Consider the following 70,297-nt stretch of genomic DNA (forward strand, 5'->3'; position numbering starts at 1 on the left):
TTGCGTGGTAGTCTTCATTTGGTAGATCTTGCAGGAAGTGAAAGAATAGATCGTTCACAGGCAACCGGAGACACATTGAAGGAAGCTCAACATATTAATAAGTCTTTATCTGCCCTTGGAGACGTCATATCTTCTCTGGCACAAAAGAGTGCTCATATTCCATATAGAAACAGCAAGCTGACTCAAGTTCTTCAAAGCTCTCTTGGTATATATCTTAACATTGTAAACATAGATTTATTTGTATACCAATAATATGTAAAATGAAATAAAAAATACTGCATGTCTTAAACGACAACTTTTATGCGTACTGCTCGCTGTCTGCTACAAATAGAGGAATCCGTAAATTATCTTTCACGTGTAAATTAGATCCTTTTGGTACAATGTTCAAAGAATAACAAAGTTCAAAACATTGTGTGATAAAATATTGACAAATTGGACTGATGAAGATGGTGTATCGTGTGATGGAAAGAGGGACTGAAGAATGCGTATAAGACAGATATGAGGGACTAATTTCCTTGTTAGAGTGTTGATCTAAATATATGCATTTTACCTAATATTTTCAATTTTTAAACAGGTGGTCAAGCAAAGACACTTATGTTCATACAGCTTAACCCTGAGCTTACCTCATTTTCTGAAAGTCTCAGTACCTTAAAATTTGCTGAGAGGGTATCCGGAGTTGAACTTGGTGCTGCACGGAGTAGCAAAGAGGGCAGAGATGTTCGAGAATTGATGGAACAGGTCTTTTATTTATAAAGATTGACATCATGCAATGAACAGCATGTATGCTTTGACCTAATTTTATTTAACATTAGGCTAACATTAATTTCTACTTGTTGCAGGTTACATCTCTTAAAGACACAATTATAAAGAAAGACGAGGAGATTGAGCAGCTGCAGCTGATTAAAGATCAAAAAAATAATAGTCAGGGTGTCAATGGTGAGAAACGTACTGCAGAATCAACGAAAAATGGATCTTTGGCTTCAGTTCAAAAGTCCACATCAGCCACTCCGCTACGAAGCTCTAACGTAACTTCTGGAAGAAGCTTAATATCAGCTTCTAATCGGGGCAGTTCCCCGGAGAATAGTACAAAAATTTCTTCAGTTAGTCCTCAACGGTCTTTGGACAGCAAGCCCCCAAAGGCATCCCTTAGGAATTCAAGATCTGCTGGTGAGAGTCGCGCAAAGAATTCTTCACTTAGTCCTCAACGGTCTTTGGATAACAAGGACAATAAAGCATCACTTAGGCATTCAAGATCTGTTGGCGAGAACGTGGGTCAGAATCTGTCTACAGATGTCGGAAACATACAGATTAGTGATAGTGAAGGTGAGGGGGGATTGAGTGATGGCTCTGTCGAAAGAAAGATTCAAAAAACACCTGACCGTGCAATGAGGTAAGAAATTCCTAAACCATGTTTACTAATATTATGCAACTCTACTGCACTGGAGAACAAGAAAATATCTGCAATTCTCACGCTGACTGACTGTGTTGATCTGCATTGTTGTTTCTGTAAAACAATTGAAATCAATCTTGCATTCTTCAAAAAAAACTATATGATTTACTGCAGGCCTAAGTCATCAAATAGAATTCCACGTGCCATTCCGAAACCAATTACAACAAAACCTGCAAATGATGCTGCCAAAAAGTCGACAGGTATGGTATTCTCTAACATTCGATCTTAAATTTTAGTGGCCAGATAATTAACTTAACAATCTGCAAACTGATCAGGCCAGGTAAAAACTCCAAGTGGTAACAGTTTGGGATCAAAATCAAGCAGAGGCTGGCAATAGAATCATCAAATGCATATTTTCTGATGCATATTTTCTTGTGCAGTTTATTCATTTTCTTCTTTTCTTGATTCAGATGAGCAGTTGAATATGTTAGAATAATATAAGATGCTTGAAAAGCCATTCTCTAATATTTTGAGATTTTAGAGTAACCGGTTCCTTAACATGACATCAGAGCTTAGACTAACGGGAGTACTAAATTCGATTCCCAGCCACCCCCAAGTGGTCAATCCTCCATTCTGATTTAGTTTGCTCTAGTATCTAAAAGCTATTCGAAATAAAATATTTAACATAATGGTACATGATAATGGTTTGAAAATCATAAATCAAAAATTGAATTTGTAAGCAAATATCACTTGTCATGCATTTTAATATTGATCACTAAATGTGTATGAGCTATAATATACGACACATACCTTTTTTATCTCAATTTTTTTTATTTTTTGGATTGATAATTTTCTGTTTTATGCAAATGAGGCCATAGTAACAAACAAATATGTATTGATTTCGGTGTTTTAGTTTTGGGGATTAATATACCTCTTTCTTTAATACAATTAAATCATAACTTACAAATTATTAAAGTAGGAAGAATCGAACTTGTAACTTATTGACTACTTTCGTAACGAGATCATCAAATTATTGTAATCATTGCAACTTTATTTTTGCAAAAATCAGAATGATATATGGCCATTATTTTCTTAAAAAACACATCCGAGATGAATGATAATAAATTTTTGCCAACTTGATATTTAAAGAAATTTCTTGAATTCTTTCTTTTTAAATTTCTAACATTCTTGTCTTACAAATAGTAAGCGTGAAAAAATTGTACTTACTAAAATTTGAATCGGAAATCTCTTGCTTACAATGCCAACTTTTTTAATAAATAAATAATTTATTAATAACAAATTTAACGTGAACCGACAAGAATACTAAAGAGACCTAATACAAATTATAAAAATCATATATGGTCCTTTTACCTAAAATTGTTAGCTAATAAATCGTAATAATTTATTAATAATCAGGAGTCAATACCGTTTTTTCTGTTATATACGAACTTGTATGGTTCAGACCTAAGATAGGTAATTCTGTTATATGTAAGTTCGTAAAATATGTTTCGTTAAGATATTTTAGAATATATTTTAATTAGTTAAAATATCAAATTAGTCATCGAAATAAATATTATATATATTTCATTCACTAATTAAACACAAAATTATCTCATATAATAAAAGATAAACTTCCACCTTCTAAGATATTTTATCACGCAAATGAAAACTTGCGAAAATCACGAAAGCCTTATATAAATAATAATCACTTATTTATAATTTGATATATTTATCATTTAGAAACTGTTTAAAATAACATTTTTACATAATGATGTATAATAATATCTACTAGTCATAACCACAATTATAAAAATATATTAATTTTATAAACAAATATCAGTCCTCTTGAAATCATTGAAAATACATGCCATAACAAATAACAAATATTTTTTTTTCTATTTTATAAATTGACATTATCACGTCACTACATATATAAATCGTAGATAAAATCTCCATTTTTGCAAATATCAAAGGATGCATGATCTTTTTTTTCCATTCGGGATTGAAGATGATAAAATTTTGACAACTTGATATTTCATAAAATTACCAATTCATTACCTATTTTAAAAAATTATCAAAAGTATCAAAAAATAAAATTTGTTTGAGACACGGTCTTTTAAAAATATTTATAAAAATATAATTTATAATAATAAATAATCAGATATCCAACTTATTCTACGCTTTAAAGAAAAATAGCTAGATCTTGTTGGTCAGATTTGATGGTACATTAAATTACAAAATCGCATTTTTTTAATAAAAAATTATATACTGTAAATCTAATATTCGTATTTTTCATATAAGAAATGAATAAAAATAATTATTACAAATAAAAATCTTAAAAGTTTTGTATTTACCCTATCTTACACTCGTAAAATCAGACCGCTCCACTTAAGTACATAGGCAACTGCAGCACAAGTACAGCTCAGAGATAGAGAGATGTCGGAACTTGAATTTAACGGCGGCGATGATTTCCCCGGGATGACGAAGGACCAAATCTTTGATCTTATGTCTCAGATGAAGGTATTTAATTCATATATATTTATATATTGAATTTAGAGATGATCAATTTCATATATGTGTAATTTAGAGATGATCAATTTCATATATGTGTAATTGTTGAATGCAGTCATTGATTGATCAGAATGAGCAGCAAGCCAGGCATATTCTCATTCAAAACCCTAAATTGACTCAAGTTCTCTTTCAGGTCTCCTCTCTCTCTCTCCCTCTCCCTCTCCCTCTCTCTCTCTCTCTCTCTCTCTCTCTCTCTCTCTCCCTCTCCCCCTCCCTCTCTCTACATCTCTCTCTCCCTCTCCCCCTCCCTCTCTCTACATCTCTGTCTCTCCCTCTCCCCCTCCCTCTCTCCCCCCCCTCTCTCTCTACTCTCTCTCTCTCTCATTAGGGCCTTTCTCTTCTATTTTCTTTGCTAGAAGTTATTATCTTTATTTTTTTTATTGGTTTGTTTATATCTTTTATGTGCTTGTACATTGTTATTAGTTTGTAACTGCTTGGCCTTTTTTGTGTGTGATTATATATGTTAGGAATGCGATTACTTGATTATATATTAAGTTTATATAGATGCACAGACCTTTTTGTGTATCCAACAGTTGATTTTAACTCGAAATAAAGTTTATTAGGGTTTGTAGTAAACCTAGTACTTCCGTATTGTAGGTTGCAATGCAATAATGGTAATTTTACGTTAGGTAATTGTTGAGATCGTTACTTTGCTTAAATGATAACAAATTTATTTGTTATTACACAGCTTATAGTTACTTAGGATATGTAATGTGTTGTGTGAGTTATTGGATGTGGATGTTAGAATGAGAGAAATTAAAATAAGTATAAGCCGAAGTTTAAGCTATTTAATACAGATGTTACTGGATGCTTATTGTATGTGATTTTGAGTTGTGATCTTAGAAGTGTTTAATGGGTCATAGAAGCCGAATAGTAATAAGAGAAGTTCAACTCGACCTAAATGAACATGGTTCTAAGCTATTAGTTACGTATGGCATAATAGAGTTGCTGCTGTTATTATGAGAAAGTAGAATGATAAAGAACCATCACCAGTGTTTCATAGACCTTCACTCTTCTTTAACTTCTTACTTATTTCATACTATTTACAGTGTCTCTTTAAGGTTAACGAATATAGTTGTGCATCATTGGTAGGTTTTTTCCCGTGATTGATGTTTGATAAACCCACAAGGTTAGGGTGGGCAACGGATTGGCAGCAGGGGCCTTAATTCATGACAATTTATGTATATATATTTAGGATGTTTTAACTTTTAATATCTTACCATATAAAGCAGATATATATCTATAAGATATCACGACCAAGAGTGTAATAGTTTTTGTTGTTTTTCCTGCAATCAGTATGTCATCTTGCTACTCTGGATTGTGATTATTCTATTTTTATCATTTTATTCTGGTATGGACAACTTTTATATGTTTATATGCATAAGCTGGTATATTTCATTTATCTTGAGCCGTTTTTTTTTGTTTTTATGATTGTCTTGTACTGGTTGAAGATATATGTGGTAACAATTGTTGGGTCTTAATATAAAATATTTAGGGTGCTAGATAGAGTATCGGAAGTTACAGATTTATTGTCAGTGTCATGTTTTGCATTTTAGTACTCGTGTAAAAGCTTAATAATTGAGATTCTCTCTATTTAATGTACAACCTAACTGGCTAAAATATTTTTTTATTTCCTTCTATCCAATAGGCTCAGATTATGCTTGGAATGGTGCGGCCTAACCAACCAGTAAGTTCTTTTAATTTCGCGGAGCTTCTAATTGTTTTAAATATCAATTAATATAAAGTAACACATTTAATATTTGTTTAGAATGCAAACATTCCCCCACCAGCATCACAACAACCGCAGCAAGCAGCTCTGCCACCTCAGCAAACAAATGTGCACGCTGCTTTACCATTGCCAGGCCAGACTGAATTTAAGGACCAGATCAAGGCATCCCAGAACCCAAACTCTCTTCGAAAGCCAAACCAACCGACGACGCCAGTCTCTTCGACGTCTATTCCTTCTTTAAACAGTCAATCCCGTCCCTTGCAGTCACATCTTTTACAGTCAACACAGCAGCCTCTTAATGCTCAAGTTACAACAATGCCAATTCAACAATCCAGTCAATTTCAGAATATGCCTCATCCATCACTTCATTCTCCTTCTCCGCAACCCCCTTCACTTCCACCACCCCCAATGACTAATGCATCAACTCAGTCACAACAACCATTGCAAACGAGTGGCATGCCCCACATGCAGCTGCAAGCAGCAATGCCATCTCTGCCAAGGCCTGCTTCAATGCCAACTTTTGGTCATCAGCCTAACACTCAGATGGGGCCTAATGCAGCTTTCCAGCACTCGAACACAGTTCAGATGCATCATTCTCAACCCATGTTTCAGGCAAGGAGGATTTTTTGGTTTTTCATTGAATATTTCAGTTTCTTGTAAGCAAATAAATAAATGATGCAAAAAAAGATAATGCAGAATCAAGGTGCTCTGAGCAATGCTTTTGTCTACAGTTGCCCCTCCCGCATTGTTAAAAAACAATCTTAACTATCCAGAAAATATACAGTAGTAACAGTTTTTTTTATTCTTTTATAAATCATTTAGTCAGGTCAAAACCATCCAGCTAGTATGGGACATTCAATGTTGCAGGGACACCAGCCACAACGTCAGTCACCCTATCAGGTATGGAGAACATCAGTAATTATTTAGATTGTGCATTTTATCAATTTGAGTATCTTTTTCAAGCACCACAGTTCTTCACTCAAAATTTTCCTCGAATGTCTCTATGCATTTAATGGTACCATTACTCTCTAACAAGATTTAAGTTTACCAGTACTTAATTAACTTATAAAGACTGGCAAATTTATTTAATGCTCGTCTGAAGCCGTGATTTAAAATATTTTGATGGTGGGAGAAGGATTGGTATTGTGGTGTAAATATCTTGCAAGGTGAATTTTTGATATAATAAATTATCTCGTATTCTTAAAGTTTAGATCGTGCTTGGCACCATTTATCCGTTTTCAGCCAGTGCGATGACTTGTTGAGCTTGTTTATCATCAAATGTGATTTCTCTGTAATATCTCTCTTTACATGTAATCAAAAATGTGTTTTGCAGGGAGGAAGCCCGCATTTAGGGATGGAATATAATCAAACTGGGGGTCCTATGCAAGCTGAAAGAGGATCTTCTTGGATACCTGGTCTTAGAGATAATACAACAGGGACTCAAAATATCCCGGGACCTCCGTCATATATGGCTGGCCAGATGGGTCCTTCTAGTCAACCTCCTCCACCCCCAGCTGTAAGCTATATCTATAATTTACAATTTCCTAGGCAGAAGCAAATTTGGCACGCACTTGAAACTATATTTAAGCCTCCAACGCTCACTTGTGATCCTAAATGCTTGCAGCTAAGTTCGGATATGGAATCGGCACTACTGCAGCAAGTCATGAGCCTTACACCAGAGCAAATTAACCTCCTTCCACCGGAACAAAGGAACCAGGTGCTTCAGCTGCAACAGATGCTGCGCCAGTCACAGTAAATCATTCAATGTTCATCATTGCTGAAGAAATGAAAATACCATCTTGGACGATAATCTATCTGTCATAGGCAATCTAGAAGCTAGCTTAATTTGACAGCCAGATGTTTTGATTATCTTCTGCATCTCTTCTCTTTTGCTAGACATCACTTTTCATGGATATTATTACAAATTTTATATCGAATTAAACTTTTAAATATTGTATTGGTATTAATTTTGAATTTTCGTGCAAGAAAAGATTTTGTCATCTATTAAGGTGGCTAGCTAATGTCCTATTGAATAAAGATTCATGAGAACTAACAAGTTGAAATGATATTAAGAATTGCAGTTTATACCCCAACTGCAAAAAAAAAGTGTCAAATTCAAATTTCAGCATGTACATTTTGAAGCTGATTGAAAACCGAGCCACGTGTACTTTTCTATTTTGTAGTTTCTCATATTTGCAGGTTCACATTCAAGAGGGTGATTACCCACAGCTTATACCAACTAAACTATTGACAAAGAGTTTTTTCAGCAGGTCATTCAATCAAAGAGAGATGGACATTAGTTGCATCAGTCGGCAGATCTTCTGCTCGACAGGCATTTTGTATCAGTCGGAAGATCTTCTGCTCAACGAAGGTGACGAGTTTATAATTTCCTGACCAAGCTTGTTTATCTTGCTGAGAAGAAGCATCTGCTCGGTCTCAAGTTGTACAGTATATTCTTCCTGCAAATCATGGAGGCTTTCCAGCTCGCTAAGAGATGCCGAGAGCTCCTCAAGATTGTCATCATCAACTAATGACCGACACTTCAGCATCATCTGCTTCATCTGACCAGTAGATATCATTTAAAAGGTGATGAACACATTATGGGAAAACAAACAAGTGATTATACTATTGATAACGACGCAAGTACTCAAAAATTTAATTTAAAAGGTGATGAACACATTATGGGAAAACAAACAAGTGATTACACTATTGATAACGACGCAAGTACTCAAAAATTTAAGTAATAGGAAAGTATTGGATATACTGATATTAAATAGGAAAGATTTAGATATATTGATATTAAATAGGAACAATTAAATAAATTGATAGCCCGCGTAAGGTAGGATGAATGTAGAAAACTGTAATACAGTACTATATAAGAAATTCAATTTATGATACAGATATTTTTTCACAAGATGTATTAAGAACTTTGCATGCGTTTCAAGTTGATATAGATGGAAACACACACACACACACACAAATCCCGGAAATATTGGTTTTGGATCGGTCTTTGAACGGTTTAGATAAAAAATGTGTTTACAACTGGTGATAGTTTAATGTAATCTGAAATGCTACATATACCCATGCTTACTTGGCTAGATATCTGGTGTGATTTAGACGATGGTGACTCTCCACCCAAACTTGATTTCTTCTGCATCTCTGGAACTCTTCTTGTAATTTGTACATGTATTTCTCCTCTTTTCACTCCTTGAAGCGGTATCCACTTGTCAGCCATTTGGTTTACTGGCAATCCTTGATACTCTACAACACAATCACCAATATTCGAAGTGGGAAGCAGAGAATTGTAGTCTTTCACATGCAACTCCAAAGAGCTGCCATCATCTGGAAATTCTAAAGTTTGGTTCCACTTTGGGTTAAGCGTTTTATACATTATCTGCAAGTCAAACATGACAAATAAGTCCGCCAATGCAATGCAGTTGTCAGTACTAAATAAAATATGGTGTTGGTAATTGGTATTTTATTATCAAATAGGCAACTGTGATCGTTAGGAAATGTCATTAATGCAGAATAAATTAAAAAATGAATTACACAGTGCAAAAGTGTGTAAACATGCATCTCAAAAACAATACTGTTCCATCCTTTCAGCGAAAGTATTTCTACTTTTCATTTTTGAAGTTAGAAGACATGGCAATTTAAACTTTAAAACTGATCTGATCTGAACCCATTTATTTTAACAATTGCCTGGTTTCTTTAAAATACTATTATTCACAATATTGTTATTTTTCAAACATTTAAGAGAAAAGGAAAATTTCACAGACCAAAACTAGTTTAAGTTATAATGCCATCAATTGGTTTCAGAAGTCAAACTGGAATTTTGAGAAAAGGGATGCATCTATACTAACCTTGGTCTTTCTCTTCAGATTACCATATTGCACTCTAACATAGGGATCACTTGTCCCTCTAATATCTGCGGCAATGAGGTCTCTTCCTTCAATTAGAGAAAGTTCTAGCCAACCATTACGTGAACCTCCATTTGACTAACAATAAGCAAGGGACAAATAAACTAATGATTGTTATTAATAATAGTAAAGAGTGATAGATAATACGAACTTAATAAACAGAATACTGAGACCAAAGAGGGTCTTCGCTAAGACCTAAAAAAATGCACACCTGTTGCCAAAACTCATGTAGGAAAAATTGTGTAAGAAAATTGTGTAAGAACTCATGCAAACAACTACTGGCGAAACCCTAACTTCATTTAGGGCATCAAACTGATAGATGAAACTGCCATTGGCTCGTTAATCATACAATTATATTTAAAACCTGGCAAACACTAGTGGATTCATTCTTAAAAGGATGAAAACTACAATTTTTTTCTGACATAATCAACATTCATAATAACTAGTAGGTCTTCACTGATAGCATCAATAATACTCATACCAAATCCTCATATGAGCCATAACTTACTGGTCAGTTAGTTTAAATTGCACAACCAATGATCTAATGATATCCAGAAAAAATCAAATTTACACTTGTAATATATAGCACATACCTTTGACCCTTCATTATCATCAACTTTTACCGCTTCAATTTTCAGATGTAGTTCTCCCAAACTCACTTTCTCAAGAGGGATCCACACATCTCTTATTGACCCTTCTATTAGCCCTTCCAGGTTTACTCGCGCACTACCAATGTTCTCATCTCCAAAGGTTTCTTCGCTATAGAATCTTATCTTTAAATATTCACTATCCCCTACCTCATCGAATTCAAACTTCTGGTTCCAGATAGGATCTGAGCTGTTTTGTTTACTCTTAGTCTTTTGTTGAACCTGAAAAGAAGAGCCTAATCATTATAGTTTCCATGGTCCAAAAGTAAAGCTAAACTGTTTTGTTTAATCATCTTAGCCATCTTAAATATTAAGGCACAAGATATACCTTCCCGTATTGGAGTTTCACATATAAATCACACTTCCCAGATTTATCTTTAACTAGAAGGTCCTTTCCTTCAACAACAGTGACATATATTTTTCTTCCAGTTCTTGTTGGAAAATTTGAAGATCCATAGAGTGATGATGATCGAGAGTTGAGATGGAAATTGTTCAAGCTGTGTGAACCATCAGAATACTGCCATTCTTTTAGTACAAGTTTAATTGTCAACTGCAGAGTCAAACAAATGTGGCAATCAAAGATCTGAAAAATCCAATTACTCTGAGTTCATTATTTTTATCCTAGAATACGGTGACTAATGAAGTTAAATTTTCATACAGGAGTTTCTTAAAAGTAAAGAACTGGACATACTTCTCCTGATTCAACTCCCTCAAATGGAACAGTCAATTCAACCTCTTTCCCACAAAATTCTGCATGCTTGGCAATCACACTTGATTCTGCTCCAACTGCCCAAAACATTGTAGAGTCATCCGCCACATATTTTATCTGAAATCACATGATATAAGAAATCCATATGTTAGTTGATGCCACAAAGTTTAACATTAGCAGTCCAAACATGGGGGAAAGCTAAATTCATTTGGGGGGGGGGGGGGAAGAGGTGACTAGATCTACATCTATGTGTAATAACCTCTTTTCATAATTTATACTTTCAATTTTACATTTTAGTGCTGGACATGAATTTACTAGAAAGTTGATACTTGAAGAAAGTCTACAGATATATTCTATTTGCCAATGTCTGATGTACATTGTAACTATATTGCAGATAACCAGGAGTTAATGTCAAAGGATACACTTATCCACCAATATAACTCCTACATGTAAAAAAAATCTATCCTATTAGTAACATTGATTATTAGTCTCAGTACCTTGATCTCACAGCTTGTCAGATAGTCATACTTCACATTGCCTGACTTACATTCATAAAGATTTAATCTCAGGGTCCCGGTATCTTCATGTAGAATCATATTGAATGTTGAACCCCATTTTGGAGATGTTCCCCCCCTCACTCCTGTCTTCCTGCTTAGTTCCCCAAGTTCAACTTCTACAAATGTCAGCATATCTTTATCATCAAGGTGTTCCACCATATGACTGCCTTTTACAGACTGTTGCCCTCTGTTAGGGCTTCCCTTTAAATTAACCTTAGAAAGTTTGTTTGCAGAAACAACAGTCACATAAAGTATTCCTCCTACCACTTTCTTCCTTAACTCAACTGCTGGCAGAGAAAAACAGCGACGACGAGGTTCAACCATTGTCTTAACTAAACTGTCAGTTATAATTTTAACCTGAGAGAACAAGTGAGATACTTGTAACTGAATATTTAGAAGTCCCTATCAGATAGATATAAACATTAAACCATGTTAAATCACATGATTTGATACACTTATTATACATTTATACCAAATCCGGAGTAGCAATAATGCCTTAATTATCAGTAAAATGGTCTCAAGTCTCAACATTCAACTGTACAAGTATGCATTGCAACCACATGTCTGGTCCGGCTTGATTAAATATGCAAGTAATTCCTATCAGCCCCTTTGCATTAACTTGAACCACCCTATTTATATCTAAATAGTGATTATTAACAAAGGAGGGGTCTACTTTTTTATTATTTATTTTAAGCTATAATTTACGTGTTAAAGACTTGGAGCCCGTGTGTCCTTAATAAGTATATATGAGAAAACTATATTCCAAGGACGTAATATGTGCTACACATACCGGTAAAGGCTCTTAGTGTGACTAAAATAGCAACAAAATGGAGGTCGCACTGATATCAGTGATATACCTCAATTGATGAAATTCACAGCCTATTGTCATACAACACAAAAAGAAAGTAACTATAATATCCGAACAATTAAACCGAAAAAAAGAATTAAATACAAAAAGATAAAACAAAAGTTCAACGCCACCTACCACCATCACTCTAAATTTTAGTAATTATAAGATTGTCTTCTAGTGAAATGGTGCTTTTCAGGGTAGAATGATATGAAAATGGTTGCAAGAAAGGTAATTATTATATAAAGGAAAAAAACAATAAGGATACTTAAATTCATAGGAAGTCATCGTACACAAACAGTTTAAGAGACAAACCAGCCATGATGAAACGCCTGGTAATTCGGTTGCAGGTAGTGATTGGCTTCCACCACTTCCAAATGCAACACCTATTCTAACCTGTGGAGTTGATAGAAAAGAGTACAATACTGCTTTTCCGTCTAGAACTGGCATCAAAAGGATCTGTATTTGCAAATTGAAGAAACGCCGAATTAAAGTTTGACCAATATGAGAAATAGGAGCCAATGGAATAAGATGCACAAATCCATCCAGATTACTTAATTCGCAATAATCATCATTGACAAAAAAACAAAGTAACAGAGGCAACATGACGTCTTCTAAAAGGATATCGGTTTCTTCCGAAGTAGAAAAACAATGATTTTGCGATATAAACACTTAGCTCTAAGTTTATAATTAATTATAGTGATGATGATCTATGATGTGAACATTGTCATCCATGTTGCATGCTATAATATTAAATAATACTTTGATAGGCTATAATATTGCCACCCTAACATTGTAGAGATATCCTAGACCTTGATCCAGTATCACTTTGAGAGCAGAAATATAACTGGCAATATACCTCAGTGAATTGATTTACTAATTTTTACTAAAAAAAGACAATAATGTGCCTAAGTACAGCATTTGATTTCACCAAAAAAGACAAAACAAAAGGAGGAATCTATTGAGTAAAGCATTTAACTTACGTCACCCTTGATGTGAATGCTATTAATGACTATACGAGCAGCTCCCAGTAATGGCTTTGCTAATTTAGCAAGCAACATAATACTCATGTCAGTAGTGTCCCAGTCAAAACCCAGATGCATAATTCTCTGCCAAAATAAAAACCGTCAGCAGTCAGCACTGTCCTAAATCCTAATTGACTATAAACAATAAAACTTATACATCAGTTTATGTGATCAGCGAAGAATAAAAACTTTTGCACAGCTAAAAGCAGATTAATAACCAGATGGTCGTCTTACATACAGATAGATAAGGGTTAAAATGGTTATAGCTACAACAAGATCCAAATCCGTCTCAAATAATAGCAAGCAACACTGCATATGTTTCAAGTACCATTGATGTAATAAATCAAAAGTCATTTTCTTTGCTAGTTTGATCCTGATAATAGGTCAAAAGAAAGTCCTAAGGTTCCACACTGGTATCAGGCTATCAGCAACTTGCTGTGAGTTGTGATGGGCCTTCTTGAGGCAGCAGATTCAGCAAATTGCCCCTGTAATACGGAAGGCCAACATAGTGGCATAAAGGGCTATCCTAGTTCTTTTTTAGAAACTATCGCGACATGGTCAACAGAGTATGGAGGGTAGTTGCTAGAAGGTGCATTTTAAGACGAAGTCAACCGGTATAAACAAGCTTACAACATTTTCTTGTAACTACTTGGCTCAATGAGAGAATGTACAATTTTACACTCTAAGAAACTTCTAGACAAATAAAAATATAATTAACAAGCTTACAAACCTGATCACCTAAAGTTGACCAGCGAGTACCATTAATTCCCAAGGTAGGAGGGCATGATCCGAGTGAAAAAGCTTGAAGTTCAATTTTTTCCTAAATGAAAAAGTGTGCATACATTTAGCATATGATAGAGGTACATTTAGCAGCTACCAATTATATACAGAAAATATTAAAAAAGCTACAATGAGCCTGGATTTCCGCTGCTTCAGGCGCTTCTGCAAAAACAACAAATAGAGAGCTGTCGTGAGATATAATCGAAAATTATTAAAAAAATGTAACTAATTATTTAAACTCATAAGTCCTAATGCATCAATTAAGTTAAGGACTCGTGAACAGAGAGAAGATAATCATAGATGAGAATAATTACCTCAACAATAGATGAGAATCTAATAGAAAGCTTTGGGCAGATATATTCCGGCCAAATTTCTATCAATAACTTGTTCAGCCATTCGCAGTGCTCCAATGGTGTCAAAGGCTGCCCAGTATGTAAATAGGTCAATTAAAACTTTACAAGAATAGATGTCTCAATTTGAAATTCCAAATAGAAGGGAAGCTAAAATTTAATGTACCGATGTTTGTAAGACGATTTGTTTCCATTTTTTGTTCATGTCTTCCACAAGGTTTTGCCGTTGATAGCTTCCATACTGCACGAAAGGTTGACAGTTCATGTATTATGCACTCTAAAATAACTTCTTCACCATATATGTTTACAGGTTGCAATTACAAAGAGAAACAGAAATTGAAAAGTGGAAATATCTAAAGCACACACTTTTTCTCCTTCTCATTCATATTTAAACTCATTCAAGCATCTGTGTTTGTCAATGATAGCACACTGTCGTTATAGCGTCCAGAAACAACCTTTATGTTTCAAACCTGCTTATTCCTAAAAATAAATTAAAATCTTAAAAGTCATTCTTTCGATCAATACATCACACCTGCTTACAGAATGTAATTATTCCTCCACCCAGCCGAGAACTGCTCATGTTACCTGAGGAAGCTAACACCTAAACCTACAAAGATCCACCTCCATACTTGGATATTTTCAGATTGATTACCTAAGTAGTAGGACCATGAAAAACACAATTTTTTCCATCAAACATGATGCATAAACTCTAAATGTAAATATAAAGCTCTTTTTCTTCTTTATAAAGAACTTGGTTGCATCCATTAAGAACGCAGATAATGTTGTAATTTGAGACCACTCTTGTTAAAAGAGTTGGAGTTCAAGCATTTTCAGATGAGTTGAGCTAAACATGTTCAACAAAAAAACTTTTTTTTTGTGTGTTCAAACTTGAGCATAATTCCTTACTACAGGAGCCCAGGTAGACAAAGTCAAGCTAATCACAATAATCTCGGTTAACCTCGAGTAGAATTACATCCCTACGCTACACAAACTAAACATCATCAATTCCGAATTCAACCTTCGAGTAAAGGGATGTATTTAAGAATGTACAATGACATATCAATGTATACAAATATAGTAGACCCCTCTCCTACAGCCTTAAAGTTTTAGAAGAGTAGGGAGTCCGTCACCTAACAATAACACTAATCAGAGAAATATCACAATCACTACAGTTCAAGAAAAGCAAATGTAAGATGATCATTACCTAAAAGGTTCCAACCATTAGACTAACCTTTTTCGACCAGAAATCAACTAACCAAAACCAGTAGCTCAACCAATATCTAAACTCAATTGAAACACCATAAACCAAATAATTCGAGTAAAAGGATGTATTTAAGAATGTACAATGACTGAATGACATATCAATATATACATATATAGTAGACCCCTCTCCTACAGCTTATAAGTTTTAAAAGAGTAGGGAGACTGTCGCCTAAAAATAACACTAATCAGATTTAAGGAAAGCAAATGTGAGATGGCCATTAACTAAAAGGTTCCAATTATCTGATTAATCATTTTTCGACTAAAAATCAACTAACCAAAACCATTACCCCAACCAATAATTAAACACAATGCAAATACCATAAACCAAATAATTGTACTTCATATCCATCTTAAAGGTCATTCTTTCGATCTATACACCACAGCTTCTTACAGAATGTAATTATTCCTCAACCCAGCCGAGAACTGCTCATGTTACCTGAGGAAGCTAACACCTTAACCTACAAAGTTCCACCTCCATACATGGATTTTAAAATTTGATCACCTAAGTAGTAGGACCATGTAAAACACAAATCTTTCCATCAAACATGATGCATAAAATCCAACGGCAAATATAAAGCTTTTTTTTCTTGTTTATTATGAACTTGATTTCATCCAGTAAGAACGCAGATAAGGATATAATTTGAGACCACTTGGGCTTTTGTTAAAATAGTTGGCGTTCAAGCATTTTCGGATGAGTTGAACTTCTTTTGTTTGTGTTCAAACTTGAGCCCTATTCCTAATTATACGAGCCCAGATGGACGAATACAAGCTACTAGCAGTAATCTCGGGTAACCTCGAGTAGGATTACATCCCTACGCTACACACACTAAGGATCAATCAGTCCGAAATCAACCCTCAAGTAAAAGAATGTATTAACACATGTAACATGAGTTTAGAGACATATTAATGTGTATCTAGCAGAACCCTCTCCTACAGCCTTAAAGTTTTAGAAGAGTATCTGTCACCTAACAATAACATTAATCCGAGAAATGTCACAATTGTATCCCCAACCAATAATTAAACACAATGCAAATACCATAAACCAAATAATTGTACTTCATAGATCAGTTCAAAAAAACCAAACTAATGCCAAAACAATTCAAACATTCATCAAATTCCAAAATATAATACTCACAAATCACTTCTAAAAACCCAAAAAAATAGCAAAAAGTACAAAAAAAATCACCTGGAAAGTGGCCCAAACAGCAACAACAAGAGGAACCCAACTAGAAACACAAAACACCCATTTCTCAACTGCCCAACAAACCAAAACCAAAGCTATTACAACCACGACAAAAGGCCTTTCCACCACTACCTTACTTACAAACTCATTTACATCAAAGCTTCTTTTTTTTCTCCCCATTTTTATCAAACACTTTCAAGAAAAAACCCAATTTAAAGCTCAATTTTTTCTCTCAATGCTCTTACCAAAACATGAAAAAGCTATGACTTTCTGAATCTATGAGATGAGACCAGAAAAACCCATATCTTAGTTTTGTCTCAAGTGTAAAGATTAATGATTCTTTTGGTGATGATTAGAGCATTAGCAAGTCATTTTCTTGAAATGATTATAATAAGGTTTTAAGACAGCTGAGTTGAAGGGGTTTAAAAAGTGGGGACAAGTTAAAAGTCAGCTTCGAGTTTTTTCTGACCCGCATTTTTCGAAAAGTCAGGGGTTATTTGGTGGACCCCACGAATATTGATTTTTTTTTTTTTGACAAATATTGATATTTTAATTATATTGAAATAGTATTTGTAAATTATTTATTTGAGTATATGATTATTAATAAAATGGAGATTGTCCATAGTTTTTGGACGTAACTATGGAAGCATTTATCAGTCACATTTGTTGCACCGTACAAATATCTTTACATTAAATTTTAAGGTGCCCGAAAGCTTTTCCGAAACTATTAAACGGTTTTTAAATATAGAATTATAATGTTATTATTCAGTATTCTTTTGTAAATGAAATGAATACTCGTATATTAATATAATTCACATAAAAAAATATATTTATCATTTTAAAAAAAATTAAAATCACTTTCCGGATTATCTTTTGACGTCTAACTTTTTAAACACAATCGAAAGTAATATTGTAATTTAGATAAATATTTTTTATGAATTGTATTTATACAAATTATATTAATATTACCTTATTGTAAACTAGATTTTGACTTTTATAATTATTAAAATATTGGTAATATTATGTATATTTTTGGGTGATCCACACATTTAAAAATGCAATAGTAGCACACTGCACGTTATAAAATTTGTTACTAAGGTCAACTGATTTTAAAATTAAGATCTTAAAAGGGTAAAATAGTCTAAGCATTACTTCTAGTAATATAATTGATGGATAACATATAATCACATTTACAAATAAATATTCAAATATATATATATATATATATATATATATATATAAATTCCGATTTTTTAAAAAACATTTTTCTAATTAAATTTTGGAAATATCCAATTTAGAAAGAAATGAAAATCACGTTTTATTTAACAAACATCCTATTTTTTTAATTAATTTCAGTAATATCCAATTTAGAAAGATATAAAATTTATTAATAATAAAAAGATTAATTAACTAGCTAATAACAACTCCGAAGCTACCTAGACCTCATATTTCCAACAATTACTCTTGAGTTAACGCATGTAAATCTCTTAAACTAATCTCCGCTAATCACTCTTCTTCAAACAACAACATTAATCATCTCATTCTTTTACTTACCCACTTCTTCTCCACGTGTCATCATGTTATTGGCCAATTAAGCTTTTTAAAATATATAAACCCATGCATAATTAACATTATCTCTATATCTCCATGTTTATAAAAGCCAAAAGCCATTGCTTACCTTCATTGTCAATTATTCTCCTTCATAGACACAAACATTTTTAACCATACATATAGAAAACTCCATAACCCTAATTTTGTTCTAATCTTGCATTTGCATTATTAGGGTTTTGTATTGTTGTCAAAGATCATGAGTCCCACTCCTACCACATTTAGCAACAAACATGCAAAGAAAGAGACTCATGCAAATATGTGTCCATTATCATCCCTAAAAATCAACAAAGATTCTCATTTCATCAAAAAATCACCCTCAATGTCGTCGTCCTCGTCCTCACCCATGTCAAACGGTGTCGCTGCTGCGACTGCAAAGCCGCAGCAACGACAACCGGTAATTATCTACACACATTCTCCAAAAATCATCCAAACGCATCCACGTGACTTCATGGCATTGGTGCAAAAGCTAACCGGCCTATCCAAATCCGAAAAGGATCAAGCAGCTACAAAATCTCCAAAAATCGAGCCGAACGAGGAGGATCATCGGAATCATCACAACATCAACAAGAACCCTAATAAGGGTATCATGATCAGCGATGACAACGAATCGACATCAGTCATTACAGATGAGAATGGAAGCAATTCAATGGGAGATGGACATGTCAATTCATGTTTTGTGCCCCCAGTTTTTGATCATCCAAACCCTTGTTTTAACAACATCCCATTTTTTCAAACAAACAATTATGATTTATTATGCTCATCAAATCAACCTTACTATAACTATAACCAACATGATCCCATGTACTTCATGCCTAATATCAGATCTTTTTCATCTTATCCAGCATTGGAAGGGTTGAAAGAGTTTCCTGATCATTTCCAATGATCAAATATTTTCTCGAAAAATTTCATAAAATTCTTTATTTACTTTTACACAAATAAGTGTTTTTTATCGAGATTTAGCTTATAAATTGCTTGCTAGAGAGATTTCAGTTTTGTTAGGTTCTGAGAATTTTTTGTTCTTCTGCAGAAATAATTGTTGTATTCCAATTTAGCTCCTCAATTTTATCTGCTGGAGTTTATAATTTTGTTAGTTATGGAACTTCTTGATGTCAATTTCATTTTCATTATTATAGAAAAATTAATATATTTACTTATTGCTGCAAATAAACAACTCTATTTCATTGTATGTTCTGCAATTTTGAGATGATGTAGAGTAGAAGTAAAACTTCACTCACAGGAATGCAATTGATCAAAACAACAGATTTTCCGGATACAGTTAAACCTCGATAAATGAATACACGCGAGACCGAGAAATTTTATTTATTTAACGAGATTGTTCGTTTATCGAGATTAAAAATAAACTCTGTCTATTATGTTGGGACCGGGAAATATTATTTATTTGGCGAGATTATTAAATTTTCACTTTTATCCTATGCAGTAGAAAAATCGAAGTTAATTATTGGGAACCTTTTTCTTTTATTTGAAATAGAAAGCAACAAAAATACATCACACAAGCACTTTCCTTTGATGTTCACACAATTCTAAAACAAGCAAGATAAGCAGGGACCCCAAAAAACACAAACAAAGAAGCAAACCAGAGAGAAAGCAAGAAGATGACAATGGCCAAAGCAATATCAACTTCATCAACCAATTTCTTGTCGAGTTCCAGATCAATAACTAGTCTTTCCCCAACAATTCTTTACCCTTCACAGAGCTACAAGCATCACACATTCACACAAAACTCAGGTTTCAGAGTCCGCTGTGAGGCGGTTGAAGTTGCTGCAGCTACTAAACCAGTAAATATTAAGAAGAAAAATAGATATGAGATTGAAAATTTAACCACATGGTTGTTGAAGCAAGAACAAGCCGGCCATATAGACGCCGAGCTAACCATTGTACTGTCTAGCATTTCCTTGGCTTGCAAGCAAATTGCTTCTTTGCTACAAAGATCTAGCATTATCAACCTTACTGGTGCTCAAGGTACTATCAACATTCAAGGCGAAGATCAGAAGAAACTCGACGTTATCTCCAATGAGGTTTCCTTGTTTATAACGTGTCATTGAATATTTTATCAACTATGTACATTTTTTGTTCATCGGTTTGTCTAGTGTGTGCTCGTGGACCCATGCTAAGAAAGTCTGATTGATGAGTTGTAATGAGCTCTTTACCAATATTTTGTGGACACCTCGTCAAACACTAACTTTTAGCATGTGTTCATGGGCAGACACTAGAAAAATCCTTTGTTTATATACACATTTTAGTAAATGCTCATGACTAGTAGGGTTTATTGATGTTGTTGTAGTTGTTCTGTAATTGCCTTAGATCGAGTGGGCGGACTGGAATTATAGCATCAGAGGAGGAAGATGTACCGGTTGCAGTTGAAGAGACGTATTCTGGAAACTACATTGTTGTCTTTGACCCCATTGATGGATCTGCAAACATCGATATTGCTTTAACCACAGGCTCAATCTTTGGAATTTATGGCCCTGATGAGCAATGTCTTGTCGACTATGATGAAGATACGGTATCACTAGACCCTCTCCTGATCTTGTATTCTAATACCACTCCTAAAAAGTACACAACTTTATAACTGAATTTAACTAGCAAAAGTGTATAGTGAAAGCAGATTGATTGATAATCTGCAAGGCTTAGTTCTCTTATTATAAAATGAAATAGGGGATTGTCAAGAAACCAGTTACTCTAAAACCTCGAGGTGTTAGAGAATGGTCCCTTGCAGGATCTTATATTATTCTAACAGGGATCAATCAGGCACTGGACCTACGATCTCGAGCTGGATAGTTACAAAGGGCAGAAAAAATCTTAGCAAGAATCCTTGTTTACAAAATACATATGAAACTTTGATCTAGTTCTTCGACAGATTTGAAATTTTTTTCTGTCTCACCTTTTAAAGGGCATGTGCAGCTCGACGAAGCAAAACAGAAGTGCATCATCAGTGTTTGTCAGCCAGGAAATAACTTAGTGGCAGCTGGCTATTGCTTGTACTCAAGCTCAGTGGTTTTCACACTCTCAATAGGAAATGGTGTGCATGGGTTCACCTTAGATCCAGCATATGGGGAATTTGTTTTGACACATGAAGATATCAAGATACCAAACCCGGGAAGAAAGATTTATTCTTTTAATGAAGGAAACTATGATCTTTGGGATGATAAGCTCAAGACATACCTTGATCATTTGCGACAGCCAACTTCCAATGGCAAACCATACTCAGGACGTTATATTGGTTGCCTTGTTGGTGAAATTCATAGAATGCTTTTATATGGTGGCATCTACGGGAATCCTGACAATAAGAATGCCAAGAATGGGAATCTGAGGCTACTCTATGAGTGTGCACCAATGAGCTATTTGATAGAACAAGCTGGAGGAAAAGCAACAGATGGTCATCAGAGAATACTTGACATTGTGCCTATGCAGGTAAATGCTCATTCTTTCTTTAGTACATAAGGGACTGTACTCTAATCACAGTTTTATGTAACTAAGCCCTTCATTTTGTCTGTAGGTACACCAACGAACTCCAATTTACATCGGGAGTGCTGATGAAATCGAGAAACTAGAGAAGTACTTGGAATGAAAGTCATGCATACAGTTATTTACCTTTTGTCCTTGTTATATGTTTTAAGATTATATACATCAGATGGAGGTCTTATGTGAAGAGCATTTTGTTTATTATTTTAATAATTTAGACGCTGGAACCACATTAATACAATAAAACTAGTTCAAGAAGGAAACCCTGTCAATAAAGATTAGACGTATACCTAATACCTGGAGCTTTACAGCCTACAAGGCCCTTGTGTATCGGATAACGTTTGTTTTCCAGGATCATAATCCGCGGACACATCACAGTTTATCCCTGCAGTTAGCTATGAGGAATACTTGTTCATCCCATTTGATCTTACAGATGGGACTGTTTAGATACCAACCTCTGTGGTATTATTAATCCCCTATGAAATGGTGAAGCCTAATAGTATGTGAAGGCCTTTCTTTGATTCTTTGCTGCAGTATACACAATTTAATGTCAGTAAATTTGTTCTTGATCAATGAAGGACGCAATCAAGAAACAGTGGTGGAAAAGTCCAAGTACCTCTGTCAAGCAAAACAGGTGCTGCTGGAATGCTGAACCACCATCCTCTCAAACGCCGCATCCATATGTGCTCTCCGAGGAGGTGAATACTGTTAAGTAACCAGTCGCTCTAAAACCTTAAGGTGGTAGAGGAAGCCCCCAACAGGATCGTATACTCTTCAACACTACCCAAGTTCCTCCATAAACCGAGCTCTGATACCATGTTAAGTAACCAGTTGCACTAAAACCTTAAGGGGGTAGAGGAAGGCCCCGACAGGATCTTATACTCTTCAACAAATACATCGTAAACAGCCCCACAAAAGCCAGTAACATGATGTATTCATAGGGTAAAAAGAACAGAACCAATGCTTTTACTAAAAGACTACCAGCCAACTTCTCACTTGCCTGAATAATAAACAGATTTATGTGATTTTGTGTGTGTGATCCCATGATCAAATCAACCTTACTATACCTATAATCAACATGATCCCATGTACTTCATGCCTTATATCAGATCTTTTTCATCTTATCCAGCATTGGAAGGGTTGAAAGAGTTTCTTGATCATTTTCAATGATCAAATATGTTCTCGAAAAAATTCATAAAATCCTTTATTTATTCACACAAATAAATTATTTTTCGAGATTTAGCTAAAGAGAAATTTCAGTTTTGTTAGGTTCTAAGATTTTTTTGTTCTGCTGCAGAAATAAGTGTTGTATTCAAATTTAGCTCCTCAATTTTATCTGCTGGAGTTTTTAATTTTGTGAGTTATGGACTTGTGGTACTTCTTGATGTCAATTTTCATTTTCAATATTATAGCAAAAAATATTAATTTATTTATTGCTGCAAATAAAGAACTCTATTTCAATTTATGTTCTGCAATTTTGTGAACTTTACTCTGGGATGCAATAAGTTCACAAGATATTAATGCCATATATCCAAAAAAACTCGTGCAAGACACGACTTGGCGAACCGAGAATTTGAATTTCGCAAACTCTAAATTGGAAACTTAATCTACGTAAATGTGTGTGTTGGTATTTAAATTTCTTAAAGTTGACCTCATAAAACAATTGATAAATTTAGCGAATTTTAAGTTCGCGGCAATGTATTTGTTTTACATATTATGGTAACTTATTTTGTCGATTTCGATCAAAATGCTTCAAATTTTTTATACTTATTTATGTTTATTAACATTTTTAGCGATTTTTCTAAGGATGCGAAGAAAATCTGTTGTTGATAGATCTTTTCTGCGATTCAGAGTACATTGCTGAAGGCGATTCACGAGAGAATCGAGATACAAAATTTAGTCCAAAATCGAAAATAATTTTCCTCCAAATATCAACATTTCTGTACCATACAGAACACCCTTACATGTCAATTAGTTTTCTGAATGAAAGCACATATATATTCGATGCATTCATAATTGGTACGAAATATGTTTTTAATGTGAACCTCCGTTCTTCAGAACATTTTCCTGTACGACGGGGCACTGTCATAAATATTATCGACTTCAAATTTATTTCGTGATGATACATTAGATTTTGAGATCTGTGGTAAAGTCCAAGCTTTGTTTATACGAAAAAACTAATCTTTCTCATTCATTTTTTACGGCATTTAATACTACCATTTTATTAGAATGCAGAAAATATACTCAAAACATCACAATACATAACTACAGGTGCTCTTTATACAATTATATGTATACATAATTACTTTCTCTTTTTATCTTCTTTACCTCTGTCAAGCAAAACAGGTGCTGCTGGAATGCTGAACCACCATTCTCTCAAACGCCGCATCCATCTTTCTGTATGTGCTCTCCGAGGAGGTGAATACATCGTAAACAGCCCCACAAAAGCCAGTAACATGATGTATTTAAAGGGTACAAAAAACAGAACCAATGCTGTTACTAAAAGACTAACAGCCAACTTCTCACTTGCCTGAATAATAAACAGATTTACGTGATTTTGTGTGTGTGATGGCTAAAATTGTAGATACGGCAATTATATGAACAGTTTTGCGCTAAAAGTTTCAAGCGAAGACCTGTGGGAAAGCAGAGAGTAATAAGGCGCGAAGCTTAAGAAGAACAACATTTCCTTCCTGAATGAGCTCCTCTGTTTGTGAAACAGCATTTTGAACAGCCAAAAGCTGCTCCATAGTGTTCATTGGAGGCGGGGCTATAACTTTGAGTTCAGAAACTTTTCCTTCACTGCAGTACCTTGTAACAACCATGAAGACTGCAAAGAAGACGAGAAGTAATGCAACGACATAGCCCAGCCATTCCCTGAAAGGAAAATATATTTGAGTACTTCCATTTCAAAATGTGATTTTTCTTTGTGTCATGGTGAGCGAGTGTTCAAGACATCAAGTCATCATTAAAAAGAAGTATTATTTTTGCACAGAGAAAACACCTAGCCTCTTTACTATTCTATATTTATCACTAACAGGACTGAGAAGATAAACATGCCGATGAATAATCATATTCAACCCGAAATAGTTACATACTGAACACAATTTATTATAGAAAAGACAGCATAGGCAGACGTGTCCTCGGACGAGTAAAGGATAAAGCCCTCGCTCAACTTCTGATTAGTACTAGTGTACCTGTACTATTGCTACAAATTTAAGTGTACTCCTGCTAAAAATTTAAGCTACCTGCAGTATTTTTTGAGTTTTAACAAAACTAGAAAAGTCCTTTAGTAGGTAGCACTACAGTTCAGCTATAAGCCTATAAGCATATTTATTCAATTACATTTGTTATAATTTATCTTTTAAACTTTATTTTTCTCTGAATTTATAAAAGTTAATTATTTTCTTTGTTTAAATCACTTTTTATATTATCTTTACATACTATTGTGACTTGTACAGTTATACTTCACTATATTATTAAAAATCATCTGAATCTTTAGGAATATTCATATTTATGTAGACAACGTGAATTAGCCCCACAATCCACATTCACCAAAATTCCTAGTCTTCCCGCCTAAGCAGCCAACACTTGCTCAATAATAGACATCTAGCTTTACAGATTTTCCTGGTGCATATTTGAAGTCTTTTGACTTGCCTTCTGACATGCTTATAGCTAGGGAAGTTTTTAATATTGAAACATATTTATACTAAATACATTTTACATTTTTATGAATCAAGCTCTGAGACGCATTTTTTTAGTAAGCATGGAACTAAGTGAACATATACAGAATCATTGTGCTTGTTATCCTGCAATATATATCTTGTTGGTCAGTCAAAAATTTAAATTTCTACTTGTGATAATCTATTTATATCCCAAATTTTTCGAACAACTTTATTTAGTATAAGATTGTATAAATAGAAAGATATGAGAGAGAACAATTTAAAATAAAATAAAAAACCGGCACTGGTTACTACAAAGTCCACAAAAAAAGAAAAAAAAGAAGAAAATGAATGATTTTCGTTTCATCTTCTTCCATTTTAGGGACAGAAATCTAGAGCAAATTTGCATATGGGATGGAGCAAATTAAATAAGTCAAAAATAAACTAATATAAAAATTACAAACTCATGTAGGTGACTCACCTCCAGATGATATACGAGGAAACTAAACAGAATACTGAAGACTTCTGAGGACGTTCCCAATATGCGAGAGACAACAGCCAATTACCAACATCAAACACAGGAGACAGTAACTCCTGCATTAACATGCAAAATGAACATTTCAGGAAAAAGGAAAGAAAGAAGAAGCTTCCTGCATCGCATAAGTAAAAATGGCAGCAGCATAGCAGGCATGCTGAAAACTGCCGTTGTACCAGCTACAATAGTAGAAGCTGAAAGCAACTGCTTTGTACATACATCTTTGTTTTGAACTTGTAAATATCCAAGGAAATGGGTTAAATACCCATCAGCCAGTATACAGGGGCTGATGGGTAATTATTAAAATAAGTATATAGGTCGTATAGTGCAAAGAAAGAAGAATTTAACTGGTTTTGATATTTTTTTAAAATTTAAATCAATGAGAAAGAACTATAAAATTAAAAACAAATAGTAAAAAAATTTCTTACAATCTCAAAAAAAGATTAGAGATCCTAAAATTGACAACTTTTCATTTGGTTGTGGTAGCATGCAAAAAAAAGTGTAAAAATCCAAAAAAAGCCATTATTACTCCCTGAACACGTATGTAGACGTACCTGTTTACAGTGACTTGAGTGATTTAATTGATACCTCGTTGAGTGGTGAACAAAATGATATATGGTTTCCACTTCAGTGACCTAACCCCTAAGTAAATAGTTAGTTGGGCTCGTAATTGGTTGTAAGTTTGTTAAACATCATATTCGTAGTCCTTTTTAATGATTAACATTCTGCAGATTGTAAAAATATTGAACTTGCATTGTGCGAAGAGTCTATACTCTATCACCTAAAAACAAACAAAAACTAATCAAAAATCATGTTAGCAATCACCTGCATCACAGCCATATTGGTGTCGATGCCATCAACCTTGACTCCATCAACTGTTGCCTGGGCAAGCACCACCTTTTTATAGCTACTTCTAGATTCCTCAACTGCCTTCCTCAATGGACTCAACCCTCCCACCGAAATCTCACCCACGACAAGATCTTTCTTGCTAGGACTATCCATACTTGTTCCAACTGCAAACCCTAAATTCGAAGCCATAGACAGTGCTGATATTGAGTACATATCTGTTCCAGCTTTTGCTTCATTAGTCCTCTCTCCTTTTCTAGTGGTCATGCTTGCAAGTTTTTCCAGTATTAAGTCTCCACCCGGTAGTTGATTACAAACATTGAACATAAGAAGAGTCTCATAGCAAAGAGGAACTGTAGAACTAATTTCTCTAAGGGCATGCACCCGCAAAATACCTAGTATGGCTTTCATAAGTGCCTCATCACGTTCAACCCCAGTTATTTGAAACTTATTTATGAATCTGTGTACAAGTAAGATTTCGCGTATAACTGCTAACCAATAGTCACGACGACTGTGTCCTTTAAGCTCAGGAAACTCCATAACAACCGGCTCTGGTCTACAAGAAATTACAATAAAACCAGTGTCATTTCATAATTATAATTTTTACAAGTTAGCCAGAACTACATTGCATAAAACTTTATATATATATAGAAAACTCTGGAGAAATACATATGCATGGTGCTCACAAAGAATTTGATTTATATGAGATGCCCTTGTCAAAAAGCCTAGTTCCCCATGGTCCTGTCAACTCAGTTTTAACAATCTGTTTTAAATTTTTAGACAGGTCATATATGTTCGCTTTGTCATATGATACGACACGGTGAGCTTCAAAGTAGAGAGCATGATCTGTCAGAATCAACCGACCTGCAACCATATATATGCAGCAAATCTGTCAAAATCAACCAACCTGCAATCATATGTGCAACAATTTATATATATAATCTGAAGAACCTCCTGAGTATGACATCACTTGTATCCTTTTATTAGGTAGAGTTATATTTGAAAGTCAGAAATCAAACTTCAAACAAAGTGACTAACCAGGCCATGCAGATATTCCCAAGTGTTGAAGAACAGGTTGGCTAGTCACTGTCCCGTCTATTTCCAGAATCTTTTCCTCTCTTGCTGATCGTAAGGCCGAAAGAAGAGAGGACTCTGTTTGAGACTTTAATCTTCTTAATCCCCTGAAAAGGAATATACATACATATATATGTGTATTTTTATATAAGAAGATTGGGGAACTTGATTAATGCCTTGCCATATATAATACGATTAAAAAAAATTATTTTATTATCTAAATACAGCTAATATAACCCAGGCAAACGATCACAATATTCAGGGAATGCTGAATTGACTACCAACAGACAAGAGCTACTACAAAGCTTTCACTAAGAATCTAAGATAAAGAAGCAAGTCCTAGAATCCAGAGAATCACTAATTAGGACATGGGAGTGTTCTAGAAGATAATATTGTTATGAAGCTGCTACTATTTTATCAATACTTTCCATTGTTTATGATTGACTCAACCACTTAAATGATCATTGGTGATTCTCATAACTATATTTGGGGTAAACAACTGCAAGAAGAAGAAAAACTTCTTTATACACAGACGTCTAGTTTTTTAATATAAACAACTTTTACTGTTAATAAAATTCACAATACAGATAATAACATCATTAATCAAGAAGCATTCTTTAACTAAGCTAGTGCATCGTACATGTGAAAGATTTGTAAAATATTTTCTACTAAATAGAAAACAAACTATTTAATGCACTAAAAACCAAAGCTCGGGCAACAAAATCATCAGCAATACTAGAAAACTACCTATATAGAGAAAGACAGCCGGCTAAATCTACAATCATTTTTATCATAACAAAATAATAAATAATCAAATAAAAAGTCAGACGCGGGAGCAGTTTCTGTACCTTTCCAATCCAAGAAGGTATTTATCATAGGAGGAAAACTGTAGCCGGCCACCAGCTGACGTGGTAAGAACCTCAAACAGATTCTCGCTAATAATCACATTGGAAATTATGGGCACTGCTGGAGCAATTCGAGAAAATGCGTCCATCCCAACGCTAGCATCTTCATCTATCTGTAACAAATAATAAAAGGTCATGCAATAATAACAACGAGAAGACACAGGTTACAATTAGATGACCGTTATCTTTGCAAGGATGAAGAATACTCCAATTAAAAAGAAGTATAATCGAAGCACTAGTTCCTAAATTAATCCAACATAATGAAAATATAAAAATTGTGCATACAGTTGGGATCGATTTGCTAGAAGCAGCTGGAAACTCCCAAGCAATCATCATATTAAATGTAAGGCGTCGAAACAATTTATCATCCAAATAATCATCAAGTTTTGTAGACATGGCCAAAGCCCTGAAGCAGCAGTATTCCAAAAAGTTGCGCGCATATTGTGATGACTCTTTTATACCATCAGGAGCTTCATCATCAAAAATTTCCCGAAGTTTACTTGTAGAAAGACCTAGTATTCTGAATCAGTTGTGTTTTATTATTCCAAAAAGAAGACCAGTTAGCAGAAAAAAGAGAAACCCATAACAATACTACATTTTCTACATATAAACAAGTATGACACAAAATATTCATCAAGCATGATGAGGTACTTAAAGAAGCCAGGAAACAGAAAACAAGTAAAAAAATACTCACTTTGAGCATCTTCGGACTATAGCATTTGCTATCGGAGATAGCTCTGCAATCCAATTACTTGTATCCGATGAAGACTTTCCCATTTCTTCAAAGTCCTCATCAAATGAATTCCGGCTTCTAGCCAACCACTTAAATGATCCATCTTTAACAAAACCTTCAATCATACTTCTGGTTTTGCTAGCTATAGCCATTTCCCCTTTCTCCGAAAACATCGAATTAAAACCAAAAAATCCAACTACGATCTATGCATTTCCAATTCCATCCTAAGCACCTCAAATCAAATTAATACAACATGTTTCAACATCTCCCCAACAAAATCGAACACATCCCTTTTAACCAAAATCAACCAATCTCCAATCAAACTATCAAACAAAATACAATCTTTTCAAGAAACCCATAAGAGATCATTCACAAAAATCCACCAAAACACAACTTTTACCTCAAGATTGTACAAACTTATAATCTTTTCAAGAAACCCATAAGAGATCATACACAAAAACCACCAAAAAACAACCTTATTACCTCAAAGATTGCAACTTTCTTGAAAATCTGATCACCCACCTGGAAAAAGACTAAAAAAATTGTAATCTAACCAATGACCCACCAACCAAAAATTGAAAATTTTGCAAGTACAAACCCAAAATGTTAAATAATTGAGCTATACATTTACACAAAAACCACCAAAACACAAACTTATTACCTCAAAGATTTGCAACTTTCTTGAAAATCTGATCACCCACCTGCAAAAAGATTAAAAATTTGCAATTTAACAAACAACCCACCACTAAAAATCAAAAATTTAGAACAAGAAACCCAAAATCATACAAATTTGAGCTTTATTTATACATACAAAAATAACCCATGATCAAAAAGTCTATATAAATCACATTATACACAGCTTCTTGAAAAGGACAGTTAATAAGATTTTGTCTTGATGATTAAAAAATAAAATGGAGTAGGTACTATTGGATAAGGAGAATAAATACATACAAATATATGTATCTATCTGTGTGTGTTAAGGAGTAGTATGGTCCTATTGCAACTTGTTTTCTTCAGTTTTGTAAATTATCATAGATCTTCATTACAGAAAAAATGTATTATATATTATATATGATTATATTAAAACAAGAATGTAGATGCTGTCTGGTCTGATGAAGATTGGGTTTATGAAATGACATGTTTGTACAATGTGAATGTATATCGGAGATGACACGTCAAGTTCAAGTACATGTGATGACACGCATGTTAAATAAGTACTTCAACTAATTATGGATATGGACATGGTCGACTTCTTTTTAATTTTTTTTGGTGTCGACTGAGGTCAATGAAAAATGGGTCATGTTCCCTGACAATCATGTGTCAGGGGACCCTAAACCAACACACTATCTCCTGGCTGTTGATTGAACAATCCAACAGCCAGGATTAAAAAAAAAAAATCGTCCTTCCGCGCTTTTTTTCCGCGAAAAGTGACTCCTTCCGCGCTTATTTATCGCGGAGCGGGTAATGACCAGAAAACCCTTCAATGCCTTCCGCTAATAATATACGCGGAAGGACGTGTTCTCAGTTTTACCCAGAAACGAATCCTTTTATCAGTTATTTCACACAATCCAATTCAATCTTTAAAGCCAGTTTTATTCCAGACGATTTCGGCGACTTTGAGGCGATTACAACCCAAATCAATCCTTCTTCGTTGATTTCTCATTCCAAGGTTCGTAAATTATTTGCAATTAGGGATGATTTCGGGTTTTTAGGGTTTGGGTTCTTCAACTGTTTTGATTGTGAATAATTATATAATATGTGCGTATATTGTGTGGGTTGATTTCGGGTATTATTGTGTGTATCCCTTGCTTCACATTATTGTGCGTATTCTGATTCGTTTGTATGTATAATCAGTTTCGTCAATCCGTGTGTGTGTATTCTGATTCGTTTGTGCGTATTCTGAGTTATGCGATGTAATGGTTGATCGTGATTGGGTTGATCGTGATTTGTTCCAGTTTTTGTGCGTATTCTAATTTGTGTGTATTTTGATTTACAATTGAGGGCAGTAATGGTTTTGTGCGTAATCTGGTTTGTGCGTATTCTAGGTTAATGGTGATGATTGTGTCCGCTTGATCGTGATTAGTTAATCGCAATGGTTGCGTTTTGTCGAATGTTGATGGTTGTGGTTGTGTAAGAATTTGTAACGTGAGAATGTCTTGGTAGCGTTTTGTTTAATGTTGTTGATTGTGGTTGTGTCGTATTTGTGAGAATGTCTTGATTCCGTAATGTTGTTGATTGATTGATATGTGTTGGTTGAGATTTGAATTAACAAGGCCTAAATTTTGTTCATTCTGGTTCTTGTACATTATACGGTCAATTTTAAATGTGGAAGTAATTAACATTAAATTGTGTGTTTATTGTTTCAAGATGGATAACATATTATCGGGTCCATTTAGTCATGACATTATCTTTGATAAATCCTATCATGTGAGTTCGGATGTTTGGGAGGGACATGAGTGGGGTCCTTTGGAGTGTTATTGTGGGAACAGAAACATGCGTAGGTGGATTTTATCTGATGCACAGAAGGACTTGTTGCATAGCATTGGTTTTGGTGTGTTTACAAATCCGGGTGTGGTTTTGCAGAATGATGCGAGGCTTGTCACAGCACTTGTGGAGAGGTGGCATCCCGAGACCAACACCTTCTTCATGAGACAAGGGGAAATGACAGTGACTTTGGAGGATGTTGGCTATATTTTGGGTTTACCGGTTGCTGGTCATGCGTTAGTTGGAGACGGTCTGGACAGTGGTTTGGCATATTTTTCGAGACAGTGGTTTGAGCCGTTGGATGAGGAGGAGGTGAAGGCGGGATGGGCCAGAGCCGGCATAAAGTACACATGGTTGTATCAGAGATATGGGAGGGCTGATCCGGGTCCTGATCCGAGGAGGATTGATATCCACACACAGGCATACCTGCTCATGGTCGTTGGTTCTGTTCTATTTCCTACCAGTAGTAGGAATGTGGTGCACCCGAAGTACATTGGACACCTCCGCTATCTTACGGGTGTGCAGAGTTGGTCTTGGGGTTCTGCGGTTCTTTTATATCTATATAGGGGGCTCGAGCATGCAGCACAGAAAGGGGCCAAGAGGATTGCATGTTATACGTGGTTGTTGCAGTTATGGGCATATGAACGGTTCTTGATTGGGAGACCTCTTCCTGATCCTATCAGGGATTCATATCCAGTAGTTGAGTTTTGGGCTAGGCCGGTAGATGAGGTGGGAGCTGAGGAGGAGGAGGAGGCGGAGGGGAAGGAGGTGAAGGGGAAGGAGGTGAAAGGGAAACAGGGGAAGACGGTGACGGAGGTGAAGGAGGTTAGGGGTAAGGGTAGGGGGAGAGGAGGGAAGGGTAAGGTGTAGGCTGATGTTGTTCCTAATGATCCTATGGATGAGGATGTTCCTAGGACTGGGATTGTTGTTAAAAGAAAACGGGCTATAGGTAGGCGTGATAGTAGATTGGCGCCTCATCATAGTTTGCCATATTATAGAGGCGAGTTTGATGGAGTAGCAACTGATATTGTGTCTTGGACGCCATATGCCCACTTTCACGAAGTGGAGGAGGATTCAGATGGGGATCATGACATATCGACTGAGGATTGGGAGGCTCATTACTTTGGTCTTTCCAGGATTCCAGTGCTATGTTATGATGTTGTAGAGTATCAGCATTCAGACAGGGTGATGAGACAGTTCGGGTTCAGACAGGGTATCCCACGGTCACCTGTTAACATGACAGAGTATAGGAAGCCTATGATTCCGTTTAATCCCTATGACTGGCGAGGTATATGGTTTGCTGAGATTGGTGAGTGGACCCGTTTTAGTCAGCACCCCGAGGTTGTAGTTGTTCATCAGCCAGACGTAGTGGATGACACAGGCTACATGCAGTGGTACTCGGGCATTGCACGGATGCGTGTTGGGAAGCTATAACCATTGCCAGAGCCACAGTACAACACCCGGGAGTTGTTTAACAACTCGCATGCATTGGACCTTGTAAGTTTGTTAATAATTATTTCCACGATATTTTTTAGAATTGTTTCCTCCTTTGCATTATAGTAACATCTGATTATATGCCACAAATGTATTTTGCAGATACATAAGGGGTTGACATGTCTGCAAGCTATAGATAGTAGCATTCCCTCTGAGTATGAGCAGGAGTTTGGGAGGATTGCCCCTATATTTCTTGAGTCGTATTGTCGATTCATGCAGGATGTTAGAGGTCCGGCATATATGGCTCCAGTGTTCCAGCATGTTTATCTTTCTCTCGAGGCGATGAGGCCTAAAGTTGGAGAGACTCGAGAGGCCGATGTAATTGACATGTCACAGCCGTCTCAGCAGGTGTCACAGGCCCCGACACAGGCATCTGTATTTACAGCAGGCTCGTCTTCCAGGGCTGAGAAGATGGATATCCTCCGCCCTGTGGAAGAGAAATGGGATATAAATAAGAGACTAAAGTGGGAGAGGATGGACGCTATTAGGAGGGATTGGGGATGGGGCGGTTTTCCCGGGAGTGGTCCTATTAAACACGATCTTAAGTGGACCTTGGACACAAGTGTTATGCAGAGTTTGGAACCCAAAGGATGGCTAGATGATAGGATCATATATGCCTACATGGTATAATCTTTGACCTTCTTTCATTTATGTTCTTCTTCTTATTTCATTTATCGCATAACATGTTTCTTGCACTGGTTGTTGCGTGATCGTGAGGAGGCCATAGCTGCCGCGGGGGTGTATCCGAGGATGCCTTCATACTACTTCATGGATCCACTTTTTATGGAGTTGGCGAAAAAAGTGGATTACTCACGTCCCTATTCTGCGAGGACCATGCATTTCTTTGTTAATTGGGCGAGTTGTGGGTAGGGGTGAGCATAAAAATCCGAAAACCGGATTATCTGAATTTCCGATCCGGTATCTGATTTAAAAAATCCGATAATTAGGATATCTGATCCGAATAATTCAGACTGGATATCCGATCCGGTTTTTTTGTATAGATTCGGATCAGATTATATTTTTTCATAAAACTGGATATCCGGATCCGATCCAGTTTTTACTTTTTTTAGTAAAATTAAATTTTATATATAAATACACGATAAATTATATTCATTTTACATTTTTAAAAAAAAAATATTTAGCGACATTATGACAGTTTCTATCTGGGAATTTCAAAATTTCAGCTTACTATCTAATTAACTCATCATTCCTTCATTAATATCATCAACAAATTTGATATAAGTGTGTAATATCAATATTAACAAATTTATATTGGCCATACTTGCAAATTTGACATAAGTGATAGTAAGAAATAATAATTTATGTTTGACGAGTATTCTAAAAAATAAATATGAACAAATTTAATATAAGTGTGCAATAAGAAATATGTTTATATTGATCATGTTCGTTAATTTACAATCAATATTTATATTAAATTAATTTATGTGTCACCATTTTTCCCAACTAATAATATGATGACAAAAGTATAGTTTCATGCATCATCAGTTTCAGAACTCGAATATATATTACTTATCACGTAAATTATATTTTTTTAAAAAAAATGGAAGATTTAAATGGATCCGGATAATTCAATTTTCGTTCCGGTTTAATCGGATATCCGAATATCTGGATATCCGGTTAAATCGGATCCGGATACGTAATGTAATTTTAGCGATCCGAAAAACTGGATATCCTGTTTTAATTTTAAAACCGGACCGGATATCCGATTTTGCTCACCCCTAGTTGTGGGGTAGGTCCACCAATTAACCAGGTGGACTACATATTTCTTCCCGCGAACCAGAACCATTGGATTCTCATGGTATTTTCTGTGAAGGAATGGGGCGTGATGGTACTTGATCCTATGAACTACGACGCTCAATATCCCGAAGAGGAAGAGTTTGTGGTAATAGTTCCTCGACGACACCTTATATTATAATTTATAAATCTTTCCTTATTGCTTTCGTGAACTTATGTTGTTTTTTGTTGTGTGTTAGGTTGGAGTTGTTGGAGGAATGCTTCGTTATGTTGGCAAGAATAGAAATGTCCCAGATGAAGAGCCTTTAGTTCATGTTTGGGATGCAATGCCTAAACAAGATAACTACTCAGAATGTGGTATGTACGTGTGCAAATATATGGACTACACCTTGCAGGGATATGACCTGGCTAAAGTGCGTTGGGATGCCTCGGACGTAGAGATCTTTCGTTACAGGATTGCGAAGGAGCTTCAAAGAGGGATGGCTAAACCCATACCAACACATCGCATGAGGCAAAGGATGGAGAGGGTAGTCGGGAAGAGTAGTAGTTAGGTCATTCGTCTAGTTGTGTAATCTTATGCTTGTGTAGTGTAGTTGAACTTGTTTCGTTACATTTGAACATCACCGCGTCCCCTTTATTTGGTTTAATGATAATTGACACTTGTTTCATTTATATCGGTCGTTTATCGACCGTGTCCCTTTCCCGTCCCCTTTTTAGTTTTTTTTTCTATTTTTTATTGATTTGTATATATAATGGCCCCCATACACTTGTGTGCAAATTTTAAAAGGTTTGGAGAAATTTCAAAATTTGAGGTTTTGTAAAAATTTTGGCGATTTGGGCCATATTTGGAGGGGTGCCTAAATTTGGCGATTTTTTTTTATATTTTACAGGTTGCTATTGTTTAACTGTGCATAGACTGTTGCTTGTTTGGTTGGTATCCTGTAAAACAGGTGGGATGTGCCTTTCCAGAAGGAACATTTCAAAAAAACTTTTTGCTCTTTCCGCGGAAAATAAGCGCGGAAGGGTTAATGCCTTCCGCGGAAAGGACAGAAAGATTCTAGAAATTTTATCCCCTATTTTATGTGAAATCTGTAAAATAATGATGTATTTCAACTATATAAACTGGATTATGCAATAAAATGTTGATTAGAATATCGTTTATTATGACTTCCAAAATTTAAGAATTACTTGACTATAATGACTAGCATATGGTCATTTTGCCAACTTTGCATGTAAATTCCCATACATGACAAGCATAAATATTACAAAATAAAGTTGCATTCTATTTCATATCACATTAAAAGAGTCGTGTTTCGACATAATAAGTTTTCAAGTAATGGATCAATGACAAATTAGAAATTACATAATTGTCGCAATTCAAATCCAAATAAGTGTTTAACTTGTCTAGTTTGACAAAATTACATCGAAATACAAAAAAAATACTTAAATAAAGGGAATTCTCGTACGAGCTACCCTAACTAACTAAATATTTCTAAAAGATTAGAGAAGCCACCCGATAGTCGGTGCGTTGAGACCCGGGGGGGGGGGGCGTCGGCCCTGACAATGCATGTAACCCAATAGAGCACAACAACACATCCTTCGCGAAGCACACCTTCAGTGACTTCTCTATGGGTCTCGTGATCATTCCATATTGTGACGGGAATGGTGCTTGACCCGTCGTAGAGAGTGAATGTGCACCATGGTGCACGCCTCCAAGCCCATGCGGTGGTATCGTCACCACGTCAGTGGGACACCCAACCCTTGACGTGATCAATGCGTACTTGGTCCCGGGTGGCACTCTCACGAGGCTTCAACTTACGTATGTCCGCGATCCTATCACAATTCACAATTTTACTGCCATCCCATTCAAACAGTCTCCAAGGGCCATCGGAGGAGTCCTTACCCAAGTTCAAAAACGGGAGAAAGTAAGGCGGCTCATTGCTCCAAACTCTTACAAACATGCAAGGAAGGGTTAACCAGTGGCATGCTTCGGCCCAAACCCTTGAACGGTATGCCTCTTCTTCTGGAGGGTGCAACTCCGGGTCTTCTTCCTCCACTAGGGGAGGTCCTTCGTTTAACTGTGCTAGTTCCTCGCTCCATTCACAAGCGATTACATCCAACTCGCTAAATGTCCAACTCGCTAAATGTTGGTGACATACAATCCTCGAATTCAGAGTCTGAGTCCGAGAATGTGTTGCTAACGTGAGATACCAATTCATCATCCGAAGTATTGGTCATTTCACCTACATATAACAAGAACAAATTCATGTTACCAAAATGAGGTGGAACTACTAAAATCAATATAAGTGTAAAGGACGACAAAACAATATATAAGAGATTGTTATATAAAATTTGAATTACATTGGCCACTTTGACTTTTTCTCAATTCTTCCAATTTCACTAAACATTTTCTAGCATCATGTCCCTCAATGTTGCAATGTCAGCATTTCCTTTTTGTCTTCGCAAGTTCCTCAACGGGACTTTTAATTCGGTGCTCTTTTTTGCGTCCTTTGGTTTTCGAAACAACGTGGTCAATAATAGTTTCATGTAACTTCTCTCCACTTTCTTGAGAAATTTTGGTATCAAATTCACTTCCAACACCTTCCACCCCATGAACGGGCATTTTCTCAATAATTTCGGTCTCTCGATTAATAACTCTCACGGCATACTCATAATGTTCCTTCGACGCCATGCAACTATGACTAAACCCCATAGTAAGTAAGTCATGTGATTAAATCTTTCCGTTGGAGTCAAATCATGGGATGAGGCATCATCTCCGGGCATGTGATATGGCAACACACCATTAACTCTATTGGCATCCCTAGTCCACCTCCGTTTCATAAAATGTTCGGGTAATTCAACAACACACCTCTTTGTCAACACGGCAATAATATGACGACACGGCATGCCCGAATCCTCAAACATTCTACATATGCAAGAACCCCAAAATGATAACTTGTTGAAGGTAACGAGATAAGTGGTTCTCTTATACTCAACCATTATGGTCGATAACATTTGTAGTACGTATCCTCCACATCTTCTAAGGAACGGTCTCTATCCTTCTCCCAAAGTACTTTGCGGCCTCAACCAATTGCTCTTGAAATTTTTTGAACATCTCTTTCGTATAAATGGAAGCGGCATGTTGCTCCAAGACGGTGTTCAGGTGCATGCAACGAATTTTATGACGTGTATTATAATCCTCTTTTTTCACGAATAAATTGTCTTTCTAACGCTTTTTGTGCACCCTCAACAAATTCTTTCAACCCCGTGTAAGACCCTACATAAGCATCAAAAAAGGCATTCATTCATTCGCTTCTTGAAGTTGTTTTTTGACCAGCGGAAAAAATGTTACGTGTAAAAGCATCAATCCACTTATGCTTCAATTTATACAAGCCTCGCAACCATGTATTATCCTCCAACTTGTACTTCAACATCAATGCTTTCCACCTATCCTCAAAAATTTCTTCAGTCAACGAGTGATATATGCAATTGTTGAAGTCACCATTAAGTTCCTCCTTCGCATAGTAGGTTGAGAGCTTCTCCAGAAATTTGTTACTAATGTGCCACGAACACAGTTCGGTAGTTGAGATTGAATTACCCCAGCCATCGCTTGATCTTGATCGGTGATAATAGCCAAAGGTGCTTTTTCTTCAACGACCTCTAACCAAGTACCCAAAACCCACTCAAATGTAGTCTTCAATTCATCACGCATTAGTGCAAAACCAAAGAGAACCGATTGATAGTGATGATTTACCCCGGTGAAAGGCACAAACGGCATAACATACCTATTTGTTCGATATGTTGTATCAAATGCAACCACATCACCAAAATTTTTGTAGGCCAACAACGACCGGGGGTCAACCCATAAAAGACACTTCAATCTTCCTCCTTCATCAATTAGGGTCCAAATAAAAAAAATTCCTCCACTTTCCTCTTCTAACCTATGTAACAGATCCAATCCCGCTTGCGCATCATTCACACCCAAATTATCTTTTCTAAAATCTCGCACGACATTTCTCAAGTGTTGGGCATGAAACCCTACTTGCTCCTCTCCTCCATGCATTTTTTTCAAATATATTCATTTGTTGTCTAGGCGCAATACCCGAAACATGTAAACTCTTAATTAAATTCTTTTTGGCGGCGGTTACATGTCGCTCCTTTTTAATCAAATTCATCTTGAAGGCGACACAACATCGTGACTGTGATTTAACTCCAACGATGTTATCTCCCAATGCCTTGTATTTCGCCTATTAATCACATAGATCCTAAACTTACATCCACTTATAGGAAGTTTATCTCTACGCCTTTTCTTCTTCTCACTACCGACACTTCCTATCAAAACTTCTTCATCCTTTACAGGTTCTTTATCGCGGTTTTCTCCCGCTAAATTATAAACATAAGTACGGGCATATATTGTTTTGTCCACACGCCTTTGTGTATTTTGGATTTTAATTGCAAACCCATTTTTCAAAGCATAGGCCCTAATTATATTTTCGGCGGCTACCAAATTTGGGAAATTTTGACTCAAGAAAGGAATTACAATATCTTCTTCCCCAACAACACTCTTATCCCTACTCTCACTACTCTCATGCATAAACTCACTATTTTCATGCAAATCTTCATTTTCAAATCTATGTTCACTAACATAAACATCTTCATCACAATCATCAACAAGGTTAACATAATTTACATTATCATTACGTAGGCAACTACCACTAATATCAACAACCTCACTATTTACAACATTATCATTTTTTCTCAAAGCTTTTCTACCTTAAAATCGAGCAAACATCTTATCCATAACTACAACAAGAAAAAAACAAGAAATTGATCTTATCAAATGTAATTAGTGAATAAGGATGAACAAAATCAAGAATTCCCCCAAATTTGCTCTCCAATTTGACAAATGTTGCACAAAAAGGAAAGTGTGATCGTTTTAGGGTTATAAACTACAAGTACAGACGTTCCGCTAATATTATCCGCGGAAGGGAAATATGTTCCACGGAAAAAAAAGCGCGGAAATGGTAGCATTCCGCGGGAAAAAAACGTGGATAGGCGATTTTTTTTTTAATCCTGGCAGTTGGATTGTTCATCCAACGGCTAGGAGATAGTGTGTTGGTTAAGGGTCCCCTGATACATAATTGTCAGGGAACATGACCCATGAAAAATTACCAATTGTTATCGTGAAAAATGATTTTTTAATATAACTTAAATAACATCAATTTTTTGATGATTTCGTGATTAACGAGAATTGAAGTGAGAACGGGAAAATACATTAAGTGTTAAGTAAGTATTTGTCAATGAGATTGTGATAGGATCGTCGATCGATTACACTTGATTTTCAAAAAAAGAAAATTTAATTTATAAATAATTACCTACTAAGAGAAGGATGAACAATTAACTCATTCTGATGAAAAATTGAAAATGTCCTTGAATGAAATTACCTACCAAGTGTTCGTCAATGAGATTGTGTTAATGATCTGAAATATAATATGATCGTTGTAAATCCGTTTTTAAAAATTTTCATAATTTAGGAGAACTGATAATTTAACAAATTAATATGATACAAGAACTCTCCTCGTAGAATTTAATGCTCCGTGCTCATAAATAATATAGTAGTCCATAGTTTCGATAGATTTCGTTTCATAAAAATATGAGATTTATACCCGAAGATTACTACAAGCTTCTTAATCAGGTAACTTTCTGTTAGTAGTACTGTTGTAATGGGAGGTAAAGCAGCATAGGTTTCGACTTACAAAGCTCACAAGTATGTTGTTTTGACTTGTTAATTTTTCATATGCCTATAATCAAGTATGTTGCACTCAGATAAAATGAGCATACCTCTTCAGGGTTTCTTGAACTTGGTGGGTTTACCGACAACCAAATACATTCATTTACGGAAGGGCATATGAGATCTATAAAAAAATTATCAGAAAAGTATAAGGCAAATGAAAAGTATAATTAAAGGTCCAAGGCTTGGCATTTTTGTCGAAATAGACTAAAAAGTTTTATAAATATTTTAGAATCGATCATTGAACTATTGGGTATCTGATGTAATATATATATATATATTGTGTCTTACTCCATTGAGAACCTTTTTTTGGTGAGATATGGTATCTAATCTCAACCATAAAAATTTAAATCTATTTTTAATCTAGACCATTCATTTTAAATTTCATAATCTTCTCCAACCATCATCTCTTCCATCTTCTTCTTTTTATTTACCCCCCCACCACCTCCAACAACCAGCAACCACCACTTCTGGCCACCGCCACCACCGGCGACCACCACCAACTCCGGCGATCACCGGAAATTCACCACCGATAAACATAATATCACCACCGTCAAATCAAAAATCACCACCGGAATATAAAAAATCACCACCAGAAAATGAAAAATCACCGACAAAAAATGATAAATCACCACCAGGAAACAAAAATCACCGCAACCAGTCCCTATTTCTGCTCCATCTGATTCGGCCACAGGGAACAACTCCGTTCATTAAACCATGAACATCATAACAAAAATCACCACACCAATATTAAATTAAAACCACTACAAAGCACAAAATCAACACCACCTATATTCATTCATCAATTCCAGGCCTCACCCACTTTTCTTCACCATTTTCGGCCAACTACAAACTCTTAATAAAATTACCAGGTCTGAATATAAAGAAATTTGAAATTTCTGATAAATCGAGGTTGTTTATATCTTTGTAATCGCTGGTTTTGAAGCGGAAAAGACCGAGAATTCTTCCGGTTGCGAAAAGATGTCAGGTGCGGTGATGCAAGACCCTATATATATATATACATTAGATGATTTTATTGTCAGAGTAATTCTGTTTTGCACTAATTTGGATATTTATTTAATGGAATTTGATGTTTTATTATAGGTTTCAAGAAATTATGGAAATTGAAGGATCTGGAGCAAAATTTATAATTTAAAGTGAAAAATAGAGGAAAAATTGTATTATTGGGTTACACGAGCTGCCTACAATGTTTGGGCCATTTACCGAGTTCCAAGATTTCGTTTCTGATGATCTTACGGCCCACGAAATTCTCTTTAATTTAGAGATGGTCCAATAAGGAGAATTTAACTGGAGCCGCCCAAAAATAGAGGAAAATAGAGAGCTGTAAATTTTTACAATATAATTTATCCGGTTTAGATGTCTCGCTTATAATTTTATTATAATATAAAAATACTTATATTATTAAAAGTAACAACGTATTTTATTATGAGAGATAGGGAGTTTTTAATATTAGATATTATTATCAGCGTAGAGAAAAAGGACATACGTATTTTGTATATGAGCTTGAGTTCGTGCTCTTTTTCATATACGTTTGTTTTAACTTTATTCTTCATTATTTTCATTAATACTATTGTTCAAGGTACTATTTTCTTCTTCTTTTTTTATCGTAGGTAATCCGCAGCCGCTACCCTTCGGGTGCGCACTGGGTAAACCCTACATGCTCATGCAATAGTCTGCAAACCACGTGAACCAAGATAAACCGCTTTTAAGCGACACGCTCTGGCTCAGGAGGCATAACCTTTTGACTGTTATAGTCTCTCTCCTAGACTTTTCTCATGAATTGGATTTTCTTATCTTAATTTTAGTAGTATATGCTTTATACGACTTTTTTTCATCCATTTCATTGTTTTTATTCCTGATATGAGTGAGTAGTCATAATTTACAATTTTATTTTCATAGGAATTTGACTGGCTTAAGTGATTCCTAACATGAGTAAGTGGTCGTAATCTAGGGCGCGGGAAAAATATTATATGTTAACTTATTAATTTTTGCATATGTAAAATAAGATTTTTCAAGTGGTATACCATTTACCATCTTTTTTTAATATTACTAACTTGTTATATGAAACTGTAACGTGTATTACACAGATACATGATATAATTTCATCAAATAGGATGGTATAATCAAATAGAAACAATTCTTAAAATAAAAATTAAAAACTAAGATAAACCCTTATATCAGTCTAATATAATGTCACCATATAACATTGAATTCACTTTCTTTTTTTATTATATTTTGTGAAATATATCATAAATAAATGTTTATGCATAACTCTACATAAATTAAAAAGTTGTTTACATCTTGATTGATAGTTTTTCAAAAATACATAATTTTTCAATCTTTTTTTGCAAAGCTACGGAAAAAGTTGCCTATAAGGTTACCCGACGATTGCATGACACGTTGAAAATAACGTTAAAAAGTTGAATTTCATGTTTCACTAAGGTTGCACTACATTTGTGTAAAAAAATTTGTAATAATTTGTAAATTGGATATTTTCGTAGAGACTCCAACACGACCATGGTTGTTAAGTCGACAAATCGAGCTCGAGTATCGTGGAATTGACTAGTCGACAAGTCGCACGACTAGTCGTAAAAAGTCGTAAATAGTCGACAATATCCTATTTAGAGTAATTTCCTATTTAGAGTAATTATAATATATAATATAAGTAAACATACTTCAAAATTATAGTTCAAATAAAAATTAATAGATAATAAGTTCAAATACCCAAAGTCAAACATCTCTAATCAAATAAAAACATAACTAAATAGTCAAATCAACTAAACAAACACAATCATGCATCATAATCATCCATCTCGGAATCATCTTCATCCCCATCCCCATCTCCTCCTTGAGTATTCTCCTCGGGTGAGACATCATAATCATCTTCCACTTCCTCATCATCGAAAGGAATATTGTTGTTAGGAATATGTGTATTAGTTTGATGATAAGTTAAATAAAACACTTAAGTAGAAATCTAGTGTTTGTAGCCTCAACAGATAAGACCATCTTGGCTATCCGTTGAAGGAGTAGCTTTACTTAGCAATAAGTTTAGTATTGTAGCACATTTCATTCTCTGGATTCAAGTTGTAATTCTTAGATGTTGTAGGAAAGTATCAGTCATGCTGACTACTAGTGGATATGCAAATAGGAGGGCTAATTGTAAATATTTCATGCCTTGTAATTTTGTATAAGTGAAGAAGTATCAACTGATATTGAAGACCTTCAATGGATAAGAAACAAAGCTTCAACGTATGTCTCTAATGCTTCAACGGATAATATCCATCAACGGATAAGTGCTTCAACGGATAAAGACTTCAACTGATAATGCATCAACGGATAAAGCTTCAACGGATAAAGTCTCAACGGATAAGGCATCAACGGATGAAAGCTTCAACGGATGCTTAGTTCATTAGCAGTTGATAGTGACAATTCATAAGCTGACAGAGGCACATGGGTTGACAGAGACAAACTGAAATGTGGAAGCCTCTTGGAGGAATCAAGAAAATGCAGCATTTCCATTCTGGTGCAAACAAGGAAGTATTCAAAGATTCACAGATTATCCTAGATTGCATTGGATAGAGAAATGAAGAAGAAACATGTGAAGAGCCTTTTTAATTGTATTTTACAGTTTTGTCTTCACTTGTAAACTTGGTGATATATAAACCAAGTAGCAGCTAGTAATTAGACATGAATTTTCCAGAGCTGTTTAGAAAAATCCAGAGAGAAAATCATCTAGTTTGTACTAGGAAGCAGCTGTGATTTAATTCTTTGAATCACAGATTTTCTGAAATAACACATCTCTGGTGGAACAACAAATCCACCAGAAAAGTTTTTAAGTTCTCTGTGTTCTTTACATTTGTGTTTGAATATACATCTGTCTGTATTGGCTTCAAGCAATTCACACACACTTGTTCTCAGAAACACTTAGCCTTAGAAACTGCTCAAAACTTGAAAAAGTATTGAGATTTACATTCAACCCCCCTTCTGTAAATCTCATTGTTAGTCCACTGGGAATAACAATTGGTATCAGAGCTAGCTCTTAACATACAAAGAGTTTAAAGATCTATTCTGCTAACATCATGAGTAAGAAAGATATTGGTGTAAAGATTCAAATCCTGGAAAGAGATAACTATCATCACTGGAAGGTGAAGATGCATTTACATCTTCTCTCTCAAGATGAAAGCTACATCAACTGCATTGAAAATGGTCCTCACATCCCACACAAGGTGGCCACAGCTGCTACTGCAACAGTTGCTGTTGGACAGTCTATTCCCAAGCCAAAGGCAGAATGGACTGTTGAAGATATTGAAGAGGTCCACAAGGACAAGAAAGCCATGAACATTCTGTTTAATGGCCTGGATCAAGATATGTTTGACAATGTCATCAACAGCGAAATTGTTAAGGAAATTTGGGATACTGTGCAGCTTATCTGTGAAGGCACTGAGCAAGTTAGAGAAAACAAAATGCAGCTTCTCATTCAACAGTATGAATATTTTCACTTTGAAGAAGGAGAATCATTGAATGATACCTTCAACAGATTTCAGAAACTGTTGAATGGATTGAAGCTGTATGGGAGAGTGTACCAAGTCAAGGAATCCAATTTAAAATTTCTAAGTCTCTACCAAAGGAATGGAAGCCTATGATTGTTTCTCTAAGAAATTCTCAAGATTATAAGGACTTCACATTTGAAAGATTATATGGAATTTTGAAGACATATGAACTTGAGATGGAGCAAGATGAGCTGTTGGAAAAGGGAAAGAGAAAAGGAGGATCAGTTGCACTTGTAGCTGACAGTGAGAAGGTTGAAGCCAGGAATGAGGAAAAGACAATGCCAAGTCTCAAAATTGGCACAAGCAAATCAGAATCAAGCAAGGGTAAAGAGCAAGTAGCTGAGGATGAAGACAATTCCAGTCAGGATGACTCTGATGATATTGATGAACATCTGGCTTTTCTGTCCAGGAGGTTTGCAAAGATGAAGTTCAAGAAAAATACAAAATTCACTAAGCCAAACAAAAATATGGTGGACAAATCCAAGTTTAAATGTTATAATTGTGGCATGAGTGGACACTTTGCAAGTGAGTGTAGGAAGCCAACCTCTGATAGAAAGAAATTTGAGCAAGTTAATTACAAAAAGAAGTATTTTGATATGCTCAAACAAAAGGAAAGAGCTTTTCTCACTCAAGATGATTGGGCAGCAGATGGGGTCAATGAAGATGATGATATGGAATATGTCAACCTAGCCCTGATGGCTAATTCTGATGAAAATGAAACTAGTTCATCAAGCAACCAGTTAATTACTACTGATCTCTCTCAGCTTTCTAAACATGAATGCAATGAAGCCATAAATGATATGTCCAATGAATTATATCATTTGTGTGTTTCCCTGAAATCACTAGCTAAAGAAAATACTAGGATCAAAGAGAATAATGTGTTTTTAAGTGATAGGAATGTTGTGTTAGAGGATCAGGTAATTGAGCTTGAAAAGATAAAACTTAAATGCTTGACTGTTGAGAGTGAACTAGAAGAAGCTGTTAAGAAAGTAGAAATTCTTTCTAAACAGTTAGAAAGTGAGCAAGAGGTAATCAAGACCTGGAAAATATCTAGGGATGTTAGTGTTCAGATTGCCAAGGTTCAGGGAATTGAATCATTCTGTGAGAATGCCTGGAAGAAAAACAAAAAGGAGTTAGAATTAATTGATGGATTGTCAACGGATGTGGAATCAACGGATGATGAAAGTTATCCATTGAAGGAAGAAAAGGAGCATCCGTTGAAGGCTCATCAATTAAAACAGGCAAGTAATTTTAAAAATAAAAATCTCAATAAGAAGGATGATTCAACTTTCAAGAACTTTGTCAAAAAAGGAGCCAGCACATCCAAAGATGCCAGTAAGGTGAATATAGGACACATGACTTTAGATCAGCTGAAAAATAGGCTTAAGTTGGTTGAGGATAAGAAGGAAACTAAAAGAAAATCTAAAAGAAATGGGAAGGTAGGGATTAATAAAAATAACAATTACACACCTGATAGGTATGCTCCTAGAAAAAGCTGTGTGCATTGTAAAAGTTTTAATCACCTATCTGATAATTGCAAATCTGTTAAAAATACTCCCATGCCTTCAAATCCCTCCATGTCTAACATGTCTATGTCACCTCTGCATGCCATGCCTGTTATATCTCATCAGAATCCCCTTGCACATTTTGCAAACATGCCATATATTAATAATCCTTATTTTACTGTATTTAGTATGCCTCAAATGCCATACAATATGCCTATGTGGAATAACATGTTTGCACAATCTATGCCTTATCAAATTCAATCAAATGTGCTAAATGATTCTGTGACTAACCCTACACTTCAACCAACCACATCTGAGATCAAGGTTGACCCAAAGTTACCTAAGTCAAAAGATGCAGGAGGAATGAAGTCTAGGAAAAAGACTAACAAGGCTGGACCCAAGGAAACTTGGGTACCAAAATCAACTTGATTGATTTTGTTGTGTGCATGGAAAAAGAAGGAATCTATGGTACTTGGACAATGGTTGTTCAAGACACATGACAGGAGATTTCACCCTGCTCACAGAGTTTAAGGAGAGAGCTGACCCTAGCATAACCTTTAGAGATGACAGCAAATGATTCACTATGGGATATGACTTGATTTCAAAAGAAAATGTCATCATTGATGAAGTTGCATTGGTCGATGGTCTCAAACACAACTTATTGAGCATCAGTCAACTATGTGACAAAGCGAATATTGTTTCCTTCAATTCTGAAGCCTGTATTGTCACAAGTAAAAAGGACAATAAAGTGGTTCTAACTAGAGTTAGAAAATGGAATGTGTACTTAGCTGACTCCAACTCTACAGATGCAGAATCCATTACTTGTCATTTCAGCAAAACAAGTGCAGTTGAAAGTTGGCTATGGCACAAGAAGCTGTCCCATTTGAATTTCAAGACAATGAATGATCTAGTCAAAAAGGACTTAGTTAGAGGAATGCCTCTAGTTGAATTCACAAGGGATGGACTGTGTGATGCTTGTCAGAAAGGAAAGCAAAAGAAAGTATCATTCAGTAAGAAGCTTGAATCTGCAATTGATGAACCATTACAACTGCTACACATGGATCTCTTTGGACCAGTCAATGTATTATCAATTTCAAGAAAAAGATATTGCCTAGTGATTGTAGATGATTTCTCAAAGTTTTCTTGGGTTTATTTTCTTGGATCAAAGGATGAATCCAGTGAAATCATTATCAATCATATCAAGCAAGTCAACAATCATTCTGATTTCAAAGTAAGGAATATTAGGAGTGACAATGGAACTGAGTTCAAAAATTCAACCATGAAGTTGTTCTGTGAAGAAAATGGGATCATGCATGAGTTCTCAGCTCCAAGGACCCCACAACAAAATGGTGTGGTGGAAAGGAAGAACACATCACTAATTGAAGCTGCAAGGACAATGCTTGAAGAGTCAAAACTCCCAACTTACTTTTGGGCTGAGGCTGTTAACTGTGCATGTTACACTCAGAATATTTCTCTAATCAATCAGGCAAAAGGCATGACTCCCTATCAATTATTCAAGAGAAGAAAACCAACTTTAAACTTTCTGCATGTCTTTGGTTGCAAATGTTACATCTTAAGGAATCAATCTGATCACAAAGGAAAGTTTGATGTAAAGGCTGATGAAGGAATATTTGTTGGTTATTCTGCTGGAAAATCATATAGGGTCTACAATCTAAGAACCAACATTGTCATGGAATCTGTGCATGTTGTGTTTGATGATAAAAAAATTGATGGACTAACAGATGAGGGACATCATGAAGGACTCAAATTTGACAACATTGAGATATATTGTGATGATAGTGAAGATGAGAATAATGAAGAAGGCATCTCAAGAAGAATTCAGAATCTGCCTTTGGATAATGCACAGAATGCTGCATCCGTTGAAAGTCATAATTCAGCTTCCGTTGAAAGAAGCAATGCAGCATCCGTTGAAAGACAAAGTGCATCATTCGTTGAAGTTCATAATGAAGCATCCGTTGATCACAGACTGTCAACGGATAATCAATTCACTTCATCAGTTGATAGAGCTCCCAATTCCTTTCAAAGGATCAGCAACTCAGGGGGAGTTTCAACCAATCAACATTCTATCTCACATCATGATAATACTGAGGCAACCTCATCTAGAGCTAATCTACCACCTCAAAGGAAATGGACCAAGAATCACCCTTTTGAACTGATCATTGGTGATGCTACATCCAAAGTGCAAACTAGAAGGGCTACTCAAGATGAATGTCTGTATAGTAGCTTTCTATCACAGGAGGAACCTAAGAGAGTGGAAGAAGCTCTATTGAATCCAGATTGGATTTTAGCAATGCAAGAGGAGCTAAACCAATTTGAGAGGAACAAAGTATGGAAGCTGCTACCCAAGCCAAAGAACAAGAGTTCTATTGACACAAAATGGGTATTCAGAAACAAGATGGATGAAAATGGCATTGTCATAAGGAATAAAGCCAGATTGGTTGCTAAAGGCTATTCTCAACAAGAAGGAATAGATTTTAATGAAATATTTGCTCCAGTTGCCAGACTTGAGGCCATCAGAATCTTTCTAGCCTATGCAGCCCATGCCAATTTCAAAGTCTATCAAATGGATGTCAAGAGTGCATTTCTAAATGGGGAATTGGAGGAAGAAATTTATGTAAGCCAACCTCCAGGATTTGAAGATCCAAACTTTCCAGACTATGTGTATATTCTAGTTGAAAGCACTCTATGGACTAAAGCAAGCACCTAGAGCCTGGTATGAGACTTTGTCAAAATTCCTTCTAGAAAATCACTTCACAAGAGGTACTGTTGACAAAACTCTCTTCTTTAGAAATATTAATGGCTCTAAAATACTTGTTCAAATTTATGTAGATGATATTATATTTGGATCTACAGATGATAAACTTTGTAAAAAGTTTGCTAAGTTAATGCAAAGTAAATATGAAATGAGCATGATGAGAGAACTAACTTATTTTCTTGGTTTACAAGTTAAACAAGTTAGTGGTGGAATTTTCATTAGTCAAACTAAATACATTTATGATCTTTTAAAGAAGTTTGACTTAATGGATTTTTCATCTGCAAAAACTCCCATGGCCACTGCCACCAAGCTTGAATTAAACAAGGCTGAAAAGTCTGTGGATATTTCAAGTTATAGAGGCATGGTTGGCTCACTTTTATATTTAACTGCTAGTAGACCTGATATAATGTTTTCTACATGTCTCTGTGCTAGATTTCAAGCTGACCCTAAAGAATCTCACTTAATGGCTATTAAAAGAATCTTCAGATATCTCAAAGGGACTCCAAATCTAGGAATTTGGTACCCTAGAGAGTCTGGTTTTGATCTAATTGGCTACTCAGATGCAGATTATGCAGGCTGTAAAATAGACAGGAAAAGCACAACTGGCACCTGTCAATTTGTAGGGAACAAGCTTGTGTCATGGTTCAGCAAGAAGCAAAATTTTGTTTCTACATCAACAGCTGAAGCTGAGTACATTGCTGCTGGTAGTTGCTGTGCACAGATACTATGAATGAGGAATCAACTATTTGACTATGGTTTGACTGTTGACAAAATTCCTATATTCTGTGACAACACAAGTGCCATTGCTATTACTGAAAATCCAGTGCAGCACTCAAGAACCAAGCACATTGACATCAAGTACCATTTCATTAGGGAACATGTGATGAAAGGTACAGTGAAACTACATTTTGTTCCAAGTGAAAAGCAGATTGCAGACATATTTACCAAGCCACTTGATGAATCATCATTCACAAGATTAGTAAATGAGCTAGGTATGCTTAATTATTCATAAATTTATGTCCTCTATATAATCTGTCTTGAAGCCTGAAATGAATTTGCTGCAAGAACAAAGTTGGCTTTTAGTAAAACTTATTCTATCAACGGATATTCCCTATCTGTTGAAAGCCAAAATTGTTCTATCAACGGATGATCATTATCCGTTGAAGGACAAATACATTTCTGGTAATTTTATCCCTCAACGGATAAAATAGTGTTGATCATCAACGGATAACTATTTACCTTATCCGTTGAAGTATCACATCAGTTACTTTAAGTGAGTCACAGCCGTTGATTCTTTTACTTAACCGTTGATACAGATATACACTATTGTATATATTTGTATTAAAGGCAGTTTTCAGAATTTCTACAGTTTTCTTTATTCTTAAACGGCTGTAATTTGCTTGAATTCTAATTTTTACTTTACGCTTTCTTGCAATTTTTTATTCTCCTTCTCTCCCAAAATTCTCAAGTTTTTCTCTGCAACCTCTACTCACAACAATGGCACCAGTAGTCAAAATTATGTCTCAAACAGGATTTGTTTATGAAAAGAATAATTTCGTAGCCTTGGTTGAAAAGAATGAAGCCCATTCTGATTATCACAAGATGATGGACTTCATCAAGGACTGCAAACTAAGCTATGCAATGCTGGAAGCCCCAACCATCTACTGTGAGGTGATTGAGGAGATTTGGACAACTGCAGAGTTCAACTCCACAGATATGACTATTGCCTTCTCTCTCAAAGGTAAGGATTATTGCATTAACTGTGATGATATACAGTCTTGCTTTAAGTTGCCTGAGAATAATACCATGACACCACACACTGATAAAGATGTATCTGCTATGTTAGATTCCATAGACTATACTTTTGATTCTGCTAGTTTAGGTAGTATTAGAAGGAAAGGGCTTAGGAAAGAATGGAGTTTTCTTGGAGATGCCTTTATTAAGGTTTTCTCTGGGAAGATTAGCAATTTTGATGCCATAACTTCATCTCTTGTTAAGATGCTTTATATGCTAGTTTCTGATAGGTACTTTAATTTTAGCAACTGTGTCATGCTAGAATTAGGTTCCAGATTAGGTAACAAAGCTAATAGACCACATAACATCTACTATGCTAGATTCTTTATGTTATTGGCTAACCATGTTGCTGAAGGATTGGTTATATCAAATGAGAATAATAAACTCAAATGCTGGGCACAAGAGAAAAGGGTCCTTGCAGACCTTTTAAGAATGAACCTCAACAGCCAGGTGCCATTGGTATATTTGTCAATCATGAATGCACCACAGGTAAGTGAGGTAAACACTTCTATAACTCCTACTATTTCCAACCCCATTGTTTCTTTGTCTTCCAGTGTGGCAATGGAATCTGTGTCTTTGTCCAAACAGGTTCCTACCAAAGCCATAAAAACTAAAGTTTCAAAACTCAAGTCAAAGAAAACTACCTTTGTTGTTTCTCAAAAGACAACAGTTGTAACAACTACCATAAACCCTGAAGGGAGTGAACAGGGTGTGAGTGGTGAGGGGAGAGGTGAACATCAAGAAACCCCCTAGGATAAGGTGGGAAAGGTGAGTGGTTCCCAAGCCAGCCAAGCCACAGTCTCTCAAAAGACTGTGGTGGTTCAAAAGGAGTCAAACACATCCCTAGTTGCATCCTCCCAAAAGGGTGCAACTATTGAAAATAGTCCCCAACCAGGGACACAGACCAAAAGAGGGAGGGACACTGAAGCCACAGATTCACCAACTAAAGCTTTTTCGAGGAAGAAGGCCAAGACCCTAGTTTCTACACAAGGGGCACACACAACACAGATACATCCACCTGTATCTGTGCCTTCTCAAATTCAGCTTGATGTGATTCCAGCAAATGTGGAGTCACAACCCCATTCTCTCATAATAGAAACACATCAATCATCAAACTCTCCATCACCCTCTCTGGATGTGGATATGATATTCACATCAATTCTTGATTCTCCCTCATTAAAACTCAGGGAGGAGCCCCACTCAAAACCTGATGATCATCATCTCTTAGATGATTTGTTGGATCATCAGCCAATTCTTTCAGATGTAGTTGAAGAATCTGTGTCACCTCACTTAAAATCAATTCACACAGATTCAACAATTATGTCACTTTCTATATCTACATCTTTTCCTTCTTCAACGGATATCTCTCATCCGTTGACAAGTGGTTGTTCTTCAACGGATAAGTTTAACAGCAGTTATCCGTTGATACCATCAGTTTCCACATCAACGGATACTCCCTATCCGTTGATGGTCTCTACAGACATAACAGAAACAATTCCAACTGTAGAGGACATGGTTACTGTACAATCACTTTTAGGTTTGAGGGAAGGGAGTGATCTTTTGAGTGAGAGGCTGGGTTGCTCCCAGACAAAAGGAGAGGTTGAGAGTCACCATATGCATGCTATTTCTTCCAGCATGGAAAAAGTGAGTGAGATGAGTGTCACCTTAGCAGGTGAGGGTGGGGGTGTGAGGGTGTGTGTGAGCCAGGGGGAGCCCCTGATGCAAGAAAATAGAGAAAATGAGAGAAAGGCAGGTACAGAAGCTATAAGGGTGGATCCAGCCATTGCTAGTGAGTCAATGAAAGTGGATGATGCAGAAAAGGAAAGACAATTTCAGCAACATTACAAAGCTGTAATTGATAACATTTCCTTGGATGCTGACACTTTTACTCATCCTGTTTCAGCCTATCAATTATTGGCTGCTCAGGGCAATGTGGAGGCAGAACAGACTTTAAACATTGTACACACTTCAGAATCTCTTCTCAGAGACAAAGCTGCTGTTAACAGGCTGCCTTTTCAAGCTGGTGAGCCATCTGAAGAATTTGGAGTAAATTCTAATGATGATGACTCTGATTCTTTGGATGAGAGCATGAACTTAAGGGGAGTAGCAGGTCCAAGTTCTGTTCCAGATCTTCCTGAATGGGCATGGGCAAAAGCATCAACACCAGGAGAGTTTGGTGTCACTTTGGTCAGACAAGTCATGATAATTCAGAAGGCCCTTCAGGAGACTACAGATGTTGGTACCAAGGCAATTCTTCAGGCTCATCTGGACTCTCTGCATCTCTTGCAGTTGCAGCAATTCAAACATAATCTAAGTGTGGATGAACTCAAGCAGGACATTGCTAATCTGAAATCCTACATTGCTGAGAAGTTGGATTCAGTCATACCTTATGGTACTATGCAAGATTTGTTGGGGAGACTGAAGAAAGAATCTGATGTTGACAAGAGGCTGGCCAGATTGGAAACCAGAGTTCAGATCATTGAAGACTCTATGGTCACTATTCTTCAGAATCAACAAACTCAAACAAATCTACTCATGCAGCTGGCAAAAGCACAAGGCTTGACCCCTACCCTTGATGATAACAAAAAGGGGGAGAATAAAAGGAAAGGGGAAGGAGAGCCATCAACAACAGTTCAAATATCTCAAGTGCTAGTTCCTGCCATCACCATTTCTCCAACTATTCAAATCAAAGGAAAGCTTGATGGAATTGATCTAATCCAGATAGCAGCAGCTGAATTGCAAGTCAAAGAGTAAAGGAAGAAGATTGATGAAAATATGCAACAAATTTTTGGTTCTACAACTTCTCAATCACAATCTGTGAAGCATAGCACAAAATTGGAATCAATTATTATGGAGCTCAAGCCAGTAGGGAAGAATAAGGTTGGAGAGACTTCTTCCAAGAATTTGAAATCTATGGTTCTCAAGCCCAACAACAGATCCAATAAGGACTCTACAAAGAATCCTCTAAGCCTTGCTCAGATGAAAGGAGTGGATTTTCCTCTTCCAAAGCCTGATGAAGACAAGCTTTTGGGTAGAAGTATCACAAAGCACAAAGAGATCATGGATGTGGCTGTAAGGAGGAACATGGCTATTATCTTCAGAGAGGGAAAGAGCATATGTGTGATGCAAGGACATCCCAAATTCTCAATAGCCAAGAGGGAAGAAACCAGAAGGTTGAAGGAAGAAGCCAAACAGCTAAAGGCTGACAAAAGAGCACAAGTAAAGCTTGAAAAACAGCTAAAGTCAAGTCAGGCTGAAGAACAGAAAGAAATTGAAGACAAAAGTGAAGATGAAGCTATGAGGGACATGGTTGATACTGATATGGAAGAGAGAAGTAAGGAAAGAGAAGAATGGCAGAAAGGGAACAGAAAGAAGGCCAATGCAAAGAGAAAGATGGTAGATAAGACTGAAGAAACCCAATCAAAATCCAAACCACTACCTTCTATTCCTGAACCCATCGTGCCTGACCCCTTCATGAACATTCATGGTGAAACAATCATTCCCAAGAAGGAACCAATTGATTGGGACACCATCAAATTGCCCACCTTCCTAACCTCTTCTCCACCATCAAAGAAGCAGAAAAGAAGAATCAAATCAACACCCTCTAAAGCCTCAATCAAATTCACACAGAAGCCTAAGCCTAAGCCTCAAGCCTCTAAGGATGATTATGTTCACATCTGTGACATAAAAGAATTTTCAGACATTGAACTCTATATGGATGAGCTGGAGGAAGTAAGGGGAATAGCTGCCTACAGACAGCTACCAGAAAGACTAGTGTTCAAATACAAAGGAAGTGGGGAAAGAACTTGGCCTCTCTACAGGATTCTGAATGAAGGCTACTCTACCCTGGTTAGAGTCTACTCAGCCATACAAAGGGATTCTGGCTTTACCAGGACTGCCAAGACTGAGATTCTCAACAAGATTGCCAATATAAGGAAAATTTGGTGGGAGCCCAATGCCTTGCCTAGAACATTACTCATTCAAGAAAGAGGAATTACAGTTCACAAATCACCTCATTGGTTGATGGAGTTCAGAGACAACAAAGGAGTCAGAAGATTTTTCAGACTTGAAGATCAGCTCAAGATTGCCAGTAATGAAACTCTCAAGGATATGCAATCTAAGTTGGACATCAATGAAGATGAAGCTGAGTTCTACAGACAACTTCAACTTCAAATAGAGGAGAATGACAGGAGGCTAGGAAAAAAAACAAGGGATCAAAGGAAAAGAAATTAATCTGCTCAGGATAAAGGAGCACCCTTGGAAATAATGTAATTCTTCAATTCCATCTCAGCATACACATTTTTGCAGCACTTTTGAATTTCTGCTTTATTACAATTTATATATTTGTCAAGTGTTTTGTTATCATCAAGCTAAACCCAAATTTATGCCTACAGTTCTAGTAGACATAAATAGGGGGATATTGTTAGGAATATGTGTATTAGTTTGATGATTAGTTAAATAAAACACTTAAGTAGAAATCTAGTGTTTGTAGCCTCAACGGATAAGACCATCTTGGCTATCCGTTGAAGGAGTAGCTTTACTTAGCAATAAGTTTAGTATTGTAGCACAATTCATTCTCTGGATTCAAGTTGTAATTCTTAGATGTTGTAGGAAAGTATCAGTCATGTTGACTACTAGTGGATATGCAAATAGGAGGGCTAATTGTAAATATTTCATGCCTTGTAATTTTGTATAAGTGAAGAAGTATCAACTGATATTGAAGACATTCAACGGATAAGAAACAAAGCTTCAACGGATGTCTCTAATGCTTCAACGGATAATATCCATCAACGAATAAGTGCTTCAACGGATATAGACTTCAACTGATAATGCATCAACGGATAAAGCTTCAACGAATAAAGCCTCAACGGATAAGGCATCAACGGATGAAAGCTTCAACGGATGCTTAGTTCATTAGCAGTTGATAGTGACAATTCATAAGCTGACAGAGGCACATGGGTTGACAGAGACAAACTGAAATGTGGAAGCCTCTTGGAGGAATCAAGAAAATGCAGCATTTCCATTCTGGTGCAAACAAGAAAGTATTCAAAGATTCACAGATTATCCTAGATTGCATTGGATAGAGAAATGAAGAAGAAACATGTGAAGAGCCTTTTTAATTATATTTTACAGTTTTGTCTTCACTTGTAAACTTGGTGATATATAAACCAAGTAGCAGCTAGTAATTAGACATGAATTTTCCAGAGCTGTTTAGAAAAATCCAGAGAGAAAATCATCTAGTTTGTACTAGGAAGCAGCTGTGATTTAATTCTTTGAATCACAGATTTTCTGAAATAACACATCTCTGGTGGAACAACAAATCCACCAGAAAAGTTTTTAAGTTCTCTGTGTTCTTTACATTTGTGTTTGAATATACATCTGTCTGCATTGGCTTCAAGCAATTCACACATACTTGTTCTCAGAAACACTTAGCCTTAGATACTGCTCAAAACTTGAAAAAGTATTGAGATTTACATTCAACCCCCTTCTGTAAATCTCATTGTTAGTCCACTGGGAATAACAATTGTCTTCATCTTCATCTTCTTCATCAATCTCATCTTGTGTTGAACTAGTGTTCCGTCGAGTATAGGTTAGAGTGGAACCACCTCTAGCTCTCCTCGGAAAATTACGCACCTCAAGTGATTCGGATGCACCCGAAGCTATATCCACCATTTTCCAAAACATATCCTCAATGCCAGCCCACTCATTAGCCCATTCCAAGTCCTTAAATACAAGTGGATCAAATTTCCTTCCCAGCTCACGTCTCTTTTTGAATCTTGAATCAATCTTCCGGTTGTATTGGACATACTCCAAGTCATTCAAACATTGATGTTCCAACCTATTCCTCTTCTTCATATGTATCTAAATTAATTAAATGTAATTAGGCCAACAATAGTAGAAATAGTTGCAAATTGGCAATAAAGTAATAAACACTTTAAAAGAGAGGAGGCACTTACAAACTCAAATGTACTCCAATTGCGTTCACAACCGGAAGATGATGCACACAAACCAACAATACGCCTAGCAAATGCTTGAAGCTCAATTGCACGGTCTCTGTATGCATCCCACCAATCAACTAATATATAAATAAAAATAACACAAAATAAGCATTTTTTTTAATGAAATTTACAAAGTTTTGAAATGAACTTACGAGGACTTTTTGACTTTCTATGCTCAATTGTCATTTCCCTTGCAAAACCTTCCCAAGTATTTTTGTAGGCATCCGCATAATTACTTATTTTGTTCCTTGTATCCCTATCCCTGATCATCTTCTCAAGCACATTATTGAAGTCGTGAGACATAGTCAGGGTCATTTTCAAGAAGATCAAAGTATCTCCCGGGATTAAAAAATAAAGAAGCTCCATGTAATGGTTTTCCCATTTGAATATTCCAACGATCATCAATGATTTTCACCACTTTGTTCCGGATTGCCATTTTTGCATTTCCAAATTTCTTCTTGACTTCGGCCTTTCATCACCATTAGCAATGCGTAACACTTGAACAAGATCAAAGTATCTCCCGGGATTAAGAAACAAAGAAGCTCCATGTAATGGTTTTCCCATTTGAATATTCCAACGATCATCAATGATTTTCACAACTTTGTTCCGGATTGCCATTTTTGTATTTCCAAATTTCTTATTAACTTCGGTTTTTGCATAATCAATAGTAGCTGCAATTTCAGCCAAAGCAGGCCTTTCATCACCATCAGCAATGTGCAACACTTGAAGAAGTGGCAGTGATGCATCTACACAATCTCCAACATTACTCCAAAAGATGGACGAGAGAATAGTGTCACAAACTTTTCTTTCATTTTCTGATTTTGATAACTTTGACATGGTCCAGTCCGACCCACAAAATAAGAAACGCAATGGTTCCTGTTTTTTTTTGCAAACTATCCAATGTAAGAAAAGCAGTAGCAAACCTCGTAGCTCCAGTCTTGATTAGGTCCCTCCCACTAGTCTTCTCCCTCATAGCATCAAGAACACGCCCATGCCTATAGATAAATGTAGTGCATATTCTTGCCTGGTTGATTGTCTTCTTAAATGCTGGAATTTTTCCAATATCCTCCAACATCAAATCAACACAATATGCATCATATGGAGTCCAAAATAAAGTAGGCATCCTTATCTCCAAGATCTGACGTGCTAGCTTGTAGTTCGCCCCATTGTCCGTCACAACTTGCACAACATTTTTCTCACCAATTTCCTTTATCTTGCTTTCAAGCAAGTTGGCCAACATTTGTGCATCAGGTGATTCGCTTGAAGCATTAACCGAACCCAAGAAGAAAGTGCCTTCAGGACTGTTGGCAAGAAAGTTAAAAAGACTCCTTCCTCGTCTATCAGTCCACCCATCGGTCATAAGAGTGCAGTCATACCTCTTCCAAGACTTCTCATGGTTCTCCTTCAATTTTTCTGTTTCTTCCTTTGCTTTTTTAAGTAGAGGCACCCTCAATTCATGATATGTTGGAGGCTTCAAACCCGGTCCATATTGGCCAATGGACTCAACCATCACCTCATAACTCCTAGAGTTTGCGGCATTGAAAGGAATACCACATTCATAGAAAAAATTTGCAATATGCATATGGACTGTTGCCTTCTCTTCCGGAGTTCTCAAGCGATTTTCCAAAGTGGGTTGACTTGCTCCCTTGGTGTGCCTCTCTTCAACAACATGTTATGGGGTCTTCAAATATGACATCGAAGCTACTGATTTGCTGCTCACTGCTGATTTTTTGAAGCTAAAGGGCTGGGCAGCAGCCTTTCCTTTGTTTGAGGCTTCATCAGATTTTGAACTTGGAATAGTATTTGAGGCTGCAGTTGAAGGAATCTCCTGGACTTCATCATCATCGCTGTCCTCTTCTAAAATCTGCACATTCTTCTTACTCTTCTTTTTCTTCTTTTGAACAAACTCAGTCATTTCTTTAGCAATTTCTTTGGTTGTTTTGGGACATTTACAAATATCAGGATAGCCACCAATCAAGTATTGTTTGAACCAATTAATTCCCCCATGATTTGAATTCCCGCAAAGAATACATTTAACAACGTCTTTGTTAACTTCCGGCATCGGATAATATGCATACTTCCATCCCGGATCATTTGATCTACTAGCTTTTCTTTTAGGATCTTTAGCCAATTCTCTCCGCGTACTTTCAGTTTCGGGGTCCATTTGTTCCTGCAGAAAACATTTTGAAATTAAAAGTAGTTAACTAATGTGCACTGTGTTTTTTAATTACAGGTGCAGTAATGTGTGTTCAACAGTTTGTGTTCTATATGTGAAGCACAGTGAAGCAGAGGCAGAGTGAAAGTGATGCACCAAAGCTTGTAATTCTAATGAATTATTATTGTAATTTTAGTGAAGCATAGTGAAACATAAATTCTTGTAAAACAGTGAAGATAATTTTTGTAATAATTTTTGTAGTGAAAATAAAGGAGAAATTAAAAATTAAAATTGAAAACTTGTTTATTTAATTAATTATAAAATAAAGGAGAATTTTATTTAAAATTTATAATAAATAATCAAATTATTTCTGAAGTGTAAAGGATGAAAAATCATTAAAAAAACAAAATCAAAATAATTAAAAAAAAGAAACGAAAAGAAAAAAAAATCAAAATAATATTTACAAGTAACGAAAAGAAACGAAAAGGAAAAAGCAGTGAAAAGAAACAGTTGTGTTATGTTTGTATATATATACAGGTATATACATACAAACAGAGGAGAGAGAATATATGAATAGAGAGAAGAGAAGAAGAGATGAATAGAGAGGAGAGAAGAAGAGACTTACCGAAGATGGAGTCGATCCGCCAGAGATGGAGATGATTCGCCGGAGACGGAGAGGAAGTCACTGTGTCGCTGCGTAAGTGTATACCTGTGTTTTCGGACAAAAAGTGTATGTATATCTCTAAAAACCCATTTTTTTAATCAGGTACGGATTTTGGGCCGGTTTCGGGCTGGGTTCCGGGTATAACCCATGGACGATTTTTTCACAAGTCGCTGTTCGACTTTTTCAGGCATGTCGACGATTAGTCGACGATCAGGGGCGGAACCAGGATTCTAACATGGGGGGACCAAAATAAATAAAAGTAGAAAACATACCGATTTATTTGAGATGTGCACGCCTTTCTTTGATCAAATAAAAAGAATCAATGATCTCCTCAGCAGAAATGGTCTCCGCAATCTCCTTTTCAATATACACTATCAAATCTTCACACTGTAGATGGATTTTTTCATCTCCCAAAATATCTTCTGGATAAAACTTTTAGGGGCTTTATCTAAAATTATTTCTTCTACTTGAGGATTGTAAGAAGCCAAAAGTTTTAACATCTCAAGAAATTTACCCTGATTTTTCGAGTTGCAGCTTTCATCATGTCTTCTGAATGCACAAGCTTGGAATGTCAACCATTTGATTGCATTTATCGATGTTTAAGACGCATTCGATTTCGTTTGATCTCTTCTGCACTTTGTTTCTCCACTATCTTCTCCAAGTGACAAGGCTGATTTTTAAGATTATAATAACATTTAGCCGCAAAATTATGAGCTGAATTAGAACCATCTCCTTTCCCAACATGACATCTAAAAGCACAATCTTTTCCATTGTTTACTTTCCTCCAACTATTAAACCCCTTGACAGTAAAAGTATTCGAGCCACACCTTCCTAATGGATTTTTAGCAAAAAGAAAATAATAAAAACAATATGCTGCATATTTTTCTGGGGAGTACTCTAACCAAGAAAATTTATCAAACCAACTCCTTTGAAATCGACGGGGATGATTTTCTGGACCAGAGAAGGGATAAACTTGCACAGGTTGATATGAGCCAAGATCAATGTATACTCTCCTAATTAAATCTTTTTTATTTGGATGATAAGTCTCAATTTGTTTCCGCAAACCAGGATCACGTGTTAACGAATTGAAATCAATAATTTCATCAGTGTTCTCAGAATCAATACCTTCATTAACAATCTCTGGATTTTGAGGATTTTGCTCAGGGTTTCTGTTTATCCCACAAAAAATCAGAGGCTCAACTCCATCTCCAGTGACTTCAATTGAGGCGGCAGAAGGTTCTTCATCTTCACAAGTAGTTGTTTGCTTCTTCTTGGGTTGAAAATATGATGTAATCTCTTTTCTCTTACTCATATTTACGGATTAGATGCAAAGGTATAGTAGATAAAGAGATATGATATTAGAGATTATAATTTTGTAACTTGTATGTATAGTGTGTATTGGGGGTTTTGGGACCGGAGCAGAACAACTGAACACGTATGTTCTGTTTTTAGACTTTAGTTTTAAGCATCTATTTTTTTGTTTCAAATTGTACTATCTTTATCTTATATGTTTATTTATTTATTATTAAGATTAATGAACAAATTCCATGATTTCCATCTAATCAATATTATTTTGAATGAAATAATTAACAAAATCAATAAAATTTTGTATAATCAATTCTCAATTTCAATTTTTTTTTTAAATCTAGGGTGACCAAAAAAATTTTTGATAGTAAATTTTAAAATTTTATATTAAAATTTTGGGGTTATTCCGCAGTTGGCGGGGATCGGGGCTCCCTTCGGTCCCCCCTAGTTCCTCCCATGTCGACGATGTGACAACAATGAACACGACTTGTTATTTTTTTAAAAGAAATACTATACACCTGAATTTTTTCATAGAGGATAAATTTTTAATAATTATATGGACTTTTTTCAAAAAAAATAAAAATAAGTATATGGACTCTGCATGCAAATATATGCGCCCAAAATCAAAATTTAACTTGTCTTATATCATATTATTTGATAAAAATTTGAGAAATTTATTTGGGTCACATGACATTGCCCAACTTTGATTCCCTTATCCGTAAAAAAAGCATTGAGAAAATTTTAAATATATTTTTTTAATATTAAATTATATGTCAATAAAATAAAATAAAATAACACCCAAAAGCTCCATCAACAAGTAGACGCACCAACCAAACAAAGCCTTAGCATTTCTTAAAATTACAAATTTACCCTCAAATCCATCTCTTTCATCTGATCATTCTTCTCTAGTTCAGCCATAGCTGAACCTCCTCAAAACCTATACATACAAAATCTCTGTATCTATATACTCTTAGATCTGATAATATGCTATTCAATTGAACACGAATTTAACGAAAATGAAGAGAATCAACGTCGCCGCAAGCACTAGAACCCTAGATGTTGATAATCGGATTTCTCTTCGTTATTACTTCAGAATCGCCGATAATGTCCTCAAACAGGTATGATTTGTACGTATATGTGTGTGTTTTTTGTGTGTATGTGTGTGTTTTTGTGGTGTTTACTTGTTGAATTGTGTTTGTGTGGATGAAATCAGGGCTTTTGGTGTGAATTTGATGATTGGAGTGAATTTGGTGTTATCTGTGTGTGTGTTTAATTGTGTTTTTCGAGAAATTTGTTTTGGGAGTTTTTTGTGAAATTTGCGTGGAAATGATCAGTGTCGAAGTTTAATGAGCTAATTGAGTTTGAACTGTGTTAATGTGGATGAAATTAGGGTTGATTGTGTGAATGTGATGATTGGATTGTGTTTGAAGTTATGTGTGTGGATGGTGAATTGTGTATTTCGAGAAATTAATTTTAGGAGTTTTTTTTGTAAATTTTCGATGGAAATGATTGTGTCGAAGATTAATGAACTGATTGAGTTTGTATTGAGGTTAGGGGGCAAGTTGATGGTTTTATTTTGTTTGAGCGGTGATATAGGTTTTGTATCGGAGCTTAGTGGCTGAACTTGTCATTTTCTTTGTAATGTATGTGATACATTTGATAGTATGTATTTGTTTGTGTGTTGATAGCAGAAAATAGGAAACAAGGCTTGAAAATCGAATGCTTATTTTAAGATACTTAGACATCATATTATATGTATTGAGCCAAAACCAGTAAACCATAGTGCTTTCCAAGAAAATGTTATTTTTTGTTTTTGATGGATGGTTTAGTTCACCTTAATTAAAAATGTATGAATTTATATTAGGGATGTAATTATGTGAAAAATTTGTTGAATTTCATATGATCATGTTCGAGAAATTGATCCTTTAAGCTTTGGGTAAAATCTTTTTAAAAATGATGTGTATAATTTAATAATTGAATTGAGTTTGTATTGAGTTTAGGGTAAGTTAATGGTTTCATTTAGTTTCTAGAGTTGGGATAATGGTTTGGTATTTTAATATTTGAAGTTATATTATGATTTTGATAGTATGTATTTGTACGGATGTTGATAATTGTAGCGGGACCATGTTGTGTTGTTAAGCAAATACATTAGGGCTCAATGGTTAGCAAAGACAATAGATTCCAGCTTCATGATATGAGCTTTCAAATGAAACGTGGTTAGAAAAAAAATCCTATTCTTTAGTTTTGAATTCCAGAATTACTAAACAATTTTGCGTATTTACTCGTCTAGTTTTTATTTTGAAAATATCTTGCTTTGTAGGTATAAATCATATGATATTGAAGAAAAATAAACTTGAAAAACGTGTATCATGCCTAGAATATACCGGTCGTCAATATTTACAGATAGCAGTCTTTTCTCTTTTCCCATTGTGTAACATATGCTCCTATAAGAGAATTTCCCATTTACACATTTGTTCCTTTAAGAGGATTCCCCAATTAAAAACAACATTTCAGTGTTGACCACTATGACATCACGTGCTATAGATCACGGACATGTTGACGTCTTGGTAAAGATTGAGATATTGTTGTTAATTAGGGAAAGAGAATGCCTGTTATTGGAGCAAATGTCATGCAATGGGCAAGGAAAGGAGAGTGCTAGTATCTGAGAATTAACGGCTAGTACATTTCTGGTGTGATACATGACAAAATGCTTTTTGATCTTATATTTCTCCAATATTATGCCTCCAAAACATGATATTTTTAAGGGAAAAATGTATATGGGTGAAGAAGCATTGTCGTAAAGTGGTCTTGGAACTTTATAGATAAAGAAGAGGGTGTTTGGTCGTTTAAATATAAACAATGAGTTTTAGATCCCTCTTTCCTTTGGAAGCTCGGATCGGGAAGTTGAAATTGTGCTACCAAGTTCAGGCTGAATGATTTATTGAAATAAATGGCTTAGAAAATTGTCGTTTGTGCTGATTTTTGGGACTAATTTATTAGATTTTACTTACAGAGAAACAAGTGTGTTCAGTTTTGGAGAACAATCTCTCCTGTAAAAGGAAGTTTTATTGATTGTTTGTTTGGAAAACTGACAGTTAGCGCTGATAACATCATATTAATTGCTGGAATATGAAATATTTGCGTTTGATACTTATCTAGCATAAATTCCATCCAAGCACAATGCGCAAAATTATTTTGCTTTTGTTGTATATATAGAGATATAGAGATACATCAAGTCCTCATGTCAGTAGTTCTAAACACGCAAGATCAACTTTGTAATTTCTTCTCTTTTGTCTTTTTTATGTGTCACTTTTTTCCTTCTATTTTTAACTGCTCTTTAGGGTAACAGAAACTAAGATGTAACCATTTAAGGTTTTCTTCTTTTAATAGATGGTCACTAATTTTCTTTTTGCATCCAAGCACAATCACTCAAAATTATTTTGTTTTTCTGCTATGTATAGAGAAATATACTAGAGCATTAAGTTTTCTCATCATTAGTTCTAAACACGTCCGGTGAACTAGCATCTTCTTTTCTTTCGACTTCTTTTTCGCGACTTTTTTTCTTCTTTTTAGTGCTTTGAGGGTAATAGAAAGTAAGATGTAACCTTTTAAGGTTTTCTTCTTTTAATAGATGCCCCCCCCAAACTTCTGCATTTCCAAATTTTCTCTTCTCACTGTATCTGCCTGACTGCTCCTCCCTGCTATGAATATTAGTGCTCTCTCTTCTTGGCTTTCTTAGCCTCCTTATTTCCAAGAAAATGGCATCTTGTTCTGTATGCTTGTAACATTCCAATATGTTTTAGAAATATTATACTGCTCCGTGTTTGTGTGTGTGTCCCTTCCTACTAAATTATTAATTCCCTATTTTCTTCTCATTTTTTCATCCCTATTTCAAATTTTATTGCTTGTTTGGTTACACCTTAAAATAGAAATGCTAATATCTAGGATGTTTATTTTGTAAAGTTGTTTGGTTGACATCATTAAGGGAAGTGCAAGTTCTAAGGAATCTTGAACACCCACAAAACATTGGAAGTCATTTACCCACCATTCCCTTGGCAACTTAAATTTCATATAGGAAGCTACATTCCATTTGTCAACCAAACATGATTAATTCTAAGTAGTAATTTGAAATTTCATGATAAATGTAACTTCCATAGTAAATGACTTCCTATTGTAGACCAAACAAATGCTTAGTTTTTTCTCTTTTGGGCTTTGTTAGCCTTATTTTGTGGTTTGCAATTTGTGAGATATATGTTCCTCTCAGTTTATATGTCTTAAAACTTTGGCTTTCAAGGCTTAGAATGGAAATTGAGAGCCAATCTGTAACTATGTTTCAGTTACATGGTATTGTTCCTTAGCTCATAATTTGAAGCTTGAGCCCGCATCTTATAAACAGTTTAAGTTATTACAAGGATCTATTTTATTCAAATCAAACTGATATGTGTTCTTTTTAGCTAGTATGATTCTCCATGTTTTAATGTGAAATTATTTTGCAGGCCAATATATTTCGAGCAGAGAAAAACTATATTGATCTTTATATAATGCTTCTGAGGTTTTCAAGGTGAGAAAAGATTCCTTGGGAAGAAGCTCGCATTTTTTAAGTGCAGTACATTTATTTTTAGAAATTTCAAAATAGGCGTTATATTTGTGTAAGCATTACTCATAAAATGTCCGAACCATTAATAAAAGGAAAACCCTTCTCTATCAGTTTGGTGACAGAAACAATACCACGGCATCGTGATTATAGAGCATCTTCACAAAGTGAGAAAAATTATCTCAAGAAGGTATATTATTCCAAAAGCCAAGCATAAAATTAAATCCTTCTTCAGTCTGACTGATTTTGATTGGGTTTTATGAATGTCTACTTCAGAAAACATTGGAAGCCGTAATTGAGCTAGAGAGCTTGAAGCCCACAGTGGAACGTAAGATTGATGAATTGAGCAGGAAACATAACAATCATGTTAGAGGACATCAGACCAATGCTTTGGATTCTTCACAGGATTGGCCGTCCATTAAGAGGCAACATTCGAATGCGTATGTCAATATTAAGGTACAAGTGGTGGATCATATTCTGCATGCATATGTTGTGGTGGTAATTACTAAATGACTGAACCTCCTCTGATATTTTGCATGCAAATTTTATTGGAGCATGTGCGATTGAGTCTGTTAACATTTTCTTGAAGTCTTATTTTGTTCCAAGCTGCTTCTTTCTGATTTATAATTCACTAAATCATCGTTGTTCAGTTTTAAAGTGAATAAGATTATCATTGTACTTTCTTTGCTATATTGCAAATATTAGGCACAACAACCTGCTGCTCCGGAATATGCATATCAAAATCAGATCCAGCCGTTCTCACATGCCAGTTCAGTAGAACCCCAATTTCGAAGATTGTAAGTACCTCATTTCTTTTATGCCTATTGCCTTGACTGATTAACTTGTGTCTACATATAGTAGTTCACGCGTGTCTACATATACATTTTCATAGATAATATAGACTTTCATAGGACATGTACATCTTTTATTGCTCTATCGTATATATACTTTGCTGTATGCTTGTTTGTCCTGCGAGCTTCATATAGTACGGAATGAGCACTACTTGCATATGCAGTGTTTTAGTTTGTGAAGCTAGATTACATGTATTATTTGTGCTGTTCCATTCATTTTTCTCGAAACTAGACAGTGCCTGGTTTTTGTGAAAATCCTAGTTTTAACATTAACTTTAGAAATTGTGAATTCAAGGTACTGAATTCACTTCCCAGTATATAAGCCAGTGCTGGTACCCCTGGCTATATTTTGGCCAAAACACTTTAAAGCATGCGTAAATAGGGTCTAAATAATATATCCCCTGAAATGCAGCTGCTCTATTCGATTGTTTGCCTTTGCATTTTCTTAAATGTGAATCTTCAGTGTAAAATATTTTTATGGTCTGGAGTGTTGCTCTTTACGGGGGATGGGTGTATTCAAACATGTTTGAAACGCACATTAAATTGACACTCTTGACATGCATCTCTCATTACCGCTGAAAACATACGTTTCCCGTTACCGGTGAATACAAGTACTTTATGCCTCAGCTGTCTGTTTCCACTTATCGACTTATTTAAAAAAACTTTGGAATAGGCAAATTTCATCCAAATCATGCTTAGTTGCTTATGATGCCAGTTATCTACTAAACCATTTAGATGTTTGATTTAAATACTCACATGTTTTGTTTTTTTTTCATATTTATATTGCTCAAAATTTTTTCGTTTTAATATTTTGTGTTTTGTATAAAAAATTTAATTGCTGCTTTGTATCTGTTGTTCTGTAGCTCACTGAATATACCTCTTCCAAAGGAGGAAACGCTTTCTAGACATTCTATATTAGGTCCAAATGGACTCCGTGGGCAGTGGCAACCCCCTACAAGTTTAAAAGGGGTATGATTGTTTTCACCTATCTATTATGTTTTTTTAATTTGTAAGACAGGATGGTTCTAATTTTATCTTTTATATATAGATAAGTTATCCAAGCAATATAGACTTAACACCAGTGGAAATCCCAAGGTCAGGCTCCCTACCCACAAGTTATATTTCCCATTTATATCTATGCCATGATGTGGAAATTAGAGCAATTTAAACTTGGTATATTTTTGGTAACAGAAGTGATGACCTATTGTCCATCTTCTGCTGCACACTTAAATCTACATATTTCTTCCATGCAGCGAGCTTTTAAGGGACAACAGCAAGCAACATCTTGTGGAAAATGGAAATTTGCTTAAAAAAGATTCTAGCATTTTATCGGATTTAAAATCAACGCTGTCATCTAACAATGATAATAAAATGTCTCATACCGAAGAACTTGCCTCTCTGATGCCACTGAACAATGATAAAAAGATGCCCCAGGCTGAAGAACTTGACTCATTGATTTCCTTTGACACGGTAGAACCTCAAGTAAATATTGTCAGACAGCCTTCTCCTCCCCCTGTTCTTGCAGATGTACAGGATATAATCCCTACAACATCACCGCCAGTCACCGAGGCAGAAAACGGGAGGGAGGATCCCTCTTCTGACGCTTTAAGTTGTTCAGAATCTCCCATGGAGTTACATATAGTGAGATTTTCTTTACCATCATAAGTTGTTTTATTTTATCTTTCTTTTGATAATGTTGCATCTGCCTGGAATGGTGTTTTTCTATATGATTCCTTTTGTTACTTGTAAACTAAACCAGATTAATTAGCAGAGATAATCTTTTCATTTTAACCATTCATCTTTTACAGTCAACGACAATGATGGACAGTTTCATGAAGTTGGCAAAGTCGAATACCAGCAAGAACTTAGAGACCTGTGGAATTCTGGCAGGATCACTTGTAGGTGCCATTATGAGCTTAATGTTATGATTCCTATTTTTCATTTGTGTATCCTAATAAACATTTTTTTGGCGTTTGAAGAAAAATCGCAAATTCTATATAACTGCTCTCATCATCCCGAAGCAAGAATCAACCTCAGACTCGGTGAGTGAGCGTAGCTTATCTTGATTACTGGATGCTAATGCTTTACTAATTTATTTGCTTCTGACCAGTGTCAGGCCACAAATGAGGAGGAAATATTTGAAGTGCAGGACACACGATCTCTTTTTCCTCTAGGATGGATTCATGTAAGTATGTTATTGTTGGAGGATAACTTGTACAATCAAATTGCTGATGTTAGATCTCTCTATTAAAAGCTAAACTTTTGGTAAAATTTGGTCACCGTAAGTTTAAGGTGCTGCTGCTATCTCGTCTTGTGTAGCATGCTTAATAAAAAGCTATGACATTTTTGATTGGTATGTTATGCTAGATTTGTCACAAGTCAGGTTTATAATTACAATATGGGTTACAAGTCTACAACTTGTACCTAGCTGAATGTTATTTGTTCTCCGTAACCATAAAATGTATACAACTACTTCTTTTGTATTTATTAATTTTCTTTTGAACTTGCTTCTTGAGTCCTAATGCCAGTAAGCCGGATTGCATAAAATATTTCTTCTTCTTCTAGGGTCGTGCTGAATTGCTAATGGACTAATATGATGGCATATTAATCACATTTGATATTTGAAAGTAATAATTATTTAAGAAGTGGTTACATTTTCAGTTTGCTGTGTACAGTCAAATTCTCAAAACCATCCTAATAATTTTCCAAGTGTACTGAAGCTAATCCTAATAGTTTTCCAAG

General features: G+C 35.6%; 9 protein-coding genes across 13 annotated transcripts in view; 5 read left to right on the forward strand and 4 right to left on the reverse strand.

The window, feature by feature from the left end:
• The window catches only part of LOC141672115 (kinesin-like protein KIN-14C), a 7,342-nt gene extending 5,321 nt beyond the window's left edge, over positions 1 to 2,021 (forward strand). The window contains exons 18-22 of the mRNA XM_074478608.1: positions 1 to 205; positions 575 to 738; positions 840 to 1,390; positions 1,565 to 1,650; positions 1,726 to 2,021. The exon at positions 1 to 205 is cut by the window's left edge and continues 49 nt beyond it. Of these exons, the coding sequence (XP_074334709.1) occupies positions 1 to 205; positions 575 to 738; positions 840 to 1,390; positions 1,565 to 1,650; positions 1,726 to 1,787 (1,068 nt within the window). The 3' untranslated portion in view covers positions 1,788 to 2,021. The remainder of the gene's footprint in view (positions 206 to 574; positions 739 to 839; positions 1,391 to 1,564; positions 1,651 to 1,725) is intronic.
• A 1,743-nt stretch (positions 2,022 to 3,764) lies between these two features.
• Positions 3,765 to 7,668, forward strand: LOC141671571 (cleavage stimulating factor 64-like). Its single transcript, XM_074477849.1, has 7 exons — positions 3,765 to 3,910; positions 4,017 to 4,094; positions 5,610 to 5,648; positions 5,730 to 6,302; positions 6,513 to 6,590; positions 7,024 to 7,206; positions 7,315 to 7,668. Exons 1-7 carry the CDS (start codon positions 3,827 to 3,829, stop codon positions 7,444 to 7,446), a joined length of 1,167 nt encoding a protein of 388 aa, XP_074333950.1. The 5' UTR covers positions 3,765 to 3,826; the 3' UTR covers positions 7,447 to 7,668.
• Positions 7,669 to 7,740: 72 nt separating this feature from the next.
• On the reverse strand, positions 7,741 to 17,385 carry LOC141671568 (uncharacterized). Its single transcript, XM_074477848.1, has 14 exons — positions 16,975 to 17,385; positions 14,692 to 14,766; positions 14,490 to 14,597; positions 14,305 to 14,337; positions 14,126 to 14,215; positions 13,354 to 13,479; positions 12,686 to 12,829; positions 11,464 to 11,880; positions 10,949 to 11,083; positions 10,586 to 10,807; positions 10,204 to 10,479; positions 9,554 to 9,688; positions 8,782 to 9,084; positions 7,741 to 8,251 (listed from the first exon to the last, which is right to left on the reverse strand). Exons 1-14 carry the CDS (start codon positions 17,149 to 17,151, stop codon positions 8,033 to 8,035), a joined length of 2,460 nt encoding a protein of 819 aa, XP_074333949.1. The 5' UTR covers positions 17,152 to 17,385; the 3' UTR covers positions 7,741 to 8,032.
• A 1,295-nt stretch (positions 17,386 to 18,680) lies between these two features.
• On the forward strand, positions 18,681 to 19,899 carry LOC141675134 (VQ motif-containing protein 20-like). The gene has a single exon (XM_074481849.1). It carries the CDS (start codon positions 18,779 to 18,781, stop codon positions 19,463 to 19,465), a length of 687 nt encoding a protein of 228 aa, XP_074337950.1. The 5' UTR covers positions 18,681 to 18,778; the 3' UTR covers positions 19,466 to 19,899.
• A 193-nt stretch (positions 19,900 to 20,092) lies between these two features.
• Positions 20,093 to 22,252, forward strand: LOC141675103 (fructose-1,6-bisphosphatase, chloroplastic-like). The gene is made up of 4 exons (XM_074481823.1): positions 20,093 to 20,618; positions 20,885 to 21,106; positions 21,505 to 22,014; positions 22,100 to 22,252. The coding sequence occupies exons 1-4, from the start codon at positions 20,196 to 20,198 to the stop codon at positions 22,169 to 22,171; spliced, it is 1,227 nt and encodes a 408-aa protein (XP_074337924.1). The 5' UTR covers positions 20,093 to 20,195; the 3' UTR covers positions 22,172 to 22,252.
• A 1,996-nt stretch (positions 22,253 to 24,248) lies between these two features.
• On the reverse strand, positions 24,249 to 30,949 carry LOC141671186 (uncharacterized). 5 transcript variants are annotated; one of them, XM_074477343.1, is made up of 12 exons: positions 30,769 to 30,949; positions 30,479 to 30,518; positions 30,301 to 30,339; positions 29,779 to 30,041; positions 29,370 to 29,604; positions 29,028 to 29,197; positions 28,144 to 28,286; positions 27,792 to 27,969; positions 27,085 to 27,661; positions 26,206 to 26,318; positions 24,699 to 24,939; positions 24,249 to 24,595 (listed from the first exon to the last, which is right to left on the reverse strand). In XM_074477343.1, the coding sequence occupies exons 4-12, from the start codon at positions 29,988 to 29,990 to the stop codon at positions 24,368 to 24,370; spliced, it is 2,097 nt and encodes a 698-aa protein (XP_074333444.1). In that variant the 5' UTR covers positions 29,991 to 30,041; positions 30,301 to 30,339; positions 30,479 to 30,518; positions 30,769 to 30,949; the 3' UTR covers positions 24,249 to 24,367. The 5 variants fall into 5 exon arrangements, with proteins under 5 accessions (XP_074333444.1, XP_074333441.1, XP_074333446.1 ...); XM_074477340.1 differs by having other exon boundaries at positions 29,779 to 30,140; XM_074477345.1 differs by lacking the exon at positions 30,769 to 30,949 and adding an exon at positions 30,629 to 30,726.
• An 8,070-nt stretch (positions 30,950 to 39,019) lies between these two features.
• Positions 39,020 to 39,613, reverse strand: LOC141674934 (protein FAR1-RELATED SEQUENCE 5-like). Its single transcript, XM_074481633.1, has one exon. The coding sequence runs from the start codon at positions 39,611 to 39,613 to the stop codon at positions 39,020 to 39,022; it is 594 nt and encodes a 197-aa protein (XP_074337734.1).
• Positions 39,614 to 58,397: 18,784 nt separating this feature from the next.
• LOC141674935 (uncharacterized) lies at positions 58,398 to 59,568 on the reverse strand. The gene is made up of 2 exons (XM_074481635.1): positions 58,881 to 59,568; positions 58,398 to 58,732 (listed from the first exon to the last, which is right to left on the reverse strand). The coding sequence occupies exons 1-2, from the start codon at positions 59,566 to 59,568 to the stop codon at positions 58,398 to 58,400; spliced, it is 1,023 nt and encodes a 340-aa protein (XP_074337736.1).
• Positions 59,569 to 62,973: 3,405 nt separating this feature from the next.
• The window catches only part of LOC141672333 (AMSH-like ubiquitin thioesterase 1), an 8,718-nt gene continuing 1,394 nt past the window's right edge, over positions 62,974 to 70,297 (forward strand). Inside the window, exons 1-11 of the mRNA XM_074478905.1 lie at positions 62,974 to 63,228; positions 66,607 to 66,671; positions 66,819 to 66,894; positions 66,981 to 67,160; positions 67,410 to 67,501; positions 68,419 to 68,524; positions 68,604 to 68,650; positions 68,809 to 69,196; positions 69,364 to 69,453; positions 69,535 to 69,597; positions 69,666 to 69,740. Coding sequence (XP_074335006.1) covers positions 63,127 to 63,228; positions 66,607 to 66,671; positions 66,819 to 66,894; positions 66,981 to 67,160; positions 67,410 to 67,501; positions 68,419 to 68,524; positions 68,604 to 68,650; positions 68,809 to 69,196; positions 69,364 to 69,453; positions 69,535 to 69,597; positions 69,666 to 69,740 — 1,284 coding nt within the window. The 5' untranslated portion in view covers positions 62,974 to 63,126. The remainder of the gene's footprint in view (positions 63,229 to 66,606; positions 66,672 to 66,818; positions 66,895 to 66,980; positions 67,161 to 67,409; positions 67,502 to 68,418; positions 68,525 to 68,603; positions 68,651 to 68,808; positions 69,197 to 69,363; positions 69,454 to 69,534; positions 69,598 to 69,665; positions 69,741 to 70,297) is intronic.

The sequence above is a fragment of the Apium graveolens genome, chromosome 7 (assembly GCF_009905375.1).
Source record: "Apium graveolens cultivar Ventura chromosome 7, ASM990537v1, whole genome shotgun sequence".
Classification (NCBI taxonomy): Eukaryota; Viridiplantae; Streptophyta; class Magnoliopsida; order Apiales; family Apiaceae; genus Apium; species Apium graveolens.

Excerpts from the sequence above, each read along its gene's own strand:
- LOC141671571 (XM_074477849.1), top strand. The coding sequence starts at position 3,827 with ATGTCGGAACTTGAATTTAACGGCGGCGATGATTTCCCCGGGATGACG. Across the intron at positions 5,649-5,729 it reads TGGTGCGGCCTAACCAACCA|AATGCAAACATTCCCCCACC; the intron begins GTAAGTTCTTTT and ends ATATTTGTTTAG. Across the intron at positions 7,207-7,314 it reads AACCTCCTCCACCCCCAGCT|CTAAGTTCGGATATGGAATC; the intron begins GTAAGCTATATC and ends AAATGCTTGCAG.
- LOC141671568 (XM_074477848.1), bottom strand. The coding sequence starts at position 17,151 with ATGGGGAGAAAAAAAAGAAGCTTTGATGTAAATGAGTTTGTAAGTAAG. Across the intron at positions 14,338-14,489 it reads GATTCTCATCTATTGTTGAG|AAGCGCCTGAAGCAGCGGAA; the intron begins GTAATTATTCTC and ends TTGTTTTTGCAG. Across the intron at positions 12,830-13,353 it reads GCATTCACATCAAGGGTGAC|ATCCTTTTGATGCCAGTTCT; the intron begins GTAAGTTAAATG and ends TTGCAAATACAG.
- LOC141675134 (XM_074481849.1), top strand. The coding sequence starts at position 18,779 with ATGAGTCCCACTCCTACCACATTTAGCAACAAACATGCAAAGAAAGAG.
- LOC141675103 (XM_074481823.1), top strand. The coding sequence starts at position 20,196 with ATGACAATGGCCAAAGCAATATCAACTTCATCAACCAATTTCTTGTCG. Across the intron at positions 20,619-20,884 it reads TCGACGTTATCTCCAATGAG|TTGTTCTGTAATTGCCTTAG; the intron begins GTTTCCTTGTTT and ends ATGTTGTTGTAG. Across the intron at positions 21,107-21,504 it reads TCGACTATGATGAAGATACG|CTCGACGAAGCAAAACAGAA; the intron begins GTATCACTAGAC and ends GGGCATGTGCAG.
- LOC141671186 (XM_074477343.1), bottom strand. The coding sequence starts at position 29,990 with ATGTTTTCGGAGAAAGGGGAAATGGCTATAGCTAGCAAAACCAGAAGT. Across the intron at positions 28,287-29,027 it reads TACCTTCTTGGATTGGAAAG|GGGATTAAGAAGATTAAAGT; the intron begins GTACAGAAACTG and ends ATTCCTTTTCAG. Across the intron at positions 26,319-27,084 it reads CCAATATGGCTGTGATGCAG|GAGTTACTGTCTCCTGTGTT; the intron begins GTGATTGCTAAC and ends ATGTTAATGCAG.
- LOC141674934 (XM_074481633.1), bottom strand. The coding sequence starts at position 39,613 with ATGCATGGAGGAGAGGAGCAAGTAGGGTTTCATGCCCAACACTTGAGA.
- LOC141674935 (XM_074481635.1), bottom strand. The coding sequence starts at position 59,568 with ATGCATATTGCAAATTTTTTCTATGAATGTGGTATTCCTTTCAATGCC. Across the intron at positions 58,733-58,880 it reads TGCTTTTCTTACATTGGATA|ATGCATCACTGCCACTTCTT; the intron begins GTTTGCAAAAAA and ends GAGATTGTGTAG.